Source organism: Epinephelus lanceolatus, chromosome 7 (genome assembly GCF_041903045.1).
Source record: "Epinephelus lanceolatus isolate andai-2023 chromosome 7, ASM4190304v1, whole genome shotgun sequence".
Lineage (NCBI taxonomy): Eukaryota > Metazoa > Chordata > Actinopteri > Perciformes > Serranidae > Epinephelus > Epinephelus lanceolatus.
The window spans coordinates 36,724,254-36,796,342 of NC_135740.1; the positions used below are offsets into that span (position 1 = coordinate 36,724,254).

A 72,089-nucleotide genomic window follows, 5' to 3' on the forward strand; every position below is an offset into this window, starting at 1 on the left:
CACTCATCTTTAGCCAAGTGGAATTTGATTGGTTATTTCAGTTCAAGCTTGATGGATAATGTGATGTGCTGTACATCGCTGGATAAGTCTGAGTTAATGCTGGACAAGTCCGAGGTAACATTAGAGCCAATTCATAGTGTCCCTGTCTGCGTTTCCCTAAGGGTCCACTTTTGTCTGTGTGGCGTAAATGTCATCATCCACCCATGTCCGTGAGGCTTTTGCAGACATCTGCATGCAGCCCATTTTTTGTGACCAGGTGGACTGCACGCAAAACAAGCTCCAATCTCTCGTCCCAAAAATCCAGCCCTCCTGTTTACTGCTGTTTGCGTTTCTATTGTCCTACGAATAGAACTACGTGTGTCACAGCTGCCCATGGATGTTCAATGCGGAAAGTATGTCTAAGCCCTTAGTGACGTTATTCTTCCTGGCCTTCATGTATTTAACATGCTGCAGTTGGTGGTGTTTTTTTCAGGTGACTGAACTCGTTAGCTTGAGGTGCAGACACAAGTCTCATCGATCTAAATTTGAAATGCATTCGATTTTTGTTTCGCCCATTTCTGTTTTCTGTTGTTTATCACTCCTCTACTCTGAACTGCAGCCGCAACATTCAGGAACGTTTTTTACAGGCTTCCGCTGCAGGATGTGTGCACAGCAAGCGTGGCAGCTGCAATGTCTGCTCATTTAGAAAATGCTTGATTTGATTTTCAGCAGAGTTTTCTATGAGCAGAGCACGCATTTTTAATATCAATCTCGCGGCTGATCATGTTCAGTTAATTGTGGGAAGCCAAAATTGTCGTCACGACTAATATATCATTAATTGTGCAGCCCTACTCCATAGCCTGTGATCTGAAGTGAAAAACAGGAATTCAAAAGTAACACTTCTTTGACAATGATGACAGATAATTTGACAGATCCAGTAGTCTGGAGATACATCAGCTTGTTGGTGAGCCAAAGCAGAGCACAAAGCCAGTGATTCAAGACACAAAAATGCCTTGAAGTCAGTCAGACACAGTGGTATCCATCAGCATAAACTTCACATTAAACCAAAAACCAGGGATGCCTTGATGCTCCAACACAAGAGACAGGAGATGCAGCAGAGAGCAGTTTGAATATCTCCGCATTTGCCAATATATTTTACAATGTGAATCTCTGAATATGATGCTTAAATCTCTATATAAGACACACCTAATACCAATGAGCCAATAAGCTTTTATTTTCCTGTAGTATAGACCAGTTATCACTTTGATTCATCTTGGATTAAGGGCTCTGAACACACTTCATTCACAGGTTAAGCGATTTCAGAGGCATGACCAGAAGCAGGATTTCTGATATACTTGAGTTTATTCTTTGTTAAACCCAACATTCATTTACAGAGCTGATTGGCTTTCAATTATTTAAACTCTGTCAACAAGGCTTTTCTTGCTGAAGGGTGCCTGGTGCTCGTCTTCCTCTTTGCTTGCACACCATGTAACGAAAATCCAAACGCGGATTGCCAAGTGTGGCCTGTGACCTTTATGGTCTTGTTGGATCTCCACTGGTATATTGCAGCGCTGGGGATTTCCCATATGTCGCCGTCCAGCGCTGTAAGGCTGAGTCCTGCTGCTTTAGATAGCAGTTTGATTTACAGTGAAGTGGGGGAAGGCTGGTATCGCGAGTGGGATTCTGCCATAAGCCATCAATGGTAGTGGTCAGAGGCGTGTAAGATAGAGTTTACAGTTCTGAGAAGGACTCTGGGGTGTAAAAGGTTGTGCATGCAGGTGACATTTCCAGCCCGGTCTCATTTAGTCTTGGTCTGCTGGCCTCTTGTGAATGGCGATGGCAATACAAGCATCCTAGTGGGCATTAGCAGGTTGTCAATCCTGGACCCTCCTGCCTCATAAATCAAAATCTCCAATGACCTAAGAGGTGCTGCATAGTTGTCTTGTAGGAGATCCTTATCAACGCAGACATGCACAAGATTAACTTGATGCTCTCGGAGACAGGGTTAAGGACGTTTAATTTTGGCTGTAGTCTGATATGACCCCTATCACACAGCGCAGTGCTGGCATCACATTTATTTTTCCATTCCATTTAAATCAAAACCTCCAACGTGTTTGGTTATATCAAGCAGGCGATGCAAAGTTTTAAATATATGGCATAATGGCAACTTTACAGACGTGAAGTGAAAAAATGAAAGTGACCACACGGCACAATTGTGTCGAGGGCTTTCGCATCCACTTTTAGACCCCTGGTGACTTCTCACTAACAGCTGCTGTAAAACACGAATTCATCAGATAATCCCTCCAAAGCCCGGCGGTCAAGCCGAGGCATTCTGGGTCTCAAGCGCTCTCATAAATGAAATACCACCTGCACCAGCAATTTCAAACGTGCAACGGAGTGAAGTTATATTTAGGTAAGAACATGAAGGACCTTGATCCCTTAACAAAATAAAAGCTTGACAGCTAATCTCTTCAACAGAAGTCAATATTGTTGAAGTCTGACGATGTACAACAGGAGGGGGACGTGACGACTATGGCTAAGACAAGCAACTGTCAGTTGAATTTTTCAAAGAGCAGACAGTAGACAATATCAGAAAGGATCAGTCCATCTCCCCGCCGTGATGTGACTTTGACAGAGCGCCAATACTCCTGCCATACCACTTGTCTGTTTGGTATAATGGAAATGACGTTATTTAGCTATTTTAGAAACCCCTTAAATCTGCAGTTAGGCTACAGCGCTCACATTCTCTGCTGTTATTTTAGGTGATAAGATTCACATGTGAATTATGACACAGGAACACCCTTTTATTGACTGGATGTTGCATCAATTCTTCAAGCGGTGGCGGTGTGTGTTCATTTAACACTGCTGCGGCCTTGAGAACAAACCAATTGACTCAAGTGAGATGTCCCTCTCTGGAATATTGTAATGCGCGAGTATTACCAGGGGCTCTACAGACATGTTACAAGTGAGCCTCCGGGACACACACTGCATCTTCTCAATTCTCATCCAGAGATTACGGTCAAGTACAGTCAACGCGCTTAGCACTTCATCTTCCGCCTGTCCGTGCACAGTCCCCTGCTTCCACGCTGCATGCATGCATGTGTTAAATGCGTGAGTGTGTCTGTGCGATTCACACTGTACCACCTCCTCCTACTCTGCAAAGAGGAGTAGGGAGGAGAACTGCTAGCACTCACTCCCTCGGGCTCTGCATTTCCTCAAAAAGTGACCTCCGCCAGACTTTGACCAGATTCCTCTGTACTTTAAACAAGACTCCCATTACAGCCCTTGTGAGTACAGTAACAGGTTTCCATAGTTTGCCTGGGGCAGTTGCATGGCAGATGTGTGTTTGAGCATGCCTTTATGTATATGTCTGTAGAAGAGAGGGGCGAGTGTATGTACGGACGTGCCCTTGTGTATAAATCACTTGACCTAGACTTACTGTTGACCATGGATTTATGCCAGCGTGAGAGGCTCCTGATGACAATGTATCTGCCTCAGCCATAATGGATGGTACACAGAGCGCGCTGTCATCTGGCAAATATGCTCCCCGAATGGATCTCAAGTGGGGCGGCGCTCGGCAGAGGGGCAGCGGGCGGCGGGAAGGGGGAGAGATGGATGGTGCTCAGCCCAGGGTGGAGCCATCAGCCGCAGACTCTCCCCCACAGCTTTTTGGAAACTCAAAATATTGCTTGAATTAGACCAGCCATCAGCGCCGCAGTCGGCGAGATGGACGGGCAGACTGATGCCTACTGTGCACTAAGCTCAGGAGTAGCTTTGTAAAAATAAGAAAGGGGAAATTCAATGCTCTCTGTTATTATATGCGAAAATGATGAATGTCTTCACATGTGGTGAGGACAAAAGGATGCCAGCAAGGAACCAGTCAGGGAGCCAGAATGTGATGCGGCATTAACCATCCACATCCAACCCGCAGCACAGCACTTGGTTGGAAGTCAACCACTTATATCATCTGTTGTTACTTTGATAATGCATAGAATAATAGCATTAGTACCGTTTGACATTGATCAAGAGAAATGACAGCAGTTTTGTGAGAGATCAAATTGAAACCACATGCTGCTAGAATCTGATACACTGTACGGGTTCCAACTGGTCCGAGGAGACAAATCCATGATTCTGCCAGACTATCACAAAGCATAACCTCTTCCAGACAAACTGGAGCTATCAGTGGGGAAGAGAGCTGAGAACGTTCCACAAACCACCGTGATGAAGTGTCCTATCGCTAGGTTGTCTCCAAAAATCTGGGGCCCCTACTCCACTTATAGACAGCCACGAAACAAAAGCAAGGCATCTTATCTGTACAGTGTGAGTGTGTGTGTGTTGGTGATGTGTGGAAGTGTTTCTCACATTATTGCATGTCAGTATCTTCAAATTTGGAGTGTTTTTTTAGTTGAGTAATGACCGTGTCTGAAAGTGTTTGATATGAAGAGATCCATCAAGTGTAATTGTGATGTGAGAGGATTTAATGTAACCAAAGAGGTTCAACTAATGTAGAACAATCAAAGTTTGGGTGACTCAAAGTTAAGATGAAGGTTGACATGTTCATCTGCAGGGAAGGCAACTTTCACAAAGAGCCTATTATACTGTTACACAGTAAATAGCTACTGTACCTGACCAGGTCACAATGGTTCTCAAGCTCACACATAATGGAGAGCAATGGGCTAATCAGACAGAACATGTTCGTATACTTAAAAATGTGATGTGCATTGCTCTTCTTGATTTGTTTTGAGAAGCAATTTTCTGGTAGCATCTCTTATGGCAACATACATCTATCTCCTTGGTAATGTTACTGATATTTTTGGTATTAGTTGACTTCTTCCAGAAACATAAACTCTTTTGAATGTTCAACAAGGAACCCTCAAGAATGTGTTTTCCCAAAAAAAGACCTGCATAATAATGTGTAACTGCTCTTTTAGGATCAAGTGCATGTATTAAACTGGAATCTCTTGAATCAGGGTGTGGGGGCATTTTATGTCTTAATTGGAGAGTCAGCAGTTGACAGACGACAGTAAACTGTTGGGATAAATAGGAAAAATCCAAGCAGCAACTTCCTGGGCTGAAAAATCAAGCCAACACGGAAGTGCAAAAAACTGCAGTTCCTCAAATGGCCACTTGAGGCTGGCTCCAGCAATAAGTTAGTACCCATAGATATTTATGTTAATGACCAACTTTACAGCAGAATTAAAAATGTTTCCAGCCTGGTACAAAAATGGTGCGGGTGGTGAATCTTTATATAACTCACCAATATAAAAGTTATTAAGGCTTAAAATTTTGCATAATTAAGAGCATGGACACTTTGAGTAACAGTTGAGTGCCATCTGTTGACAATTTGCTACCACGGCAACAATGTTGGTTAGGTTACATAACCACAGTGTAATCCTAGATTCCCAGAGTGCAAGCGTAGCTTAGCTGTAAGCTAACTGTCACTATTTCAGTGTGTCTTCAGCTCATGAAAGTTAACTCTAGCACTCTGGTTGCGGAAAAAAGTCATATTCAGTGTTTGGTTGTACAAAAAAACCTTCTATAGAGTCAGATGTTCGGTACATTTTGTTTTCATGGTTTTAAGCTCATTTTTTGCTAGTGGAAATTAGCATTAGCATTAATAACAGTTAGCCATAGCTGTAAATGCACCATGCTAACCAAGCTAGCAGATGGTGTTGGGGTTATCTCCCCCTTTTCAACACATTCTCACTCCGACCTCCTCGCATATCGAGGTTTGGTCATGGACTCCCAGGGTACCTTTCACATCCAGATACGATGTGAAAGGTACCCTGCGTGGATTACATATAGTCATTTTTCAAAATAAAAGCACTACATTGGTACACCGCAAATTGAAGTTTTTTCCTTCAGCAGCTAAAAGCACTTGGTTATGTTTTGCCAACACTCGCACATGGTTGTGTTTAGGAAAAAAAACAGGATTTATCTTTATAATGTTACAGGAAGCTAAAACTGGCCTCCTGGGTAAAAGTTGGTGGTTGTTGGACCCACCCTACTCGGACTTCTGCTGCCGTAAATTTCCCCCTGACACTGCCTGATGTTGTTAAACTTGAACAGCAACCGGCTGTGTATCATGCTGACGTGAAGGGACAGCCTTCTTCATTGGTGTCTGACGCCAGAAGTCACTGCCCTAGCGTTGTATTTCAACAACTTTGGAAATAGACCTGGTTTACCTTTTTGTCCAAATAAGGTCATTTTTGGTCCGGAAGTCCAACATGGCGTTTGCCAAAATGCCATTGAAAGTCCACAAACCAATGGGTGACATCATGATGGCTACGTCCATTATTTTATAAAGTCTATGGAAAAATCATCCAACAAAGGTCCCTGGTTGCACATCAATTTGGGTATTTTTTGATTCATGAACACCTCCTTTAATCTTTGGGCCACCCTGAAATTTTAACACTAACAAACCACTAATGAATAACTCTATGAAGAAATAGCTCAAGAGCACCAGACTTATTTTAAGTCAGGCTTATTAAAAAAAATCTAGTACGTATATCTTGTATGCAGATAGTACACAGTAATTGCACTCATCTTTCGTGTTTTTCAGGAATTTGAAAATGCTTTTTTTATGTGAAACATTTTTGAACGTTTGTCACAGGCTTTGACTGGAACTCCACTAAATATACTTGAACTGTCAGTTTAATAACATTAACACATAAGCTTGATTAACAAGTTTTTTCCATGGCTGCAGCAACTTGAGTTTTGCTTCTTTTCTGAAAAGGAAATGTTTACACCAGAATGTAGGAAGTTATTCATCAGTTCACAGTTGGAACCATCGCTGCCTGTACAATTTATAGGACAGTTTGCAGTCTCTGTTGCTGCTGTTAAGTATGAAGTAGCTCCTTAACACTGTGCAGTAGATTCTGTTGTTTTCAAGGTCAGGCTGTAACTGTAATTATCCCAGACATGACATGTTTACAATGAGGAAAACATTTAGTTTATGTACGCATGGATGTGCTGTAAAAGACAAAAATGAAATGATTGACAGATGATGGCGCCTGCAGACTAATAATGCACTCGCTGTCTCAGGTCCAGCTGCTTTTACTCGGTTTACAGAGCGCAACTGGCCCAACAGTGTGTGAAGTGAACACACACACAGTAAAGGACCCTCATCATTCTGTCACAATGTGTTGCTTGCAAAGTAGGCGAGGATCCCACCACCAAATCCACACAAACACACATCCGTCCGCACACATGGTCGCACACACTCTATAATCCTCTGATCCACCCTTGTCTTTTACACTCCCCACCTCCCCTCGCTGCTGGCGACATCGCTTGTGAAGCACGGACGCTCGTAAATTCCCTGCCTTGATTTTGTTAACCTTTACCGTGACCCGGCACTTCTCTGCTTGGCGTTCTAGCACCCACTCAGTCACAGATGAGGCCCTGCTTGCCTCTGCGCCTCTGTGAGGAGAAGAGCCTTGGCGCTCCTGCAGCTCATCGCTCAGGTTTCTGGCTCAGCAGGACGCGATGGTCCCACAGTGCCAACACACCTCCAAATTATGGGCCACTTTTGGACCAAATAATACACATTTAAATCCGGACTTCATGCACATCATCATTGCCCTGCATAACACATTTTCACTGAGGCTTTTTAGGGAGATCAGAAAATAACAGCTTTTTGAAAAACCAGCAGTTTAGGATTCAGTTTTTCTAAAGTACAAGAGAATCCAGTCTGTTAAAGTGCCAGCCAAGACCTTCAACTTTTGTGCTATCAATCATTTTGAAAGAGAGCACACTTTCTACACTTTCCCAGACCATTAACCTGCAGTTAAACATGTGGGAAAGTCATGTGAATATGCAAAAATCACTCATGAATATGGATTATAACCAATGGGATGCTTTCCATCTTTTTTTATAGCTTAAACACATCAGTATGGGGCAGAGAAAAGTATGGGAACACTTTCCCTGCTGACCATTGACACATAATACAATGTGTTACTGTGATGTTACAACACACCCTGTTAGCTTTCAGTTAGACAAAAGCACAATGAATGCAAATGTTGGTTGTTGTTTCGTCCTTCTGGGGACATTGTCATATTACAATCTGATAATGTTTTTCCAATGATTACAACACAAGAATAGGCATTAAAAAGTATTTGCGAGAGGTAAAATGTATTCATAAAATAAATCTCTCCTCACACTCTCCTAAGAAGCATAAGTGTGTTCATGAAATTCATGGTAAAGTTGTGAAATTAGAAAAAGGCCTGGAAGTGGTTTGGAATTAATTAGGGCTGCCCCCTAACAGTCGACCAAACGTCAGTCGACCAGAAGGGTCATTAGCTGGCAAGAATTCATTGGTTGCTTAGTGGCAGAAAAAAAATGTGAAACTCTATTAGGAGCTGTGCCTTGTCAAACTAAATCAAAACCTATATGACTGGACCATGTGGGAATTTAATTTGAAAGGACAGACACAGGAAGAGGCCACGCTCAGCAGTCAGACAGGAGTCAGGTTAATTTCCAGGGATGGTACCTGCAGTTATTCCACAGACTAGTTAATTACATGTCGAGCACTTGTAGATAAAATATAGGCCTATATTAATGAAGGTTTATTAGTACGGTTTTGTATGTAGCACAGTGTTAACAATGTTACTGATACTATTCTTTCTCACACCTTCAACTCAAACGGCGGCAGTAGCTCAGTCCATTGGGACCTGGGTTGGGAACCGGAGGGTCGCCTGTTCAAGTAATATGGATATATTACGCCTGTTCACCAAAATATGGAGCGTGGACTGGTAGCTGGAGAGGTGCCAGTTCACCTCCTGAGCACTGCCGAGGTGCCCTTGAGCAAGGCACCGAACCCCCCCACCGCTCAAAGCGGTGCATGTATAGGTCCTGTTTGTGCATGTGTGTGTGTTTGGACCTGTGTGTAATTGACAACAGCGTGAAAAAAAAGTGAATTTCCCCTCGGGGATTAATAAAGTATATAAAATTAAAAAAAAGTAAATAAAAATTGTGTTGCTCCGCCCAAAATATTCAATTTAAATAGTAAATTCATATCGTAAACATGCGGGCGACTAGTCGACTGATGACCCTAAATGACAACTATTGGTTGACTATGAAAATTCTCAGTCTGGAGGAGCCCTAGAATTCACAGAATGTTTTGGAAAAGTTTTGAATAGACAATTTTGGCTATTGTTTAAAAAACGTTCCCAAAAATCTCAAAACATGTCTAACATTGTGATGAATATATTTCTGGTATTACCTAGCCGAAATCTAGTGCTACACTGTGTGACCACTGAAATGTCACTAGTATCACGTGAAATAAACCATCTATGAGAGTATGTTCCGACAGTATCTGGCCAGTGTGTCAGGTCATTGATGAATCCTGAAGGGACATCATAGCGATTCACCTTAATTTATTCAGGGATTGTGTACACTCAGGTTTAGGCAATGCTGTGAAACAATTATTAGACATGTTGGAAAAAGGAATGTTTGTTTAACAAGAACCAAATGCACAAACTTATAGAATTATAATCCAAACAAATCTTTGGTTTTCTATCCCCTAAAAAGGGGCATGTAAACACTCATATGTGTTGGTCTGGTCTACTAGCATATGCAGCTTGTTAGCAGAGGGAATGTCTGAGCAACTAAAGTTAGCAGGTACTAACTTGAAAAAGTAATGGTAAAAATGTGTGGAAGCACTGATGCAGGTTTTGAAGGCTTAAACTGTCAATTTCTTTGCATGTTAACCGTTAATATATAAAGCACACATACGGTGCATGAATATAAGGACTCTAATTTATCTCTGTAATGGTCATTAGACTGAAGGAAAATGTGTGTCTGCATGTGTAATATATACATCTCTCCATGTGTTTACATGTTCTGTCTCCGGAGGTCAGCTAGGTGGCAATTTGTTTGGAGTGATGCTGATAGGTATGTTGTCTGGTGTAATTTGTTGTCTGCGTGCTGAGAATGACATGACACGTTATGTGCAGTGTATACATAATGCAGTCGCATAAAAATGATGTGTGTTTATATCGACAGTATAATTTAAACCTTATGATTATGACTTAGCATCTGCTGTAGACTTCACCTCACATAAAACGCTTAAACGACAAAGTAAAATATTAATCCGAGTGAGGATAAAAACACCAGTTTCTTTCTCCTCAGGAGGTATTGGCCTGTGTGTTTGTGGCGATGGCAGAAAACAGATGAAAGTCATGATCATTTATACGCACTGACAGTGGTATGAATGTGTGTTGTTTCCTGGCAGAGGAGCTGAGGAGAAACTTTTCATCAAGTCTACTCATCATCAGAACAGGTCTTCAGACTCTCTCAAACCAAATGTTGAGGTGATGGATCTGACTGTGGCTGTCTGACGCATATTCAATCATTTGTGTGAAAATCATTCCAAAATGATAGTTTTTTATGGAAAGAATTATTCTTACTCTGAAGATTTTAAATGATGGAGAATGATCTACACTTTAAGAAATACTTCACCCACAAAATAACCGTTTGTATATCAGTTACTCACCATGTTACCTTGAATTTGTTCCTGCATGTCTACACCGTAAACAAAGAAAGCAAAGACAGGGAAAATTCTTGATTAATTTGAGTAAAAAGGGGCCTGTTTTACAACAGCAGAACTATATCAAAACATCTGTTTACAAACTCTCACACAACTCAGGCAGTATAATCCGAGTCTCATTTATCCAGTCGTATGCTCAGTACTTCCCAAACACATGCAGTCTCACTAAATCCTCATTATTTAAATGCATAAGCAGGGCTCAAACACGTGCCCTTGCCCAGGCAGTGTTTTAAATAGTAGTGCGGTTTTAGCAAAATAGCTTTTGTTTGGGAAGTTTATTTTGAAAAGACACAATGCATGCCATGAGTATAAACTGACCCACTGTCCCTGAGTGTCTAAAGCTGACACTGGTGGGGTACCTAGAGCATCTGAGGGTGCTTTCAAACCTGCCCTGTTTGGTTCAGTTCAATCAAACTCAAGTCCGTTTGCCCCCTAAGTGCAGTTTGTTTGGGCAGGTGTGAACACAGCAATCATACTCAGGTGTGCACCAAAACAACCAGACCAAGACCTTCTTGAAGAGGTGGTCTCAGTCCGGTTACAAATGAACTCTGGTGCGGTTCGTTTGTGGTGAGAACGTGTTCCGATCTGGATCTGAACCAACTGCAGTCACATGACACATTGTTTGGGTTAAACATGAGCATGTTACAGTCCTGGAGGATTATTAATGTGCACCTCCTCCTGTACTGCCTTAATATGCACATTCAGCACATCCAATGCATCAAAACATTGTTTTCTAGTTGGAGCCGCGCCTCGTTTTCAAACTGTATGGTTTGACTAAAATGAACAATGACAGCAATATAGTCCATGATGAGCAGCGCTAAAATCAACCTGCGTAGCTGTCCCTCCATTGTGACATTAGAAAGTGTCACATTTATCTTGCGAGTGTACTTTTGTAGGAAGTGAGTGTAACATTTTGGAAATTCTGACCAGTCAAGAACAGCTTTCTCGCACAAGGCATTTGATCTGGTCCGCTTGTAAATGATGCCGTGAGAACACAAACCAACTCTAGGTGATTATGCAACTTTGTAATAAAATCTGTCCCTGATTCAGACCAAAGCAAGACAACTCTAGGTCTGACAGCACCCTAGTTTAACGTGTAGGGCCACTTGCATTTGACGAGTAGGGAGTGAGAATGTGCATTGGAAGTTTTATGGATCTAAAAAGCAGCTTCAAAACTGTCCTGGCAAATTTCTGGTCTTTCTCAGCCTGTTCTGTCTGTGCTATTAATTAGGTCCCGCCACCGCAAATCTCTCCCCAAATTTAGCAAACCCTAACCCTTGCACTTTGACCTAATGTGTCACATCAGATTGGAAGAATTAGTGAAATGTGCACACTTTACACCTCTTTTTATTTCAGATATTTTCTGACATGCAACTCAACAACTGCTGCTCAAAATTTAACACAACTCTTCGGATAGCCCATTAGCTATGGTAGAATTGGTAACTATTTATTTATTTATTTATTTATTTGTTGACCCATTGTCAATAGGGGCTGGTGAACCACCCTCAGCATCCACCTTCTTGTACCTAAGGCTCGGTCTGACAACAGTAACAGCAACAGTTACATAACACTTGGATTCCATTTGATACCTAACCCACACTGAGGCCCACTTCAAGCTCAAGTTCTTTAATTATTTCTCTTTTACATTTCATTAGTGCACCATTCTTACTTTCTCCGCTCTGTCACAGTGTGACTAATCCAATTATTCCAGTCCAATTAAAACATGCTAGTCGGCATGCGGAAGGGACGACCTCTTTTTGTTGCTACACAATCAAAGCCGCCCCGGCCCTGTTCCTGTGACAGCCCCACATCAGGGCGGTCTGGTGTGGGCGCAGCAGGTACTGGTGCCATAGAAAAACAAATTTGTTTGTAGTAGACTTCACTATATGACCACACATGCCCCGCTTTATTCCAGTGATGATGACTTTAAGGAAGAGACCAGATTGAGTCTATATATAAGTCTGCTCTCTGTGAGCTGCAGGATTTACTTTTGGTTTGTCAACTTCTCAGTGCCATGGAGACGAGGTCATGACCACCCTTCGGCATCACTGCGCCAGTCCTTACAACGCAAAGCTGCTGGTCAGCTCAGTATGAGTGGGCGGGGGGGCTCCTTCACCTCCCAATAGTCTCTTTTTTATGAGGTTCACATGGCGGCACTGCTCCCCCCTCTCGTGGGGTCACAGCCCCCGGCCGTGTTGGCCCTTGTGCCCGTTTGCTGCAGCGCTAATCCACCAGCGCTTGCTTCCCGCTGAGCAACAAGTCAGCGACTTAGTGACTCGGCTGTTTGTAGGAAGGGTTTCAGTCATCGCCACGGTAATTGGTTGATCCCACCTCCTATCACTCACCCCTTTAAGGTCTTTGATTGGCTAGGCTTGCCAAGGAGGAGACAGAGCAAGGGATTATGGGATGAGAAATGGCCCAGGAGAAAGAGGCAGTCTGAGTATGGCAGCTTCGCATCTGATAGAAAATCCTGCTTATTTTTTTCATAAAAATAGAAAAAAAACTCTTTGTAGCCCCGAGCTCAGAATCAACTGTGTCGACCTCTTTCCAAGCAATGCTTTGTGGATGACTCACTGTCCCAGCTGCTGTCTGGTGTCTGCACTGCATGATATAATCATAAAAACAACATTAATGTATTTTTGTGTTTATCAGATCGTTTTGACAATATATTTATATAGTTTTTCAAACTTTTACAACAAGTAAAAGGTGGATACATCAACAAAACCACAAGAGAGAGAGAAAAGGTGCAAAGACTAAACAATAGAAGCAAATAAACCCAGCTCAGATTAATATGAGCAATACCAGAGGTCACTGTGATAATGTGCAGCAAGTACAGTCAAGAACATCCCTGTAACATGATGGCAGAGACACCGGGCTCTATGTAGTTCAGGCAGAGTTCCCAAACTTTATAGAACTGGTCTATTTTCGAGTGTAATATGTATGTGAGGTATTTTAATGGTGCTACATCAAACAGCCCTCTCTGCCAGCCTTCAACAGTTGGTACTTTGACATTAATCCACTGCAATAAGATGTTTTTCCTTGCAGCACAAGCAAGAATACAATCTCTTGATTTCTGATGTTCTATATCTGCTTGGGAGGCCCAGGATGAGGGACACTGGGTCCTGCTTCAGTTCCAAACCCAATATTTTTTCTATATCAGATAGCACATTGGTAGTTGATAGTTCCTTTGCAGCTTACAGCATCACCAAAAACAATGAGTGTAAATGCAAATTTCTGTCTTGCATTTAGGGCACATTGGTGAAAGAAAAGGCCTAAAATTATGTTTATGGCATGAGGGATATATATGCATTCTGATAATTACCAGATATAACCAGTGAGTTAGTTAGTTTTTCTGTAATATGCAAAAACCACAGGCTGTAAAAAATAATGTATGTAGCTACTGTGACATCACCCATCAGCTTGTCAGACTCCCATTTTGAAGCCTCGAAATTCAGCATCATGGCCAGCGCCATTTTGTTCTCTGGAGCTAGACGTGACAATATTTGGGAAAGAGGCTGACGCTGCGGAGGAACGAGGGGTGGACAGTGTTGCCAACTTAGCGACTTTGTCGCTATATTTAGCGACTTTTCAGACCCCTCTAGCGACTCTTTATCAAAAAAGCAACTAGCGACAAATCTAGTGACTTTTTCTGATGTTACTGGAGACTTCTGGAGACTCTGTCATGAGAGCACGTATCGTTTCTATTCTTCTCAACGAGCAGCAGATGCTACCGTGGGCTCCTCCCTCGCCCCACAGCACTCAGAGGCGGCCCAGTCCTCCCTCCCAGCAGCAGTCAGAGCAGGAGATGTTAACCCCTCCACGTCCAGACTGCAAGTGAATCGCGCATGCGTGGAACCGCCGCTGGCTGACCCTGACGGGTCCATGTCATTGGTCCGACAGCCCATTGGTTCGACATCCCATTAGTCTGACTGTCCGCGGTGCTTAACGGCTCGCGGCGGGCGTATGGTGCGCCACGACCGGCTCTGGGTCAGCTGGGAAAGGCTTGAGGTGGAGCAGGCTCACGGCTTATGTGTTTATCACTTTCTTTTTCATTTTAACCCACACCATGATCTTTTCCTGACCCTAACCAAATGGTTTTTGTGCCTAAACCTAACCAGACCTTAACCACAGGGCATCATGATGATTTTGGAACGGACTTTGGAACAATGGGTTTAATATGGTCAGAACAATGGGATGTCGAACCAACGGGCTGTTGAACCAATGGGCAGTTACAAATACATGCATATGGACAATTATGCAAATTAGGCGATGACGTCATTTAGCGACTTCTAGCGACTTTTAGGACAGCCAATAGCTACTTTTCTTACCGAGGAGTTGGCAACAGTGGGGGTGTATATGACTGAGAAGCCAAAGACACTATTGGCAGACAGAAATAATGGATCTAGTCATTGTGATGTCACCATTGGTTTGTGGACTCCTGTTTGCATTTTGGCAGTTGCCATCTTGGATATTTGTTGCTAGAAATTACCATATTTAGACAAAAAGGTGGTGATAACCCTAACAATATCCGCTGCCTTGGTTAGCGTGGTGCATTTAAAGCTCTGGCAAACTGTTATGATGCTAATGCTAATTTTTGCAAGGAAATAAAACAAAACAAAACAAAAGAAACAGGCGTAAAACCATGACAACAAAATGTTCTTACCGGAAAAACTGGACATCCGACTCTGTTAGGGGTCTTTTAGTACAACCAAACACTGAATAAGACTTAGGCAACCAAAATGTTACAGTTACATTTCGTGAATTGAAAACACACTGAAATTGCAACAGCTATCTTACAGCTAAGCTACACATTTACTCTGTGAATCTAGGATTACGCCATTGTTATGTAACCTAACCAATGTTGTTGCCGTGGTAGCAGAATGTCAATGGACAGCACTCACATGTCACTTCAAGTGGCACGCCCTTAATTATGTGTAACTGTAAGCCTTAATAAAATGTAAACAGGCAAGTAACATAAAAATTCACCCCCGTACAGTTGTCATGAAGAGGGAAATTAGCTAAAGAGACCAAAACAAAATGTTTATTTCTGCTATAAAGTTGGGGATTTTAACATTGGGGTCTCTGGGGATTAACTGGCTCTATTTCAACCTTTTAAGTGGTATGAGTGTAAGTGTATTGTGGTATGTGTACTTTAGTATATGCACTGTAGTAGCCTATGTGTATAGTGGTACTGTAGTAGTCTTCTGTAGTAGATGTATTGTAGATATGTTGTGATGTTTGCATTGTGGTATATGAGCTGTGTATTGTAGTGAATGGTGGATTGTGGTTTATGATTTTTTTTGTGTCTTCCATGTTTACAGTGTATTGTGGTTGTATGATGTTTTAAACTGTATATTTTTAATAACATTTTAGGTCTACATGTAAAAGCCCAACAAGGGACAAGAGCTGAAAATTGGCAATAGCCTTAAACTCTATGTGTAATACATCAGTCCCATACTCTGTATTAGAACTATGTTAAATTGCATCGCCCCTATCAAATTAAAAATAAAATAAAATAAATAAATGAATAAATATTATTGATCTAATTTCTGTTTTTGAGGTTCAGTTATTGAGATTAGTTGTGAAGGTAAAGGTTTAAGTAAATAAAAAAATGGAAGACTAGGAATGCAACTGATTGTATTTTAATGCATCTTTTTATCAAAACTGCATAAACATAAAAGTACAATAAACTACATCCTTTAATCCCAACTGTGTTTATTTCTTACAAATTGCAAATTTAGAGTACACTTTTAAAGATTAAAATGTGCTTAAATCTTCTTATATTCACTTAATTCATCAGGTTTACAAAAATTATTTGATTGCGGCACACACTTAAAGTCGTGGGCTTGATTGACAATTCTGTTAATTCATGAAATAACATGAGAGAACAACTAAATCTAAGCTGCTAATGTTTTCCACAGCTGTTAGTAATGTTTTCTTATGAGCGTGTTTACACTATATGTAAACACAGCAATTAAATATGCTTTTATTTTCAATTATGATTAGTTAAGGAACAAACATATTAGATTTTTGTCTTTCAAACTCAATTACAAATGTGAATTAAGTTTTATGTCGTCAGAGGAACAGCAGAATGAGAGCTTAAGCTTCTGTGGCTACTGTCTTGGTAAATGAACAATCACCGTTATCTGTCTGTTATATAAATCTATCAAAATATTAGTAGAAAGGGAGGTAAAGGGATAAAAAAATAAAGGGGGAAACATGTCTTAAATCACAGCCTCCATGACAGCCAGAGTCACTGGGTATCTGCACCGCAGCTTTAAATCTGCCAACCGGAGCGAAGAAGAAAAATATCCTGCAGGACCCATCTGTGTCTTCCTACAGAGACATTTGCTTTTCTTTCAGAGCGTCTCGAGCTCCTTTACAACTGATAAGACAACTGCATTCCTGGTGAGCCCGCAGGTCGGCCCTGCGGGTGACCCCACTTGACAATGTCCAGTCACGAGAGGCTCCAGTGCCCATACATAACCTCTGCAGCTCCACTCATCTCCCTCCCCATCTCCCTCCAACAAACACTCACCCGCACCAAAGAGTGCAGAGATAAGGAACAGAAGGCAGGGTGTTCTCTGACTGTACTCCACGCTGGGCCTCTGATAACTGCATTTTTTGAAGGTACCTTTGAGTAATGTTGGACACTTTGTGTGGATTAGTATTTTGTGTGCATATGTAAAGAGCTGTGAAAATGACATCTGAGATGATTCTCTGTGTTTTGTCTGGAAACCTTGATAAGCAAGCAGAAGTGTTTTTGGAGTCTGTCAAAATACGGACGGATCTTCGGTATAAAACGGATTCAGGCAGAGCAAACATTGTATGTTTGAAGTCCTGAATTCAGTTTTTGGAAAACTGGCATGTAATAGTGTTGGAGTTCGTCATACCTTCAGATTAGCTGAACCAACTGATGAAAATATTGAGACGGATGGATTGATAGGTTGGTGTTTATGTGCAAGAATCATGTTTATTTATCACTGTGGCGTTGATTATTTATCAACAAAGTAAATTATCAAATAAAGCAACTCTCAGACACTTTGTTGGATGAACCGCTGATTTTCTTCTGGGAACATTAAAACATATCGATATGTGAGCACCAAAGGATTTTTCCTATGAATTAAGCCAAAAACTGGGTGAATCAGCAAATAAAGCTTTCATGAACTGTGTGTTAGGGCTGTCCTAAATACCAGTTTTGGGGCATCGAAGCTTTGTTTCAAAATTTCTGCAATTAATGGAAACTTTGAGTCGACTTTTTGCAAACTTCGACAGTATTCCAGGCTCTTGACTTTTGCGACATCCTGCAACTGCAGGGGTCGGCAGCCTTTACTATTAAAATATCCATTATTGGCCAGAAAAAGAAAATAAAACTGTCTGGAGCTGCAAACCATGTTTGAATAAAGGTAACAGCCTGTGAAGTCTAAATTAGCCATTAGGAACAGATCTAAATGAGCATTCATTAATGTGATTTACTACAGAATGGCTGCTCTACAGTGGGATATTTATAATAATTTAGGACTTCAACTTTGCAGTGTTGGTGGTGAAAGCAAATTAATCTGTCCACACATTATTAAATCATCTACTTTCCTCCAAGACTCTTCCCATTGCGGCATGGTGCTGCAGTGGGAACCATTGTTGCCTCACAGCAAGAGGGTTCCTGTTTCAAACTGTGCAGAGTTTGCATGTTCTCCCTGTGTCAGCGTGGGTTTTCTCCAGGTACTCCAGCTTCCTCCCACAATCCAAAGACATGCAGGTTAATTGGTGACTCTAAATTGTCCGTAGGTGTGAATGTGAGTGTGAATGGTTGTCTGTCTCTATGTGTCAGCCCTGTGATAGTCTGGTGACCTGTCCAGGGTGTACCCTGCCTCTCGCTCAGTGCTGGCTGGGATTGGCTCCAGCTAGCCCCTAACAGGATGAGCCGCTACGAAAAATGTATAAAGTCTTCCTTTTTTGGATTTGGAATCCATATCTAGCCTAGCTTAGGACTCCAGGCCACCGCTACTGAAGTTCAGCAAAACTTACAGGAAAATGAACCAGGTTGTAGACATACGACGCACATTTTAGTTGGTGAAGCGTTAAAACATTTTTTAATTCAATGCATGAGCTACACATTTGGAGAGGGTCTAAAGAGCTGCATGACGCTCTGGAGCTGCAGGTTGCCGACTGCTGCGCTAGTGAATCTGTCAGCCTGTTACAGGTGGTCAAACTGTCGCAGTCACAAAACCAGTCCTGTCACTAAGTTTAAATGTCCTTGTCTGATAATAAATACAAATACATGTTGACAGATCATGACTTACGTTGGATTACTATTTCTTAATTTATCGGCTTTCTGGAATTTTTTGGGTAATTGTAATCTATGGAGAAATGAAGCATTCAAATACTGATTTGGACATTGATTACCATGGCAACGGTTGAAGCTTTGAAGCATTCGGTTCAGCCCTACTGCTTGTATTACAAGATACTTTATGACAAGCAAGCCAAATTTTATTACACTAATTAACACTAATTATTCACATAGCATCCACTGACGTTTTTCGTGTATTTAGCTCTCAGAGAGGAGTCCTGTCGTGCATCACAGTGTGAAGACAGTTGTTGATAAGTCCAGTCTCCAACAGCCACAAACACTGCGAGGCCTGAATCTGATTCCTGATGACAGCTTTTCATCAACCTCAATCTGCCTGTCAGGGGCTGCCAGAGTGTAACACACACCAGGTTTGTTTGCCACAAAAAGGTCTCATGATGAAGCTGGAGAGATCATTAAACTGACATTACAGGCGAAACAGTGGCTTAAAGTTGATTTTCAAACTGAACTTCATAGTTTTGGAGGACTGAAGCTGTCCTGACTGTCTCCAAGGCTGTGAATCTCTTAATCATTCATTTTTATTATTATCTGTGGTCATGAAGTTTGGGACACTTCGAAGAGAGACTAATAAATACAGATTATTACTGCAGATTTGAGTCAAATATTGACAGAGTTTGGCAGTCGTGATCCATAAACTCTGGTCAAACTATAAGACATTTACAAAAAACTAGTTCCATGTTTGTTTCCCGACATAGCTCAGCAACTATTACTGCCTCTCAGTTTTATTGTGACATGTCTGTGGCTCTGCATTGTGAGACAATTATGTTTTTTTGTTGTTCTAGTTCTTGTTATATAACTATAACTTTTCAAAGACTGTAAATAGCCTGCGACAGATTAAATTCTGTTTTTCTTTAGGGGAAGAAAATAAGTCACTGGCGTGTTGTGTGTTGTAGATTTCAGCCTCGCCTCATGGTACATTTGCATGTTAAGATCACAGCATTAATGAGCGAGGAATATAGTTTAATCTCACTCGGTGCTCATGATGTTAAAGTCGTAAAAACCCTGTGAGATTTTAGTGAGAGCAGGGAAATGAATCGGAGCCGTGGAAACTGCTGGGATGTGTGTGTGTGTGTGTGTGTGTGTGTGTGTGCGTCCTTTTGGGCAACACAATGCGACAGGAGAACTTGAGATGAAAACATGAACACATTGTCTTGGGAACAGTAACAACAAAAACCCCTTCCAGCAACGAGTCCAGTTGGCCATCGATGCATTTTCAGGTTAACAGCGGAGAGAAATCAAGTTACTTAGTCCCGTTGTAAACCCCAGATTAACATGGTCTTATTCAGCATGAATTGGCTTACACAAGCTGAGGCGGTGGAGCTAAGAATGACTTAGTGAGGCTTACACTAGCTCGTTCGGTGTCTGGGATGGGATGGAAAGTCTCCTGTGGGAAGGGAGAGAACAGCAGAACAATGTTTAAGCCGGCCATTTCAGGAAGCCATGGGATCAGAGAAATTAAGAGTCTCAATTCCTTCATTTATACAATCGGAGGAACATGTCGTACCTCCCCTGCAAAGACGGTGACATCTCATGGAAAGAAATCTTTAGTTAAAGTTAAATTCAAAATCATTAACTAACTCATATTTTTCATTACCAATGCAAAAAGCTGCAGCATGGTGTTTTCATATCTGTATTTCTCCTCCTTTTTTAACAACAGTTATAAATTGTCTGTCACATATCTTATTTTTTTGGGGGGGGATGGGCCCCTAAAATCGTGAGCGCTGCAAATCTTGTCAGCTGTGTCTCAGAAAAACATGCTCTCTCTTTGTGGTTCCTCTGAGAGTTGCACTGCTGAGGCTGGGAAACATTTCTGTTTATCATTCCTGCTGAATCTGTTATTTCTGTTAATGTATCCCTGCAGCCAAATCCAGTCGAAGCCAAGGCTGGCCCGCACTGTCATTAATTCATTTCCATGATAAGCAAGGAGTGGTGTTTTTAGCGTGTACCTGACAGCAGATGGACAGCGCCAGTGGTGGTATCACACTCTTCTGTCCCGCCCAGGCAGTGATGTCATATTTTTCATTGTGTGGCAGTGGTTTGATTCGGGTCCTGAACCTTTTATGGACAGTCATACATTGTGGAAACGTCGGCCGTGGCTCGATAAGAGCTGGAGGCTGGGTTGTGGAGTAGTGTGTCAAACAGAGTGTGAGTGACCCAACGTGACCCCTGGCTGAACAATGAAGGGGAGATAAGATGCAGAGGGGCCGACGCTGTAGTTCATCACTACTGAAATAACAGATTCTGTATGTATTATTAGAACAAAGGACTGAAACCACAGTGTGTGTGTGTGTGTGTGTGTGTGTGTGTGTGTCTATTTGTAGGCTCAAGTATATACTTTACTGACACGATATTTCTCAATATTTCAAGCTGGTACTGGTCATATTGTCCTATATTGTGATTGAGGTTCCTTCCTGTAGCTGGGAATTAATAGCGACTGCAATGAAAGAAGCACTTCTGCACGTTTGTATTTAGATTCAGTGTCATGAAACTGTTGTTCCAGAACATTTTGGGGGAAACATTAAATTCCTCTAATTACTTTACATCAGATCAGATCAGAAATACTTTTTTGATCCCCACCAAGGGGAATATTGTGATAGGTTACAGTCGCTTTGCTGTATAGCATACAGAAATGTAATAAATGTCAAATATTTAAAAATATCTGTATTATTCTAAGAATGTAAAAATAAAAAAATAAATAAAAAAGTAAAAAATAAACCTATGTGCACTATGCTATATTAGATTATATAAAACTAGTATGTAAAGTTTTAAAAATATAAAAATATGTGTACTATGCTATAGCACCAGATTTCAACATATTGATTAGAAGCATAAAATAAGCTAACATTATAAATAAGCTCCTAAAACACATAGCAGTTGAGTGAGGACACCATTTCCTCCCTCAGTTTTAACAAGGTGATTGGCAGCCTTGTGCTGGCAGCACAAATTTAGGGTTGGGTGACATGGAAAAAATCAAATATCACAATCTTTTATTCAAATATCTGGATATTGATATTACAATTGACTATTGGTGCTTCCACAAAATACTCTTGCTTGGACAGTCTGGTGAGTTCAGATAATTATATCACTCCACTGCAGTGCAGCCTTTAAAACCAGGAAAAGATAACACTTACAATATTATGGTATCCAAAATCGAAGATAATATCTACCTCTCTTGTATCGCAAAGTAAATGATTTAATATTGATATGTCATTCAGCCGTAATTAAACTATTGCACTGCAGTGCTGCCATCCCCTCCAGTCTAACATTGTATACGACACATTCCTGCTTCCTTTCAGTATGAGCTACAGATAAACATGCACTGTTTATTACCTGATTTGATCCCTAAAACATTAAGGTCATCAGCAGCCATGGACCTCCAGCAAGTTACCAGACTCCTGTGGGTCATTCAGTAGATATCAACTAAAGTCAGTGTATTAGTGAAAGACAGGATGCAGTGAGTAATCAAAGAGCAAAACCACATGTTGCAGTGCAAAGAAAAGACTCAATTCGTGTCGCATTTAGTTTCACAGTGCATCACTCGTCCTCATCATTAGAGCTTTGGTTTGGGGTTCAACAGTTTCTTTTTGGTGAAAAGAAAAAAAGTTTCTTTTGTGGACGCAGTTCAGTCTCTAGTGGTCTCGCAGACACATCACAGCTGACCGCCGGTCTTAGTGCAGTTCAAACAGTCACAGGTGATGTTATAGTCACCTTAAAACTCATCACCTAAAAATCTCTAATGTCTTAGTCTTCAGTTCATTGCAGGATGCCTGTGAACCAATCTATACAACTGTACAGATCCAGTAACAAAAGGCTTTACACCTAGAGATAATTCTTGTGTACATAAATAAATAATTAGCATTTCTTCCTTGGTTTCTATCAGTATGACTCAATCTTACAAGACATATCTCTCAGCTCTGCATTCTGTGTTTAGTGCAAAACTAGAAAGGTGTTTGTTTGCTTGTTGTTTTGTTTGTTTTTCGGCTCATATGCTTTAGTAAGAATTAGGCAACACAGCAGCGTTTCAGAATTGAATTTATGTCTTATGGAACAGAAACAATAATTCTCACCCACATTAGGCGCATCTTTAAAAGTTATAACTGCTAAATAAGTGCAGAAATAATGAATTCTTACAAACTTTGTGGACATTTTAAAACCAGGCATTGATCCTGTGAGGCTTCTTAGGGCTGTGATCTCCCTCTGCTGGTCACTTGTGGTAACTACAAAGAATGAGGTACACAGGCTTCACTGTGCAGTCAGAGATACAACACATGGAAACCTGATGAAACCCCCTCATTTACCTCTGAGGAGAGATCATGACCTTTGTGTTGGTCTAGGACAGAGACCTGGCCGGTGCAGCCTGCAGGTGCTCCAGTCAGTTTCCTAAATCCTACATCTGGTCCAGGCGGTGGTTTCAGTCCAAGCTACACTCCCCCCCACAGCCAAGCGCTGCTTTTTCCGCCGCTCCTACACCCTCTGTGGCAAGCAGCCATTTTGTGCATGGAGATTTGCTTTTTAGCAGCCTGAGTCTGCTTCCACTAACTTCAAAGTTCCACAGAGGCGGGTGAGGCCACCAGTGAAGCCTGTGAACGTTGCTTCACAACAACTTGTTGAAGGATGGGATTTCTCCCTCTGACTCAGCGAGACACAGTCCGGCGCCACTTTCGAAGCTTGTCAGAGCACGGGGCCCAGAGGCAAAGCTTATTGTCCACAAATTGATCCAACCCCCTTGGTTTTGTTTATTTAAATGAGACTCTTAGACCCTGGGGTGTTTGTTGAGGAAAAGTCAGAAATGCCAAATATCTTTTTTTTTCTGTCTTCTTCCTCTTTCGTCTTTCCTTTCTTCTTTTCTCTCTCGTAGTCCTTCAGCCTCGTGAGCCAAAAATCCTTGGTAAACATCCCGGCTCGGCAGCTTTACTGAGCTGGTCTCCCTCTCAGCGTCCCCCGCTTTGCACTGGGATCTCTGGTTTCCAGCACAGTTTCAGTGACCTGCCACTTTTCTCTCATGAATTTATAATCCCAACCTCTTTTTACTTCTAGATATTCAAACAAGTAAATCAGCAAACATTTAAAAATTACCACCACATTGTTGCTCATTTTACTCTTAAGATTGTTTATAATCTTAAAAATACTGCAAATGCTAATTTTCGTTAGCAATAATCTACCACTGACAACAACAACATTTTCTATGTAACAGTGCTGTCCGTGAGGCTGCAGCCACAAGAACACAGGTGTTTTAGGTCTGCGTTTCTAAAATCCCCTGCTTTCATATTCATGCAGCCATATGGATATCACGTGGGCCAGTAGAAAAATAGATTTGGAACCTGCCAGGTCATCAGTGTAATCCCAGATTGGCAAAGACAAGCTTAATGGCCTAATATTTATATTTTAAGGTCTCTTTGTCATCGTGTCCTGCTTATAACAGCGCCATGATTTATGGTTATCTGCAGGACGACGGTTTACACAAGAAGCCTGGGTCGTTTTGGAAATACGTTAAGATGAGTGTGAGTGTAGAAAAGGCCAAAAAAAGCAGCATTTATCCATAGCTTCTATTATTAGCCAGATGGGGTATTATGATACTTGAAGTTTTGGGGAAAAAAGGGATCAAAACACAGCTTTAAAAAAACTCTCCTCCTTTGGTCACTCTGGCTATTTGTTATTAAAGGGGAAAAGGTTTAAACCCTGCTTATCCCTGTAGAGGCTGTGAAGTCAAGACACATAAGCAGTGGAGGTTTTAATTTTTCATAATAAAAATCAAAAGAGAAAAGCAGCATTGGCCGCGGATTCTCCAAAGTATTTCCTTATTCATTTGTTGCAGGAATTAGGACACATCTTGGGACAATCCATCAAAGCGAGCTGCAGTCCTGCTAACGTTAGACAGAGGACCGAACAGACTCGGTATGCAGACTCCAGCCTTCGACTCATAGTAGCTACAAGTGGAGTAAATCACCGGCCAGAAAGGCTGCGAGTCTGTGTGGGCGGGGCACCTCACAACAGGGGAACACAGAGTTCAGCCATAAATTACTCTGGTCAACTTCTTGATGCTTTAATGTATTTTATGCTATGGGAACCGGCCTTATGCTGTGCACTGCAAACTTCTCAGTCACAACTCGTCCGGAGTCCACAGGGCTCCCAACTGTCACACTCTGTCACAGGTGCTTTAGTGCCGTTACCACAGAGTGAATTTACACATGGAGGAAGAGCCGGTTCCTCCTTCATGCCAAAATCCAATCCAGCCAAAAGGTCGTGTCCCCTCGCTTGCTCTTTATACAATGAAATACATGAGGAGTAAGAATAATAATGAAACCCTCACATCCCTCTGTTATATCAATTCCCTTCCCCTCTCTCTATTTATACAAGAGGTGTCAACTAATATCATTAGTGTACAATGTCATTAATGTGAAACTGCAGCAGGAAATGTGTCACCGGCTCATTTTCCTCCTTCAATAACACACTCATCAACACGAGCCCTTACACTTCATCCCCTCCCACTCCAGAACAGACTGCGTATTAATTGGAAGGTATAAATTACAAGTAATCACTACCAGGTTTTTCACTGCCTAGACAATCGGCATTTACTCATCCGGCTTCCTGTTTAAACTATCTGTTGGAGGATCGCAAAGCCCCGCTGCTTATTTTCCAACGATTAGCTGTACATCAGCATTACCACCTCAAATCCAGCAGTTTCACATCCAGCATTAAATAGGATGAATATTGATCTGCTAAAGAGGATTTATTTATTTCATGCTCTATCCAAAGATCAACTGCTACCAGCTTTGGACGGATCTGCGAAGGTCTTACCGAATAAAGCTACTGCATACATGACTTTGGACTTGACATTTTAGGCCTGGAAGAAGACCAAACAGTAAATTCACTGCAATAATCCCAGATAAATGGGATGATCACTACGAAAGCTTAGATAGTTAAGTGGCCTACACTTAAGTCCAGAAACGATAAAAACGCATCTCGGAGGAGAGCCTCCATGTCGGGGGGCGTGGTCTGTGCAGTCCTGAGGAAGGAGGACACCCACCTGAGGGCTGCCATCTTTCCTCCTGGCGAGAGTCGTCTTACTGAGCGGGGTCATGTAAAATGGCATCTGTAAAAATAACCTGCAGATGCTTCTATGTACCTGTGCACGGCTTCGTTCTTTTTTAATATCAGCAGAGGACTAACTTACCCTTAAACATTTCATTTTTATTTAACACAAATTAAAAAAGCATTTTATTCAAACAAGATCAAATATTAGGCATGATGAAGCTCAGTTATCAGTCTGTCAGTGTGTGCCCTTTACAAGTTTTGTTAGATACAGCTGTAATCTCTTTATTTAAAGGCAGTGTTATATTAAACAGTGAGTCATTTTGCTTCAAAGTGCTGCAAAGCTGCTTTTCATCAGCCTGGGTTTCATTATTTTAATGTCCCATGATGCTTCTCCTTTAAAAAAGAATATCACATAGAAGAAAAAAAAACTCAATCCTTGATATTCTTATGGCATAAAAATTGTAAATATTAAAGTATTTTGGCCAAACACAACAGCCGACAGCAGTTAAAGAGCAAAATTATATTAGAATTGGTATCAGCTGTCTATAATCCCCTATGAAAACACATACACATACACAAACATGCATACACATGATTTAACCCCTCACACACTGAGCTGTGTGCAACCCAGGGGCCGCTCTTGATATTTTTGGTGCTGGTTAGCAGCGAGCTGTCAGCTCCCAGTGCCGCTCGATGACCGGCTCAGCTGGGTGGAGCTGTGGAGGAGCGAGACGGACGGACAGACAGAGAGAGACAGACAGGCAGGCAGAAAAGTGGCCATCTGGATAGACAGGCCGCGGGGTCACATGGTGGAGTCACAGACAGGATGGTGCTCAGCTGCTCCGTGTCTGCGCTTTGCAGCCTCGAAATCTTATAAGACTGCACTGGAACGGCTGGGGACGGGAATTCATTGAGTTCTGAGCAGAATTAAAGTGGAAACTGTGTAGTTTTTGTTTGACTTTGGCTTGTTTGAACAAATTTACTTTTTTTGTTGTTTAGGCATAAATATTTTCTAATGGTTTAGGGTGAAGTGTTGACTGTTGGGATCAATGTATTTGTCCAAATAATATCATGAAATTTCACTTGTAGGTAAATTATTTGTTCCCCACAACAACACGTTAAAACCTTGTCATCATGTAGTTGTTTTTTTAAGCATATACATGTCTCCCTTCCTCTCCATATGCCTCGATAATACAGGAAACACAAACTACCTCCATGTGTTGGCAATTTTATTCTCATATAGAACTATTTTATGCTGCACTAAATGAATTTAAGTAGCAATAATAAAACATTTAGGCCGTTAATATGTATTAAAGCACTGAAATTCACTGTGTCTTTTAAATTTAGTGCTCTCTGCAAGAATGTGGATAGTATGCTGGTTTGCAGGAGCTTGTTGAAGGTCTGGTGAAGGAGCTCGAGCTTCCAGTAGATGGCATCTGATACCTGCTTTAGACGTGTGAACTGTCCCACCATCATCCTGCGATTTCCCTGCAAATCTACTGCTGGATTCTTAATAACAAACAAATTCCTATAAAAGACAAATATACAAAACACCATTGTCTAGGTAAGAAGACATAAGCCTCTCATATCCACACTAAAATAAAATGTAATAATGATAATAAAAGCAGAAACATGTGAAGACACAAAATCCTTTATATGTAAGTGCAGTTTGGGTTCACTTATTCATCCTGATTGTTAGTGCTGTTTGATGCATAAATCCATTGATTAAAGGATTTTAATTGCTTCAATAGACCTTTTATTTTCTTGAAACGCTGCCGTAACTCCTCCTGTCACATTAGCTTGCAATTTAAAAACCTTTTTCTCATCGACAAGCAAATAATTTTCCACGTTCTGTGTATTTTAGAACATCTTTTAAAGGACGAGGCCGAGAATTCTTCACAGGAGGAATAACTCCACTCACAGCTCACATAAAAACCATGTCAAAGGCTTTAAATGCCTCTCGTGCTGCAGTCTTGCATGTCTGTCTTGAGCCCATCAAATTAAAGCAGGTATTACTATGAGAGGGAAAAAAAAGAGCTCTAATTGAGATGTATTTGATTGCAGCTTTGAGAATGGCCCCATCTCCACTCCTAAACATATGGGTCTGCGTTAGCTGTCCGGCCATAAATTTTCAACACTGCAGGACATTGTCTTTTTTTATGCCCCGCGATCCATCCTTCATACATGCCAGAAAAGTGTCAAGGCCTTCTGGGAGTGAGAAGAAAACGTGCCGTGGCAGTGAGCGTTCAGCTGGCAGTGAGTGAGGATCCGCAGCCAGCTCTCTGGGTAAGGAATGCCTTCTGGTTGTATTGGTCGGCAGATCAGTCACACATCAAAAGACTCTGAAAGCTTATTCTACTATTAAAGTACTACGCAATCGTCTATAGCCATTGGGGAGACTTTGGTACATACGGCTCTTGATTAAGTTGGAGTCCGCACTGTTTGAAGGGATTGTGTTACTTAAATATATTTTTAAAAATACATCTCTGATCAAATTTATTACCTGTCAGAATGACATGTGTTAATGCTTCAGATGTATGTTCAGCCTTCCTGCATTTGTCACACTTTCACTGGGCTTTAATATGGTTTGGTTTAGGTGCTCAGCTTGTCTTTAAAATGGTTATTCATCACAAAACATCAACAAATACCAAAATGTGTGAGATGACAGGTGTCAAACCCACACGATTTTGTCATTTTTTTTGTACAAATTACAAATGTAGCTGCTCTCAAATCCTCTGTCTTCACTTTTCAGGTCTTGTGCACAAACCCCGACTCTTAAGATTTAAGTATGTGACTATCAGTGTTACACATGGACACATTTCGGAGACCCAAATTGAAGACCACACAAGCAGACAGATGGTCGCGCCTATGCAATCAGCTTAACAACAGGACAACAAAAGAGCAGCCACGCCTTAGATAAAGGTGCTTAACCTCCAAGCATGCTAAGTGCCCCTCGCTCCATTACCACTTAATAGGCCTAATCAGTTTTGGCCCAGATTAGATTTTGAATCTATTGCCACCAAAGCACAGTGGCATATTAAATTAGTGACTTCATTAGACTGAGCAGGGTCACGTTGTTTAGCTGGTGTTCCCCGGAATAATAGGTGTTATCAGCACTTAAGCTACATCCTGACCATGCTACTGTATGGAGGGATTATGGGTGTGGATGGCAGTAAAGCTCTGTTAAGTTGTCTGTTTTTGGTGTGTACAGCTTTTCTCTATTATCGGGCAGAAAAGGAATAGTAATAAAAAAACTAGAGATGATTTCCTAATTTATGATGATACATTTCTGTAATTACAGAGCATGTTACAGAAATTAAAAGTAGGCAAAATGTGTTTCACGCATCTTAACATTTTTCTCAGCATATAAATAACCAAACACCAGAATGCGTGCTGAATAATTTCCGTGACTGAATTGTGTGTGTGCTACTTGCTCTGGAGAAATTTGCACTTTGATGTTCTTCATATTTCCATCAGTGTTTTTATGTTTATTCAAGCACCAGATCAAATGTGGTTGTAGCCGTTTTCAGCACCAGACTCACAGCCAAACCTGCGTCACATCTGACAGATCAAGGCCTAAAACTTCCTGCATAATCTTTGTTCAAAATAAATTGAAGTCAGCGAAGAAGAGCTGCACAGGCAACTTAACGGACCGCTGCAGCTAGTTCGGCTTTTAGATGGATAGATTTCTACAATGGAGTCATATTTTCCAGTGAAATGAAATGTAGTGTAGATGCATGCCATGCCACATGCTGGCAGAGCGGATTGCCCCAAAGCATTTACCCCATCAGATATGAGACAGCTGTGCTGGAGAAATAAAGAGATATCATGTATGTGCTGCTGTTTAGGAACAAATGCAGACATTGTATTCGGTGTTTGAATGATTCATTCATTCGCTGACCATTTGTTTTAAGTTTGTGGAGAAGTTGCTCAGCTCAGATACGTGTCCAGGATTCAGGTTTTTTATATAGAGGTTTGAATTATAACTTTTTTTGCCAGTAACGATGTCTTGCGTACGGAAGCCCTGAGAGGCAAGGTGGGAAAAAATACATTTGCAGGCAATGATGGCAAAAATCGAAGTCTATCTCCTACGTACGAGATATTATCTCCTGTGCAACCTTGTGCTTATTAGGTCATACAAATATATATATATATATATATATATATATATATATATATATATATATATATATATTTTTTAAGTGTAAAGAGAGTTGGATTAAGGTTTAACTTCCAATTTTGACCAAATGTAATGCCATGAGGACAAGTACGGAAGCCCTGAGAGGTGAGGTGAAATGTTTTTTTGCGGGCAATGTTGGCCAGTACATAGGAGATAAAACCTTTGGCTAACGTTGCCTGCAAAAGAAAAAATGTGAATGGTGAAGATTCTCAGTCATCCATGTCATGGTAATCTGAAGTGCTATATCGTAGGCAACTGGACTTGCTTGGGTTTCTTGAAGGCGTTTCACCTCTCATCCAAGAGGCTTCTTCAGTTCAAGCAAGTCCAGCCTACGAAATAGCACTTGAGATCCTTACTAGTTTTCACTGCCTTGAATTTGGTCAAAAATTAAAAGTTAAACCTGAATCTATGACTCTTTACATTTCAAAAAATGGTGCATCTGAAAAGATGTTGCACAAGGTTGCAGCTTTATAGGCATCACATCTCTACTTAGCAAATAAAAAGCATTACACATAAACAGATATTTTGCAGAAACCTATAACAACCATCCCAGATGCTTCAGGGAGACGAGCGTAACACAGGAGAGCAGACAAATAATCAGACAGACAGGCACTACTGACACGGCTGAGCGGTGCATGAATGTTTTCTTGACAAATAAAAACACTGCGCCGGTGAAATTCACTGCAAGGACCAATTTCAGGCCTCCTGCACCAGTTTGAGGAATCAATACCAGGCAATGGAGCAGGTTGGGGCTGCGATCGATATCTGATGATACAATCATATCTTACTTCTTGACACTGTCTTAGAGGCGCACCGCAGTGGAGGAGGATGAGCTGTGGGCGGTTAAATGAAAACAAGCGAGAGAATAAAGGTTTGATAGTTGAAAATGATGTTTATGGTCAGAAAATGTAACAAAAGTAACTGAGAATCATCTTTCTGGAGGGTTTATTCTGCAGATTTGTTGGGGTTTTTTGCACATGGATTTAGACTTTCTGCACTTCTTAGACCAGCGTGAATAGTAACAGTTCTGATATGGTAGGAGGCACTTCGAATCAAATAGAGAATATTTCATTTCAACAAAACAAAGAGACAAAGGAGCGAGAGGAAATTGGTTTCATCTGCATCAGTTAACTTTGTCTGGATGTCAAATCTCATCCTAAAAAACAGTAAGATCTACATTCCATCATAGAATACATCTCCATGCGAGCTTGTTACTCACTGCAGTCCCTTTTTTTAATGCATTTGGCTTAAAATGAACTCTTTTTCGAAAAGCCTGTCAGAATGTCTTTGCAACCACGCGTGCTATTTCTTATTTATTTCTTGTCATCTTGTTCCCAGCATGACCGAAACACAGCGTTGCCTCGCAGACAGCCTCAGTCTCGGCTGATGATAGATTAATGAAAAGGGTTCAATCTCGGCCCCGCTGCATGGTTTTGCACATGCAGCAAAAAGCACTCAGTGATGTCAGGGTGGTTTCAGCGAGCTGGTGGTCACACGAACGCACGCTCAATCATATATGGACACGCTCAGATGGGAAGGAGGGGGGACCCGGGAGGGGCCGGAGTCACTTATTCAACACAACGAAATATGATATTGGATAATAACTGTAAACATAGCAGGGCTGACATGAACTGTATGTTCGAACACAGACGCATTTCACTCACACCTGCCCCGCTGATGATTGCTCATACGCTATAATGAGCATACAACAGGCTGGTTTCAATGGCATTTCGAGGGTTAACGGCGCTTATATGTGAAGCCTTGAAAACAATAAGCCTCCCATGTGATTTAACAGTATATCCCAGGATTTAAAACTTGGGCTCTTTAAAGTTGTATGTGAAAGCCCTTAAACCTCACCACACCCTAGAGAGGGAAGCTGCTTTCTTTATAGTCTTACATTGACTTCCATGGACTCCCGATCATGAGTCACCCTGTGTGCTGTTGCCATCACCCCCCCCGACCACCACCCCACCCCCTCTATCCCCCCTTCCCATCTACCCCCGCACCCACCAAAACAGAGTGCCTTAGCTTTTAATGGGCCAACAGGGCTTGGCTTACTACAGTGGCACAGCGTAGCCAATGCAAACCAAATTATTGCTGGAAGAAAACAGCAGAAGGCAATTAAACCCCAGTTAGGCTGATCATTCCAGTCTTGATTAACAGGGTCAGCGGGGGGAGTCTTCTTCTTTTCATGTCCACACTGTTAATTTATCCTTTTTTAATTACAATGATGAAAAGTACGCAGGTTACACTCTCTCATCATTAGTCAGTGGCTGCTTAACAGTACAAAACTAATGAGCGCCGCATGTGTGTGTATGTGTGTGTGCAGGTAAGCAGCAGAGTGTATGTATGATGACATCACTGGCACATCCTCACACTGGCACGATAGCATCAACAATTAAAATGGCTGCCTGAAAGTTTACATTGAAAGACAGTCAGCGAGTGTTGGCAGGGGCGATGTTGCACTGTAGGTGCCAACATGATGGCAATTTTGAATCAAAATAATCCCATTTGTTCTAGTGGTGTCAGATGTTCTGGTCCGCAGACTGTGTACCTAATGAAGTAAGCATGCACGACTTGCACCGCGGTTCCATTGCGCTAATGCTGCCGTTCCTCCTGGCCAAGGCCCTGCATGGTTTTGATTATCACGTATCGTTTAAACTCAGTCTCTTTCTCTCCCGACGTTTGCCAACATGCTTTCAATTCAGTCTGTCTGCCTGTCCGCGGAGGAATATCCTCTGCCACAGCGATTTTACGATCAGTGATAATGCTGAAAAATGATGTCTCTATGCCGTCCTGTCGTATGACGAAGACGCCTGAGGCAAAACCTTAACAGTGCTGATGTTGTTGATTTTACATCATTATAATGTAATTCGGGATAAAACCGTGAATCATCACATGGTGAATGTGCAGCTCGAACATTAAGCACAGAATTTGCCTCTCGCCTCACCCCTCTTGAACTGTTGACAGTCACACTGGAACACACACCAGCACAAACACACACGTCAACAGAGGAGGGCTGAGCTGTGATCCACTGTTTGCTGACCAAATGACTGTCACCCTTTGCGTGGGGAGAGGAGGAGGAGGAGGCGGGAACGGCGGTGGCGCATCCTCCATGGCTATTTGTTGCTATACAGTTGTCACTCAAGTCACAAGTTAGTCTTTGAGGCTAATCACAGCTAACTCCTCAGAACCTCACCGCAAGCCTCATACCACCCCGTCTCATTCCCACATTCCTACAACCCTCTTTCCTCACCACTCCCACATCCACCCTCCGCAGCCCCATCCGAGCCCACCCTCACCTTCTCAATCCACTCTTGGATCATTTCAATTTGCATCCCAACTGGCCCCAGGATTCCCTAGCCCTGTTAAAAGGCAGGCTATTTGTTGTGCTCCGCGGTTAATGCCGCGCAGAGCTTTAAATACCCATATCAAATCTTGGAGGCTCAACAGATTCAGTTTTGCAAACCTGTATCGAACAGAGGTTCAATCCGTCAGCTTAGAAGTGTACACTCCTTAAGTTGTGTGATAAGGTAAAACCAATCACTGGATTAGGCTCTCTCTGTCAGTGATGGTGTATTTTCAGCGCACAGCGTTGCTTTGCTGAAACAGGATAAGCTGATGGAGTAACATTATGTTGCTTGAGATTTCTCTTTCAATAGGAATATACTATTAATGGATTCTGAAGCCAGTGTATGGTGCTGCTCTTGCAGTTGTGGATAATGCATTAGCATTAGCTGTGAAAAGCAGTTGGTGCCGGATACCACGAGCAATCATCTGTCAAAACCACAAATTTGATTGTTTTTATCATGCAAATCCAGACTACTACCCGATAAGATTGATTGAGGTCTTAAAGCAGGATTGCTGTGTTTATTCTCATAGAGCTTCTCACAAACAAACCTCAGCCTTTAGTATAATTTTGCACAGCATATGGTGAATTCATAACTCGAGAAAGGGAGAATCTCAAGAGTCTGCTGCTTTTTGCGGTTACTCTGCCTTGTTCCATCTGGTTTCGGGGGAGATGTGGGAGGTTTTGGTACACGGCGAGCTCGAGTGAAAATTCATGGCAGGTACATAAATAATCACCCGGCTGTATATAAATATAGGCTACAACTTCTGTTTCTGGTCGGAGTGTTGCAAGACTGTCTTGGATGACATTTGAGAGGAACGCGGAGCCATCCGCAAAACTGCAAAGTACAAACCAAACGTCCTCTCCCTTTCCCCTCACATGAAGCTGGGTTTCCACTTTGTCCTGCCAACAAGCGTTCCCTGGAAGCTCCCCGTCTGACATTTTACGCTCGGTCGAACTCACACTTCAAGTCTTGAGGCATCGTTTGTGGACAGCTATGATCCAACTGTCATATTCTTTTTTCTGTTGGTTTTGCGTGAATGCAAAGAGATCAGTGTGGTGATTGGTGATGAAAACTCTTCGAGCGCTTTTGACGACTCAAGTGAGAAAACCCGAGAGGCCGCTTGTGTGAGTTCTCTGGGCCGCAGAGTGCCAGAGCGCCGGAGAGTTTGACCACGAATTTGCATGCAGTTGTCTTAACACTTCAGTATGTGATGCGCAATTAGTGTACTTGGAGGAATAATCATTTTTACACATGTTCTCTTTTTCCAATCGAGAAAGACAGACAGATAATTGAATGTTTGAGGGAGCATAAGTTTAGAGACTTTCCTATCTCTGTGACAGGCAGCTCAAGGTAATTATGCCAAAGTATCATGTTTATAAGAGAGACAGTGTGTGTGAGAGAGAGACCGTGACGCTACTATTCATCGAGATCATGTGTTTCTTATAAAACCAGTGTACTTTGCCATGATAAAATAGTAGAAATGCCATGATAAAATGTAAAATACAGTTGGGCAAAGTGTGCTGTAAATATAGCAACATAGCAATGAGTGATTAGGGAAAGCAGTCATTTAGTCTAGCCATGAGACGCCATGACAAATTACAATATATTTTAATAATGAACGTTTTGGGAAGCTGCAGAATCCCAATCTTAATGGGCTATAAACTGTTGACATATAAAATTTCATGAGGATGTGTTTCCAAATAACTTAATTGTAGGCGGCAGCTTGTAAAACTTTGCACACACAAACCTTTTATCTAATTAGGTTTTGCACAACGTTGACGGAGGAAAAGCCACATAATGCAATAAAAAAACTATTTTTACATCTAAATGATCCCAAAGTTGTGATTAGAAATAAACACTCATGATTTAGGTCATATTTGTTGCATTTGTTTTGTTACGTAACACTCCTTTTCACTATCTTTCGGTGCTAATCTGCATAAAAGCATCAGTTGCAGTAAATTCCTACGCTGTAAAAAACAAATGTATAAATGTTTGTTCAGTTTTAAGTCCCAACATTGCGTAGGGATGAGTCCCAGCTGGAAATTGTCACCCACCTCCTCCTATAAAGCCTCCATGCAGCAGCTGGTGGTCTAGTCCCCCCCTCTCTCCAACTGGTCCACCCACCATGTTGCCTCAGGTTAAATGGACACAAAAACTGAAAGAAGGACGTCCATTCTTGGCCATTAGCTGGTTGCTATGCTAATCCAGGGATTACATGAAATACATTTCCCCCACTTAGGGTTTCCCAGAATTCACAGACTAGTAACGACAAACCAGCTCCCAGATCGTCTATACCCCACAGGTATGCATTAATCTTTAATGTGCCTGGAGTCAGAACAGGCCTGCTGTCCAGTCATCATATGTGATCATCATAGTAACTAATGCGTGCTGAGAAAGGAATGCTGTTGTGTGAATATGTTAATTAAGATTTACATTGCATGCATTTAATGCCTTTGTCCAAAGCAACTAGACGTGTCATATGTACTGCCCTTTAATATGTCTGTTTTCCCCCACTGAAATTAATTTCACTGGAGTGCTACTCTAGAGATAGTGGGAGACTTTGATTAAATACAGCAATACCAATTCCCTTTCTCCATCAAAATTAGTGCATATATGTGGAAAACCTGTTTAAAATAGGTGATAAACTAAATTTAACTCATTGAAAAACAGGGTTAGTAATCAGTAGAAGTCAGCATGAAGGCCAGTGAAAATGTTTCGGTGGTTACTTCTTTTTTATATCTGTTCGTTACTCAGCCTCTCTTTCAAACTTGCTGTCTACTTATTTTTGAAAGATATTCGAGTACTGCTTGGACGGAGATGGACAGTAATTTGTGGCAGTACATCATTGCATCGCACCAGACAATGGGCGAAAACTAGCACATCCACACAAGTGTCATATTTCCAACATTGCCGATGAGAACTTGAGCTGATAAATCAATCCGGTCTCACTCGGCAGTGATTTCCCTGTCAGACACTGACACAAAGAAAGCCACCCTTTTACATCGGCATGATGCACGGCTGGGTGCCATCAGTGTGTAACAGCTAGACAACAACATAAGGGCGTAAGGGCATAATGGGCGAAAAGTCCGAATAGGGTGTGAGAAAAGGGTGGTGGATTTCTGTAGGAATGTAAAGCCAAACCCTGCTCTCTTTCTAAACCTAACCATGTGCGTGTGTTGGTTAAACATAACCAACTTATGTCTGCTGTTGAAGGACAAAAAAAAACCATGTCAATTTGCGGTATTGTACCAACATAGTATGTTTATTTTGAAAAAGACTTTATGCAAACTGTATTTCCTGTGAAAACAGAGGTGTATTTTGAAAAGAGACAATGCATGTACCAGGCTGGAGTTGACGCAGTGTCCCAGAACGTCAACAACAGATGCACCCAGGGTACCTTGCACGTCATATGTAGACGTGGAAAGTCCATGACCAAGGGGCGTGAGTCATTTGTCCCATACGATTGTAACCTTTCCCACTAAGAACAAAAGCCAGATGTCAGTGGGTGATAGTGGGTTTTTTAGTCCAGAGGGAGAGAAGCTACGAGCTCTTTGACAACAGCTTTCATTTGTCATCAATCTGTGTCTGATCATGCCTATAATGCCAGATAAGAATGGGGATATTGGAGGATTCTGCAAAACCCTGAATGACGTTCACTAACAACATTTTTAACATTCAGTACCGAGATTCCAAAATATTTTCTGCCTACAACATCTGTGCATGGAACTATGGTGCGGTTGGGAAAGACTGTGGTGGGGTCAAATAAACTTTGGTGAAGGTATATTTAAGGTTAGCCACCATGACAATTTCTGCGGGGAGCTGAGAGTGATGCATTAAATATGTCCTGGATTACTGGATCCCTCTGTATTACATGTAGTTATTTATATCAGACACCACTGGTGTGTAGCATAGCCATACTTTCAAATGTTTTGGTGGCATTAGGGCGAATGCCGAACTGCCAACCCTGTTAAATACACTGTGCTGGACACCACACCTCAGACTTTGTGGGTTGTAGCTGTTGCGGTTGAGGGCAAATCAAATGTCGCATTAAATTGAAGAACACTTGCAGTGATTGGCTGTGAGTAAAACCATACAAATATAATTTTTTTTAGATCTATGCACAAAAAGGATCAAATGCGGGTATATTTTGAGTAGAAAAGTTTCAGTACTACTTAATACTCAGTTAGTTCGGTCACACATACAGAAACGAAGGCAGAGAGAGAGAGACAGCAACTTAAAGATCATGAGGTCCAAGAGACATCACTGTATTGGACACAGTGTCAGATTCATTTCAGGTTTGACTGACTGAAGTGCGTTGCCAAAACAAGGAAACAAGATGTAGAAAATCAGGCTGATAAGCACTTTAATAAATTATCAGGCGGGGCAAATTACCAAATTTGTCGCTGGCGCAAAGATGAGATACTAATTTCTCACACTTTTGTACAGCAGGTATTTTATAAAACCGAAGGCGGTAACACACACTGCAACTGATTAACGATATAGAGTTAGTATTTATAGCGATTTTTATCAGTTTAACAAACTCATGCTTCTAACTTGGTGCATGAGAAATCATCAGTACACACAACAAAGGGGAAATCACCACAGTCTTGCTTGTCACAGCCCAGGGCCTATTATCATGTGCTTACAAAGCAATGTTTTCAACTCGAGTACAACAATGGAACAGCCCGTACTAAAGAGACCGCCGCACCCTTGAGCCACTCAAACACCTGGCGATGTCCGTCAAACAGTAGAGGAAGACAGGTTGATACTGAACCCAGCAAGTGTGGCTCCAGGCTAAGGATGAGCTGCTGTGCAGAGATAAGATGTTTGGTTTAGCTTGGGTAGACAACGCTTCAGGGTACATTTTCTAAATTTGTCAGCAAAGTAGTGTCAGTTTAGGGCACATTTATGAGAAGTCATATCACAAAATCCAGTTTACAGACTGAGGAAGTTTGTTTGACAAGAACTAGTGATATATTCCAGAGAGACTCATGTTTTACAAAGAAAGCATGATGGCCATGTACATATGGTCTTACTATTGATCCACTGACCCCACCACTGCTCAGTCCAGCTAAAAGCTAATGTTGACCCAGGACTGGAGATCTATATGGACAGTGCTTCTGTCAGTGTAACATCAGGGATGGACAAGTAAAATCTAAACATTTGCTTTTAGGGTTGACCAGCAAAGACTAACTCTGAAACAGCCAATAGAGGGCAAGCACAGTGAGTGGTGTCATGTTACCTGTCTACAGTGGGTCTGTGTTTCAGACTCAAAATATACAAAAAAACACAGAGACACAAAGTTACAGTAGCAAACAGGCCAGGACAGTGTTAAATAGAGGCTTCACAGTAGTGTTAAAACTCCTGTGTTCGACCGTTAAAGTTAATTTAAGTGTGCACACAATGTTTTTGTCTTTGACTCTCTTCTACAAGTTGCAGCTTGAAAATTCATCTCAGAAACCTGCTATTTTTGGCACTGCTACTGCAGCCAGATAATTAGCCAGCAGGCAAAATTATCAGCCAATGTGAATGTTAACATGTGACTAATCATGCGTAGTCTCCAGTGTGCAAATAATTAATGTGCACATGACAGTGATGTCTGCTTTGCTTTGCTAATGTGATTTGCTACTGGAGCAAAGAAGTTGATGTTTTTTAAAACACATAAATCAACCTGATGTACATTCATCACCTGGGAGACCTTTGAGATACACAAAGTGTTCTCATAATAATATATATGTAATGATGGACAGTGTACATTTGGGTCTTCTTTTCTGAACGATGAAAACTTGTCTTGTATAAAAAAATGCCCACAGCTTGTCTATTAAGCTTCTTGAACTTGCCTGTGACAGGTGACTTGAGGCCTTATGAGTTTGATTTATTTCTGAATGTCCTCAGCATGTTATAATGTCCCTGATAAGTTTTCTTCAAAAGCTTATCAGGGGAAGAAGGAAAAGGTACGCAAAGAGATTATAGACTGTGAAACCTGGGTGACACCTAGTCCAACCAAATTCTCATTGGTCAGACAATTAATGGTGTTACTGCCATAAGGCAGTGTGTCCACCAAAGCATTTTTTTTTCAAGCTGAAAATGTCAGTTGGTGCTCAGCACCTACATACGGTTGGTCTTTGTGGTTCACTGCAATTGGACAGTTGGGTAAAAAGTGACAGGGACGAGCACAGCGTTTTGCCTAAAGTTGAACATTTTACAACTCTGATTTTTCAATTGGAAAAACAGATACACAGAAGACATTCAGTGTCAGATTTATTATTGTACAGTCTCCAAATAAACACCGCAGTTCAAGGCAGGATTACAAAACATCTGAAATGAAGCCGTTGTTGTAACTGTATGACTGTTGTGAATGCAGGGGTGCCTCAGTAAAGAAAACAACAGTATTTTGTGGTATTTCACCGGGGGAAAAACAGTGACGGGTCACTAAAAAAACACTTTATTCTCCCTCCGACTTTGTCACATATCACCGCTTGGTCTTGGATTTCCACGTCGACACATGACGTGGGAAGTAGCCTGGGTGCGTCTGCTGATGATGTTCTTGGACACCGTGTCAACTTCTGCCTGTTACATGCATTGTGTCTTTCCAAAATTCACTTCCGTTTTCACAGAAGGTATGCAGTTTGCACACAGTCTCTTTCAAAATAAATGTACTATGTTGGCACAACACTGCAAATTGACTGTTTTTTTTTCTTCAACAAAAGCACTTAGGTTAGGTTGAGAAAAAGATATCAGGGTTTGGCTTTACATTCACACAGGGAGCAAACACCGGCCTTCCAGGTGAAAGTCAGTGGTTTTTGGACCCATCCACCAACCCTCCCTCCCGCCCTTCTTGAACTTTTCGCACCCCTAATTTATGTTGTTGTCCGGCCATGTTTCCCTGACACTGTTAGATGCTATTACACACTGACAGTGCCCAGCTGTGTATCATGCCACCATGAAAGGACAGCTTCTTCTGCACACATCTGACATGGAAGTCACTGCCCAAGTGCTGGTATTCGATGACGTCGGAATGAGACGGGGTTGAAAAAACACCCACTTTTGGGGGCTAAAAAGCTGTAGGAAACACAGAGACTGGTCGCTAAAAAACTTTGTTTGTTAGTCTCGACAGTCTGCAGCTTGGCAGGCATTTCACCTAGATATCACACCATCCATCGTCTCCTCCATACCTGATGACAAAGTCAGCTCATATACTACACCACTTTATAAACGCTGATAAGATATGTGTAAAACACACAAAAGTAACGTGTCCATGGTTTGCAGAACGTACAATCCAAACATATTTTCTGGCGACTGGGCTAGGATACGATACGTAGTTCATTTTTTTCAGATGACAATAAGTAATAAATATCATATTAATTTTTCACTTGCCCAATCAGAGATTTGCAGAGTTTACTGGTGCCAAGCCCTATAACAGTATAAGAGTGCTTTGGTGGCCACGTAACACTACTAGGTAGAGAGCGCTGTAGCCAATTTAGTTGATCTAGAGATCACATGCAGTTTTTTTTTCAAAGAGGAAGTAAAATTTCAGTTGACCAAGATTTCCTTTGGTTGAACAGAGCCCTAGAAACTGATTTTATGAAAAACCATACAACGAAGTTGAATAATCCAATTAATTCTGGGCCTATTTCCCAGCAAACAAAGCTGTACTTCAGTTCGATGTTGATCCCATAAAGATTAAAAATGAGGAGGTGGTTCCAGTGAGGGAAAAAGGGAACAGAGCTGTGCCTAATAACACAGAGAGGACGATAAAATGATCACCACAGAGTATCTTAAAACTTCTGGATACATTTCTGTGATTGACAGCGAATCTGGATCAGGAACATAAAACCTCAACCAACTGGCACTCCGACCAGGTTGACATGAATTCAAAAGCAGAGATATGTCGGTGCTAATGTGGATCAAATACCACTGTCAGTACAGGGCCAGGTGAGCCAACTGTCAGCATGATGAGGTCACTGTTCTCTGTGTTATGCTCATGTGTCGACACAGTTCAATCAAAATAGCTCCATTTGACTGTCATTGGCATCCTCGATGGCTAAAAGCATGCAGGGAATATATTTTTAGCCATGTGTGTGTGTGTGTGTGTGTGTGTGTGTGCAGTTGTGTGCACATATGCGCTCATGCACGCGGCTGCCACCGATTATGCACATACATGATCCCCTGGAGGAAGACAATAATATTGGCATTAAACACCTCAAGATTCTGCCGGTTTTTAATATATCTTAAATTATGTCAGGAAAAACACCGGAACATCACACAAAAGCCACAGTCAGTGTATAATGCTATCTCATAAAGCTACAGATCTCTCCAACAACATTGACATAGGGAGCAGGCAAACAAATGTCAGCCCCTATAACATATGAAATACATAACGTAACCAATTTTCTCCTGTCAATCAACCTGGGAATAATGACAGACGGCCAGGAATCAATACGCCACAATTGAATTTTTCAACTCCCAAACATGTCTCACTCTGCACCATAAAAGACTGTCAAATGTCATGAGCTGCGGGTGGAGTCTAAAGATTTATTTTATTTCCACCGCTGCAGTCTATTAGCAACAACGTTCCTCTTACCACCAGGGAAAAGGCAGGTCCAGACTCTTCTGCTTGTTTTGCTTGTGAGTGTCCTAGGACAATGCTAAATGTGTGTGCACACTAACTGCTGCTATGTAATGAATATGCACACTGAAACTACGACGCACATGACTGACAGAGGATTTGAAACATCTTCCATGAAATTGAGGCAGTTTTACTAATTACAAATATTTTCTTGTCAGAAAAATTAGAACATTCATCATTCTGTTTTTTGGACAAAAACTTTATTTTCCATCCTGGTGCATCCAGCAAATAAGGTCAGTTTTCCAATATTTTTATAAAACATAACAAGTATCTATTTCTTGTTATTTCCTTTCAGTACTGAATGTTCCCATGACCTCTTCCTTGAATGACACCAACAAGATTTTCTTTACTGTTAACCGCCACTGTGGCGGAAAATAACAGAGGGTAGAGCTACTGAGCATTGCGGTCTTTGTCTATCACCTCATTTACAATACGGTGCCCTCTGCCTCACATAATCAATTAAAAGACGGCGGGGCTGAAGAGGCACCCTACCAGTCACAGAAGTTTACATCAAAAGGAGGAGATGCTTTTGAAGACTTGCCTCATCCTTGAGAGTCTTCCCCGAGAATGCAAGGACAGATTTAGTCACTGATAGATGTGGTTCTGGCCTACTTCAAGGTCTCGCCTAAAACGTATCAGATTGCACTGCTGCATTGTAGTACAGTATTTCACTGCTGGGCTTTCTGTGAAGAAGAAAACACTGGCCAGGGAAAGTCTTCACTTCATGGGTACATCATTATTTATAATTATTCTAATTAGTTTTTACAGTACCGTAAAATGCACCCAAACAACAAATTATGACATGTTTTCTGCAGAATTAGAGGACCATGGCTGCTTGATAGGATCCTGCAACAAAGCACAATGACATATTGGAGTTTTATAAAAACAGGCCTGCAGTGAAGGCAAGTAGGGAAATTGTTCCCCTGGCTTTGTTAGCGCCATTTTCACCTCACTGGCCCTGTCACTGTCATCTTTATCCACATCTAGGTGAGCCAGCTAACGTCTTACAACAGACTGAAGCCAAGAGGAAGGGGCTGTCTCCAAATTAGGGGCCATTTTATGGTCTAACAGCTGTGCCGGTAGTATTGATTACCAGGCACCGTGAATGGGCCTGAACAATTTTTTATGAAGTGAGGAATTCTGGCTCTGTGTGGCTGGCGCCAAATGGGAGCAACCACAGGACGGCCTATGTGGCCCACGGGCTGTTGCGGAGATATTGATGTGTCCTGTTCACATCCATGTGCCAACAGACGCCATTATTTGATATGCAGTGAGCAATAAAACCAGCCATTCTTACTGCAACCAGATATATTGTTAATGGCCGGCACTGTAAATGTCATCTCTATTATGTGCTGGGAGTTGTCACAGGAGTTTGTTAGAGTTCTTTATGCAGAGAAATTGATAACTCAATAAAATAAAAGTGACTTGAGACATTAATGTTGTAAATCAGACATCTGGGCAGCTGCTGGTGTGAAACTGAAAAATGATGATTTATGAGTGAACACACTGCAAAAAAAGTCCAGATTCAACAGTCATTCATCTTTAGCACTGGGATCTGACTTCTGTATGTCTGAGCATTTTAAAACTCCAATATATCACACCTTGATTAAAGTACCACAAAAAATGGGACCGTGATTGAAACATACCTGCCATGACTGTGGCATGTGCTTGTATAACCTTTACAAATTGTTTTTCTGTGTTAGAAGTGATCCACTGGTTCCATACTCTTATAGTGAGTAAAAAAAAAAGTTTCCTTCTGTTTTTAAAGAAAATTCTGGCATCAAGACCTTCATTTTACAAGATATCTCCATCCACACAGCAACACAAAAACGACTCCAAACGCTCATTGGCGTTAGATGTCTTGAGCAGTGCCCCCCCTCCCCTCGCAAAGGTAGTAAAGTGTACCGGCTATATTTACCTTTTTTCAAAACACTGACTGGAGATCTTGTCACTGTTGATTCCCCTTTGATATACGAAGGAGCTCACTCAAAGATATGAGTGATACTCGGAACATGCATAAGTTTCCAACCCCGTCTCACTCCGTCATTGAAAAGTGGCACTTGGGCAGTGACGTGCGGCGCCACACACAGACGAATAAAGCAAGCCTTTAACATTGGCATGATATGCAGCTGGTTGCCGTTATACTGTAGCTAAAAGGTAACTGGCGGCGTCAGGGGGAAACCCAGCGGGAGAAGAACAAAGTTAGGATGACAAAAATCCGAGTGGGGTGGGTGGGACAGGTGGTGGATGGGTCCAAGAAACTTTCACCAAGGAGAGCATATAGTAAGATTATAAAGCCAAACCGTGTTCGTTTTCCTAAACCCAACCACGTGCGTTAGTTGTTGAAGGGAAAAAAAAACCCATCAGGCGTGCCAGAACGTCAACAACCAACGCACCTGGGGTACCTTGCACGAAGTGTATGGACATCGAAAGTCTGCGACCAAACATCGATATGTGACGAGTTCAGAGTGAGAATGTGTTGGAATATCCCACCATCTGCTGATCTAAAACCGTTGATTCTGGCAGACTTTAAACTGCAGACACAGAGGTGGAGCAAAAAACACCGGGCGCAGCAGATGCCTTTGTTCGTCTGTGAAGTGGTGCAGCAATACTACGTTTAAATGTAAAGAAGTCATTCGTGCTGCTTTTGTTTCTGGTGCATGCTCCTTACAAAAAGCAAAAATGGGCATGTACGAATTGAGTAGATGATGTCATCGTTTCCCAAACGCTCCATTTTACATGTCCACACAAATACAATATAAGCAGAGTTTTGAAAAATCTGCAGCTTGAAAGTTATTTTAAAAAAATGTCTGTTTTAGTGACCTAAAACTCATATTGGTGTAAGCGTAGACAGGGCCTAAAAGTTCGGATCTGTGCTGTAAAGCAGTGATAATTGTTCGTAATCCCTCATTATACATTGTGTGCACACATGTGCGTTACATACAATAGATATAATATAAACTATGTTGAATGTTTTCAACTGACATTTTGACCAATCACTTAACTGTTTGCCTTAATTTTCTCTATTTAAATCAGTTTGGCTAACCTGGGGGCTTGTTTGAAGCTGGTCTTATTTTCTGAACGCTTGTGCTTCCGTGACTTATCTGCATTCCCAGGTCCTGGTAAGTACAATGGTATTATTCCTGACAGGAATTATGACAAAAACTATAAAAATAGGACTGGATTTCTGTGATTGTCCTTAAAAAAGACATTTAAAAGGTAGTTTTTAGAATGCATGCCTCAATGGCTGGCCACACAGTAGATGGATATTTTTTGCAGTGCAGGCTCCTGGTTCCAAGAAACCCTTGTGGGTATCAGAACAGGTGGCTAAAGGCTGATTTTGGCGAGAAGACAGCCAAAATTGAGAGCTTGGGAGCACAGGTGTAGGAGTAATCCAATCCACTCAGAACAGAGGATAATCATCCTTTTATAGAAGCGTATTAGGGTGCAAACATGTCCAGCATTTATAATGTATGAGAAACTATGTCTCAGCGATAATAAATCAACCCCATCCCTTTGAGTGACTCAATATGTGTGTGTGAGTTGGTGGGCGGATGTGTTTACTGGTGTCTCAGTGTGTGTGCGCCAGTGTTGATGACACAATAGCGTGGCTGGCGTCTGGCTCACGCAGAGTTATGCAGAAGTTGTTGGTTGTTTTGCTGATCCCTCTCTGTCAGTGTCACAAGAAGCGTCATCAATCATCAGAGACTGGGGGACCAGACCACCCTCCCCTACTGGTCTCTGTGTTGGCTCAAACAAGCCCCGATCAGTATGGGAGGATTACTATATACAGTACATATGATGTCAGACCTAAAGGAAATGCGAACCACAGAGCATAGGCTATGGCTCATAATAGCTCAGGGTCACTTAAAGCTGTCAATACAGACATGGGAAATTTATAGTGTGATATTACTTATGCCTTATTCTTATGTGACAGTGGCATGGACACATGTCTGTAATCCAAGTTTAACTTTAGCTGCACTCTAGTGATCTTTTCTTTTTGTCTTTCTGTGAAATACATTAAAAGAGAACTGATTAAGCATTGCACTTGTTGAACTTATTATGGACAGTAAAAAGAAAAATTAATAAAGCAGAACCAGAGATATTATTCTTGTTACTGAGTGCTGCATGGATTTTTTTGTATGTCGACATGGAAGTTAGCTTCACCCTAGTACCCTCGATGAAAATCCAATGGGATTTTCCACTGGATTTTTTTGGATTAAAGCTATGACTGGCAAAAGTTTATGATACCCACGTGTTTTGTAAATCAAGATGATCTTCACAAATGAACACCACTTTTGCGAAAAGTAAAAAAGCTAACGTTAGGCTATACAAACTACACTATGGTTGCATGTCTTCAGCATCAACACCACAACAAGGCTGTAAACCGCCTTTTTTAAGACATGTAAAAGCATTGAAATTTACAAACAGGGTATACTGACTTATTTATGTTGTAGAAAAAAACGCAAAAATGTCTTAAACATGTGTTAACCACCTATTTTCACCCTATTTTGAGGCAACTAACCACAAACCCATTCAAAAAACACACTGACTTTCAGATGAGCAAACCAGAGGTGCTAAAATGCTAACTCATTTCCACATTATAAGACTCATCCCTGCACCACTTTATTCCACACATTCTTCCACTGCGTCAAAAAATGGCGCCTACATTACCCACAATACAACTCAATCCTCAATCATTTTCAGTTAAGCCGAAGATTAAGATGTGATGTTCTAGTAGCAGCTAATGTAGTCTCAAGCTGCTGACTTCAAACAGGCAGGAGGTACGGTCTATACAGGTCTGGTAAGCTCGCATATTTCTGCCTTAACAACCTTGTTAGGCTGGACGCAGAAGTGCTTTAAGCTAAATGCTAACGTCAGCATGCTAACACACTCACAACGGTAATGCTAATACTGGTGTTTAGAAGGAATAATGTTTGCCATGTTCACCATCTTAGTTTAGCATGTTAGCATGCTACTCATTAACAGTGGTAACAGTCTATTTTCATGCACTGTTTGCACATATACCGATGAAAAGTAATGCACTTCAATTCGTATATATAACCCATACCCAACCCCCATACTCAACCCAACCCATCGTAAGCTAGTCATTTATGTTTCGCCCTGACTGTGATCACATGACCAATGCGCCAACAGGAATAAGAAAGGAAGTAGTATAAAGAGCGAAAGACCATGTAAGGAGGCAGGTTGGGGTGGTGGATCAGTCAAACAAATACAGGACTTTCCATCAGAAGACCAGTGTTCAGGACTGTGAGAAACCAAGTGAAGTTATTATACAACCCGGTCTCACTCTGAAGTCATTGAAAACTGGCACTTGGTCAATGACTTCTGGCATCAGACACTGATGAAAAAAGCCATCCTTTCACGACGGCATGATACACAGCCAATCGCCATTATTGTTTAACAGCTTCTGGTGGCGTCAAAAGGAAATAAAGCAAGACAACATACAACAACTGTATGCACATTGTAATTTTCCTGTGAAAACGGAAGTGTATTTTGATAACAGACAATACACATGACAGGCAGAAGTTGACGCGGCGTCCCAGAACATCAGCCTACCTACCTAACCCTACCTACATAACTTAACTTGCCTAAACCTAACCCACGTAACTTAAGGTTAGGTAAGTAACTTTACGTTAAACATGACAATGCCATTTGTGGGGCACTCCTTCCTTAGATATCATACAAATCCCTGTAAGTGGATACGTTGGTGGTAAACAAGTACATCTATGGCTGATGGTGATGTCATCAGTTACGGTATGCAAGCAAAGTATTCCACAAACTGAAATCTTGACTTGATGGTGGCATTAGGGGATTACCAAAAGATATTGCGAGTCATACTGTGAGGAGCATGAATGCCTAAACCAGGTTCATCTTAATCCATCCAACAATCGTCAAGACATTTCACCAATGGATCGACCGTCAAACAGACATTGCCAACCCTTGCTAGCATGGCTAAAATATTTGAGAGCAAAGTTTGAGGTCTCACAACCAAAAAAGCTCCAAGAACTTACAAAAAACACACTCACATAAATCAGTGCTGTGTTTTAACCATTCAAACATCTGTCTTGTGTTATGACACATTAATGAAACCACACAGTATGATTGCTCTTCAATCGATTAATGGTTCTGCAAAAACATGAACAGAAAAGAGGTGGGAAAGTCAAAGTGTTCGCATGACCTGGGCCAGTCACCCTGTCTGTACTGTACCAGGTGTGCTGTCAGCTATTGCCTCTGACATTTGTTATCTGTTAAAAACATCTGGTTTCAGTATCCACTCTCTGAAGAAGAGAAGGAGTGAGACTCATAGTTGGGGGTAGCGAGAGGTCGAGGGGTAGAGTTTGGTTTGCCCAGCAGAAACTTTTACCAATTTAGATAGTGCTTTTTTACTCTCTCCCTCTCTCTCTCTTTTTTTTTGGAAGGGCTTATGTCATGTATTCGTCTTCACCGCAAACCTCTGCCTCCCAAAAAGCATTTTTCATACCCCGTGTTTACGGAGAAACCACACCAGTGCATTGCTGTGAAATGAGTCGTCATATCAGCCGTGCCTGACAGGGAAGCGCTCCTCCCCTCGGCACACGAGGAGCAGAGCTCTCTCTGGTCTCTGCCACTGTAGTGGAGGCTGTTGACAGAAGTAGAGACAGGCAAACATATGTTCCCTCCAAAATACAGGAGGGGAGGGCCTTCTTGTTTTCAAAGAGGCCATTATCGCTGCAGTGTATCGCCACCCCTCACTGTTGTTTGAGGAGGGGTTGTCTCACGGTCTCCTCCTGTTCCCAGCTGAAACTGTCACAGTTAACTGATTGGAAACATCTTGCACTCCCACACACACATGTAGGCACATACTGTACACAATTAAAATGCAACAGATTTATAGAATTATAGTAGAGGTGATTTGTTAAAGGAAAACAGCTATTTTAAATGTGAGATAAAATGAAATTTAGTAGTAGTTTGATTACAAGTAATAACCTGTACATTAGAGTGAAGACTGAAGAATGCAAACTATTTCAAAATAAATCCAAAGTAAAGAGATTACAGAAAGTTTTACTATCCCAATGAGGTACCCTACAGTAATGATTACCTTATGAAACAGGTAATCTTCTAAAATGATATGTAATGAGTAAAAGTAATCCCCAGATGCTCAGCCACCCCTTCAAAGCTGCTCCCTGCACTGATGTTACACACATGCACACACAGAGGGGCCTGTTACCACAAAATGACAAACTAAATATTTGGGGATGGTGATATCATTCTGCTAGGCCTCATTACCATAGTCTGAAGCACAAATGTAGTTTCAAAGACTCCAAATCCCATGTCAGTTACTCTGCCAATATGCAGAGTCTGTCCTCCAACTGCCACAGCCATGCCAAAGCAATTTGTTTCTTATATTGCTTTTGGAAGCCAATATGTTTTAATTAAGGGAATACATAAGCGAAAACAACACCATAAATAATCGTCTTTCCACACCCATGACAAAGGAATTTTGTTAGATCTTTCTTTCTCAGTCATAGCATACATACTTGATTGACTAAACCGATGTGAAGGAGGACAACATGGTTTCTCATATACAGAGCAAGTTATGTTACCTTGGATTCAGTCTTAAAGTCCTTTAACCATGAAATAAGAAATGCTGAAAAAAAGCTTACACTGGGGCCAATGCAGCATTTGTAAGAAAAACTTGCTTTGAGGCTACACTTAAAATTTTTTATATTAACAATGACTAAAATCATTACATGTAATGTGAAAGGGGTCACTCATAGTCATCAACATGATCAGAACTAGAAGGGCTCTCGGAGAGCGCAGACCTCCACCAAGTCCAAATGTCCTATTTCCTAATGTTAATGAAAGTGAAAAATAATCCATGTATCTGTCCTGTGATTTGGATCTGCTCCGACATTTAATGGGTTCTTCCTTAGCCCATGCTACACCCTTCCAACAAGTTTCATGAAAATTGGGCCAGTGGTTTTTCCAAATTCCTGCTGACAAACCAAACCAAAAACATAACCTCTTCAGTTCTAGCAAGTGATTTAGCATTTTTAACTCATTATTTTGCTTGTCTAGCCCACGCATTTGACTGTTCTGGTTCACTGTCATTGCTCTCATCAATTATTGATTCCACCAAAGAAGTTTAGAAAACCAGATTTGTACGCTACCTGCCAGGCACCTAACTACAGACAGATAAAATATGACTTTTGTCTGTAGTAATTTCCCTGACAAATTTCCCACTCAGAAAGCCAGAAGATCTTATGAGCAAGGCAATTTCCTGAGAAAGCAGTGACTTCAGTTGTTGTGGCCTAGAGAAAAGTTGCGTTTCCACTGAACACTTTCAGTATAGTTCCCTTCGAACTGCAGGCATGTACCCCTTAATGGGCAATGCAGAGAGTTGTCTGTACCTCGCTGATTGTCAACGAAAAAGTGATTGTACGCCAGCATTCGTGGAACAAAATAGGATCAGAGTGGAGTGTTTAGAGTCTCTGTTGCAATTGATGGATATTTCCTTGTCAAACAAGAGTATCAATTATCTCTCGACCAATCACTGCCTTGATAGACTGCAGTGTTTCTAGCTCCACCTTTAAGTATCTGATCAGTGTGCTGGGTACCTCAACAGAGGGGTGATGAAAAAACAGGAAGGAATATAATGGTTCTGTTTGTAATATCCACATATTTTGACATGGAAATACAAAAATAACTGTTCTAATGTGTGATGAGCTGAACTGAACCCGACTGCTAGGTGGAAACGAGGATCAAGCTTATGGATGCTCTAAAAGTCTCCAGTTTTTCTAGAAGCAAGCACGCACTGCAAGCAATTGCCAAGATATATTATTATGTATTAACTTATGTACAGTATTAATTGTAATCTGTTCATGTTGTATATTTTAAACACAACATGTTCTAAATCCCAACTTGTCACATATCACCATTTGGTCAGTGGACTTTCACATCGACACACATGGGTCATCTGTTGTTGATGTTCTGGGATGGCATGTCTGTTTACAACTGTTATATGCATTGTGTCTTTTTAAAATACAACTCCGTTTTCACAGGAAATGTACAGTTTCTGCTCGTTAACTTATAACATGGGTAAAACACCTTGTATTAACATTTTATTTGTGCAAAAAAAGCACGTACTTCGGTTTAGCAAAAAAAACATCATGGATTGCTTCAACATTCATACAGGAAGTGAACACCGGGCTCCTGGGAGAAAGTCTGGTGTGATTGGACCCATCCATCCATCCCGCCCACACATTCGGGACTTTCCAGGTCCTTAAATTACGCTGTTGTTTTAAACTGATGCTGCCCAGCGGCATATCATACTGCCACTGGGGTAAGTTGAGCCAAAGGGTAAGTTGAGTCACCCCTTGTTGCTAGGAAACCATAAATAAAATTGAGCATGTGACCAAATATTCAGGAGGAAGGCATCATTTTATGAAGTCTGTGAAGGTAAGAACCACATGGATTAAGTGGTTAGAGATTTATGTCCAAAAAATCATTTTTCACTCATGAAAGTGAATTGAGTCTGCCATAAGGCTCATGGGGATTGTGTTTAGACCAAAATAGATAATTTTTAATTTGTTTTATACATCAATTGTGGTATCTATTAACTACAAAATGAGGTAGTACAGCTAGCATGAAAGTGCACCATTTTAGCTGTGGGGGCTAATAAAGTCAATATGGTAGCTATGGGGTAAGTTGAGCAATTTGAACAGGGGTAAGTTGAGCCGTAAGTTTCTGAGAAGAGGCAAAGCTGGATATGGTAAACCAAGCTTTACTTTCAAGGAGAAAGATAAGGGATTCTTCCCAAGAAGCGATGTAATCACAAAACTCCCCAAACCTCAGAGTCCCAGCAGTGTGTATTCCCCTGCAACCTGGACAGGTGGGATATTGAGTAAAGGGACAGGTGGGATATGGATGGAAGGAGGGAGGGGGGTGGATGGAACGAGAGTAAGATGGAGGGAGGAGTTTAGAGAGGATGAAGGAGGCCCTCCTGTCAGCAAGGACACCAAACTAGCATTCACGTTTACGGATTTAGTTCAGTGTTTTCTTTCCAAAAACACAGCTGTTAAGGTTCTCTTGCTAAGCGTAATTTAAGGCATTCTCAGGCCTATGTTAAAATGTTTTAAAGTTGTTATATGCAATAATAATTTATAAAAAGATTTGTACCTGTTGAATTGTAAATAAATTATATTATAAATTATAAATAAAAATACACATGGATTTGAAGAAGCGTCTTATTTAATTCAGTACAGACATGTACGTATAACTGGAATATCTTAACCCAGGGAGGGAGGGAGAGAGGGGGAGGAGAGAAGGTGAGGTGGGGGGAAGGGGGGGTAGGAGGGAGGGCGGGGGGAGGGAAGGAGGAGATGGCTCAACTTACCCCAGACACGGGGTAAGTTGTGCCACGAGACCACTTTTTTTGGACATGCTATATTATCAAAACAGTTATGTTTACACTCATTCTGTTTGTTTGTAGGGATGCACAACATCCTGAAATATATGCACATATATTAGTTAGCAACAAAACTATAATAGCCTTGATGTAGTGATCCTGAATATGAAAAGTGGCTCATCTTACCCCGGTCTCCCCTATTTGGCGACTTTGGAATGAGAACGGGTTGTTAGATAAATATCCTGTGGAGAAGGTGGAAGTGAACCTCAGTGCAGTTTAGTACAGCACGGTCAAGATGACGTTATATCATGGTGACTGTTGTGTATTGTGTGCTCTGTTCTTACATCTGTTTTTCTGGTATAATCTACTCAGTATATTATCGTCTTTTTGCGTCAGTGTTGCACTTTTTGACAAGATGGAAACCTGTACTTATGTTCTTGTTTTCTTTATAATACTAATAATATAAGTATTGCATGCTTGTATTGTTTTACCAGAGCTGCACTTTGACAGTTTCTAGGAACTTTGTTGACCTGGCAATGAAACATTATATTTGAACTCTTAAACTTTTGTTTTATTTGAATTAGATATATACTACATGTGGTTGTTAAAAAAAAGGTTACACTATAAAACATATCCAATTTGACTCTACTGTATTACAGACATCTGTGAAAAACAACTTTTTCCTTTAAGTATAAATGGTTCTTTGTTAATTGTTGCAGCTGATGTCCTTTTGCTCAGCTCACCACCTCACTGAAACAAGTTGGGAGCCCCGCAGAGCTGTGACAGACTTCGTTTCCCCTCAAGATGTCTAGGCCTCCACATTTCCATACATGCAGCGCAGTTTCATCATGGACTCATTTTGAAAGCTAAAACAAGCTTTTTTTCTGGTTATGAGTCAGCTTGGGTAAATGGATTTTCCATCTTACTCTTCATAAAGAGGGAGTATCTTTCCTCCACTCCCTGTGATGTCAAAGCATAGCCAGTCACACAGAGTGAGAGCTCTGTTGGCACCCATCGAATAGACAGTGTCGCCCCAAACCCAAAGGGATTACATGTGTGTGTCCTCTTTGTTCAGAGACATCCAGCGGCATCTGGCAACAGTCAGTCCCCTTGTGCTACTTTATGGAGACAAGTGTGTTGTGTGATCGGGTTTCTCAAGCTTCATTTATTAAATTAAGTAATGCATCACTGTGATTTGTCTTGCATTTTTTTTACCGGGGGGTGGGAGGGAAACGTACGGCTGGGAAGATACAAGGCCTTTCATATTTTGAGACAGTGGAAAGGGAGGGAGAAAGACAAATAGGGGGTGAGAGGAGCAGAGAAAGAGAGAGCTGGGAGAGAGGGAGATGTAGGGAGAGAATGATAGAGAGGGAGAGGAAAAAGAGGGAAAGACGCAAAGACAGGAAAAGGGAGGGGAATGGAGGCCCTCCTGCTCCTCTTCTCCTCCCTTGGTATCACCTCAGAGGGAGAAAACAACCTTCTGCCAGGTCGTTTCTCATCATTTGTTCGATTTGTGCTGATCCTACTTTATTTTCATTAAAAATAACTCAGAGGAAGTGCTTTAAGTTTTACACAACCTGCCCTCCCTCCCCTATGAATTTCCATATGTAGGCAAGTTAAACCCACCCGCATATGATATATTGATGTTTTTTATTCTGTAGGACAAAACCTTGCAAACAAATACATACAACTGAATTACTGGTCACACACTCATATACCAAGTTCAAAACAAAGATACACATTAACATCATAAGATATTAAAAAGTTTCCAGCATGTTAAAGGAAGATAAGGGAATATGAACAATGGGAATCACCAAAAGGTATTTAACCAGTGCAATAGCATGGGCCCCTGGGCACAGATATGGAAAAGGCCCCCCATCTTCCTTCCATAGGAGCAAGACACACAGACTTTATTGTTTAGCCTGTTTTTGTGGTGTTGTTTTGCATCTATTTATGGTTGTGATGCATCTTCTTGTATGTCTTTTGTGTCTCTTTGGGGTAATTTTGTGTGTTTCTCTGTCGTTTTATGTCTTGTTGTGCTTTCTTTGCATCTCTTTGTGGTCATTTTGAATCTCCACCTGGTTAGCACATGCTAATTTGAGTGACATTTAGCAGCTAAGAGTCAGGGGCCCCCCCTTACACTTTGGGACCCTGTGCCTGTGTCTTGAAGGCCTGTACAGTAATCCATCCATGTACAATAAAGTGCCACAGGTGAACATGTTAACCTACTCTGCAGTATCTGACTGGTCACTGTCAGTACAGCCTTTTGACACATCCAGATATTTGAACATTATTGACATTAATCCAAAAGGGAAGTAAAGACAAAGTAATGTTAACTCATAATTTCAAATTAAATATGACTTGTTAACCATATGTCAGACATTTTACTCATGTGCATGTTGAAGTTAGTTACTTTACAAATTTGACAACCAGGCAGAATCAATTTTAGACATTTTTAATGATGTTTGCAGATATGGAAATGTAAAGTAGCTCACACAGTGGAGCTAGTGCAGAGAATATTTAAACTACATGAATCAAAAGGTGTTAAAGGGGACCAATTTTGCTTTTTTATTCTATTCTGCCATATATAATTCTATAATGTCAGATGTTCGTACTAAAGGTGGTCACAGTTTTAAGTAATGAGGTTAAGTATGTAAAAGTAATCCCTGTGATCAAGAACATCAGCCTTCAGGCCTGTTCTGAATGCTCTGGTGATAAACAGCTATAGACACTAACCGTGATATTTACAAATTAAATACTAATATGTTAATAATACACATATGATAATATTGTGCAAAAAATCAAGCACCTCTTAAATCAGTTCTTTCTGTCAGTCCATGCTTTGACTCCCTCAGTGCCATCTAGGTGCCTTGTGACTATCTATTAAGTGTAATTGCCATTTTTGTATAATTTATACAGTTATGGTTACAGACTCTGTCTCCACCTCCCTGCACTTATATATTTAGTTTAATTCATTTGCAAAAAAGGGAGACAAGATGCAGAATAAACAAAGTTAAAGATGAATCTGATTGTCTTCAAATTTTCTTTAGATGTCACAACAATAATGTTGTTAGTTTAAATTCTTTTGGCCACAATAATCGCATAGTTAAATTCTGATATCGTGACAGCCCCAGTCTGTTTCCAGTGGTTTTTCTACTTTGGTGACACAATGACAAAAGATTGTGATAGATTTCTTCTTATGTTCATCTGCTCCAGGCACATCACTGCAAGTGTTTACATTACATAGCCTACACTGCTACATGAAGTTACATGCTATCGCCAAGGAAACATGTAAACTTGGTTGAAATGTTTTAAATTCTTCCCCAATAGTGGATCATATACCTTCTGGAACATGCCTGGTTGTGTTTAGAAGCTTATACTGGTGATTTTTAAAGGGAGAAAGTGCCGCTCTAGACAGTCATTCCCCAGCTGCTAGTACACTGCTACATGTAGCTACATGCTAACATCAGGGAAGCATGCAAACCTGGTTGCTGATGTTACAAATTTTTCCCCAATTTCGAATCATATTGCTCCTGAAACATGTCCGGTTGTGTTAAAAAGCTTTTATTGGTGATTTTTAACGTAAGAAAGTGCAGCTCTAGTCAGTCATTCCTTGGCTACTACTACACTGCTGCATGTAGCTACATGCTAACATCAGGGAAGCACGCAAACCTGGTTGCTGATGTTACAAATTTTTCCCCAATTTCGAATCATATTGCTCCTGAAACATGTCTGGTTGTGTTAAAAAGCTTTAATTGGTGATTTTTAACGTAAGAAAGTGCAGCTCTAGTCAGTCATTCCTTGGCTACTACTACACTGCTGTAGTAGTAGTAGCTACATGCTAATGTCAGTGAAACATGTAAACTTGGTTGCAGAGGTTACAAATTTTCCCCCGATTTAGGATCTCATTGCTCCGGGAAAAAGTCTGGTTGTGTTTAGAAGCTTTTATTGGTGATTTTTAATGGGAGAAAGTGTTGCTCTAGACAGACATTCCCTGGCTGCTAGTACACTGCTACATGTAGCTACATGCTAACATTGGGAAAACATGTAAACCTGGTTGCAGAGGTTACAAATTTTCCCTGATTTCAAATCACATTCCTGCTGTGTTTGGTTGTGTTTAATAGCTTTTCTTGGTGATTTTTAACGGGAGAAAGTGCTGCACTACATTGTCATTCCCCGGCTGCCAGTACACTGGTACATGTAGCTACATGCTAACGTCAGGGAAATGTGATCTTGTTTGCTGATGTCGTTATTTTCTTGGTAGAAAATGCCATTATTCTCCGTTACGGTCATTCCCAAGTTCCAATGAGAGCAGAGACCCAGAAACACTGACCAATCAGAGCAGACTGGGATTCTTTGGAAAGGGGCTTAAACAGACAAACACGAAATGGAGCATCTCAGACAGAGGGTGAATACAGGTGCTCCAGCACAGACATTATGACGAAAATAAACTGTTTTTTGAGCATTATTGGTCCTCCTTAAGGTGCCACATGTATGAGTGCTATCTTTTCTTAATTACATGTATTTGTTTGTTGTTGTAGTTCCAAAATATTTTCATCAATCAATATGGTGACCCATTTTATTAGTAGTAGTGTCATCTTTTGTGACAGGCTGCTGCTGCGGGGGCTGCATCACTGCCAGAGCACCGTCCCATTACTTTGACTTTATTCTTATTCCCATCAGGTCTTTTGACTGCGAATGAGTATGAGAGGGAGGCCAAGAGGTCACTGGTGACTAATTTTCTGAGCACTCACAGATTGTGTAAGTAATGGAGCACTTATTGCATTCGCTCCCCCATCACTGCAAACAAGCCCCAAAAAATCCATACAAATTCCCACACGTAAGATAGCGCCTGGGGAAGGGAGAAGTGGCCCATCTTTAAGATATAGCGAGCAGCATGGAACAGGTCTAATGTGCAATTTAAAATCAATATCTTTAAAAAGAAAAAATGCCGATCCTACCTACGACAGCATCATCTAAATATCAATAGGGTCTCTCTGTGCTTCACAGAGAGCTGGGTGCGAGGGGAGACAGATCCGAGGTGCTTTGACCAAGGATTTTACACTGTCTATCCAGAGGAATCGGGTTCTCACTGCCTCTCTTTCAATTTTAATACAGTGCCGTACTTGGCGCATGAGGTTTAATAAAGTAGCACAGTGTCTGTCAAGCCAGGTGTAGCTTCAATCCTTTCATATTCTAAGTAAATCCCAAAGAAAGGTGTTGAGGATACCAGTAGAAGAAGACAGGCAGGGAAAGAGGGAACCGGAGGGGGGGGGCATGTTTTCCCCTCTCATCTGTCCAAGGTACTATATTCTTTTCTCCCACTTTGCAATACTGTGGATTTCAAAGTAGTGTTATTTTGAACAATGTAGCTTCTGTGCATTTCATGCTGGAATTTACTGGATATCCAAGAAGATGACCTGTGACTCTGTTTCTCTTACAAACCCATGTTTTAACAAGGAAATGTACCATATCATCACTCAGAAAAAAAATCAATTGGCAATATCTTCGACTCACGTCAGATCATAATAAAATCATCAAACTCAAAGCAAACAACAACTCAGAAGTTTTTCATGTCACCACAAATCCTTTACATCCTTTCTCCCCTATTACACGGAGCTCTCAAATGTCTGGGAACAGGAAATGACAGAGACCATCTATCACAGAAAGATAACTTTAAATAAGGCAATGTTTTCTCCCATTTAAATTATTATAGCTGGCCCAAAAAGTGCATGAGATGTGATGGGTGGATATTTTTATTTTCGTTTTAAATTCACCCAGTCAGGCCTCGGAAAATATGCTTTTTCAAAAAGATAATTAATGTCTATCTTTGCCGTGTCTCGTGTTTGCTCATCTGGATTCCATGGACAGGATTCCTCTGATAAGACCGTCAGGAGTGGAGAGGGAGAGAAAGGGAGGTGGTGGAGACTCTACCTCAGAGCACACTGAAGCATGATGAGAAGAAAGGAAGGAAACATGTCTTCATATTATTAGAATCATTCCTACAGAAGAGCAGCAGAGAAGCCATTTCTACACAGAAGTGATGTTTTGTGGTTTCTGATGTACCAGTAATATTGTCACTGCTGGTATGGGGTCTTCATTCTTTGGTTTTAGCTTTTCTAACATGAAGATTTGCTGCTTTTCTTTGTCTCGTGGGATAGCAAACTGGATATCTTTGAACTGTCTGTTGCACAAAAGAAGACACTGAGAAAAGAGCACCATATTTATATAGATAGACAGATAGATAGAGACTTTACTATCATTTAAATCCACACCGTCAACAGTGCACATAAGAACGGAATTTCGTCCCATTTGACTCTCAGAATAAAATATGGATAAAAACTATACATCAGCAGCGAAAGTGCCAGTGCAAATAATACATATAAATATACATATATATACATGCCGCCATATTGCATTCAATATTTTTCATATTTTATACATTAAAGTCAGTAAATTGAGAAAATGTTCACCAAATTAATGACAAAAATGATCACTGTTTGTAGCTAAAATTATTGTGCTATATCAGTTGGTGATGGAGGCTAACAAATTCAAAGTAAGGCTGCGTTCACATGGAACAAGGGAGATGGTAGACGGCAAACTGGATATGGTTTCAGTGCATGAGAGCAGGAAGTAACAGATGAGGCTTGAAGAGAATACTACCAATGGTAATAGCAATTTGAGGTAAATTTTTTTAATCTATGACGCAAGATACAATGGGATGTTTTGTACCTCCTTCACATAAGGTGGAAACACAGGCAATCTGAACAATCATTGGACACGAATAGAAAAATTCAACCAACTAATTCAAACAATTTCATTCCATTCTTTGTAATAATATGGCATTGTCATCGCAACATATCGTCACGCATGTTTCATTTTACAGTCCTGCCATTCCTTCAGACTGTTTTTTCTCTGCCATCCAGAAGGTGTTGTCCATCTGCCTGAATCCATGTGAACACAACATCTGTCTTTGAGTTTCTGACAATGATTTCATGAAGCACAACAGGCTGTATAACCAACACCTAAATCCCTTCCGAAGATTTGTACAATATGCTAATCTGCTAAACGCTGCATGATATCACTCTGCTGTATCGGGCTCACAGCTGTCTTATTAATAGACTGCTTCGGCCAAGGTCAGGCGGAGCTGTAATGGTGACCCCCGGATGACCCTGGCTGCACTGGCCTGGAGGGGCTACGGAGACCGACTGCTTCCACGACTGCAAAAATTGATTGGTGGTCTGGTTTGAACAGGGCATTTAAGTGTAGTATTGACACCAGATATCATGTCTGTAGTGGAAAGAATGTATTTCATGTCCTGCTTTAATCTCTGAATCCATGTACAGGAGAAAAAATAAGTCCACAAGGGTGTCTGAAAATTGCCTAAAATTTTAATTCTGACATTTGCATCTAATGAAACATATTTTTTCTTTTTATAAATTATTCGTCATTCAAATGATGTTAAATTATAACAGAGCAGAGTATCACTGGGTGCTCTGCTCCTGTTAGCGTGACAATGTTTGGCCTGTGGCCAGCGACATGTTTTATTTAATAATGTGGGAATTTTCTACTGTTTTGCTTTCATTACAGTCGAGGAGGCTAAAGCTGAAAACAGAAACAGAAAGCCAGTTGCTTTAAAGCCTGAACTTTACGGCCCAACAACTGTCAGATGCAATATGAGCATCTGGATTCAAAAAGGGAGGCTTTTTTAACAGGATGTCTGTTTAATGCGGTGAGATTTTTTTTTTCTTCTCCTTTCTCGAAATGTGTGCTCTCTTTCTTGTATTTCTGAGTACGCTGGAAGTCTACAACTTTACCGGTGACCACCCAATGCAACCCGGGACCATGCTCGCTCTGGGGTCCAGAGATTTAGGCTGCAAAGGAACTGAAGCCAAAAGCCGCAGGGGAGTATTTCCACGGCTGGGATGAAAAGTACGGCTCAGGCTTGGGGAGTCGCAGGGACACAGGGATAGGGAGAAGAGGGAGGGAAGGGTAAGGAGGGGAAATTTATTTCTGTTCTCTTGCTCCTGGGCCAGTCCGCAGGCCCATGTATCAAAAAGACCACCGCATTCGAGATGAGCTTGTAGGCCGAATGGTGGCAGGATGCCCAATGCTGGAGACCTGAGTAATCTTCGGCAGATTTGGTGAAATGGCAAATGTAAAGACCGCTTTAAAAAGAGATGAATATTTGTCCTTTCAAGCGCCTCTGAGTGCGATGATTACACTTTGATTTGTTGCCTGAACAGTTGAACACCAAAACAGGAGTGGATATTATCAGGGCATCGATGGATTTTCCAGGAATTTTAGGATACAACCGCCTACAGCATTTTCTCTGTAGACTAAATACTGTGAAGCAACAGTACAGAAGGTAAAGAGGTCAAATGTTTAGTTTTAGCTGAGCTATAATATAAAGCCACACTGAATGCTGTGCATCAGATTTTCCCAAAATCCTATACCCCACTATCCTGGTGGTATCTTTTATATTTGATTAATTCCAGAAATCTACAATGAAAAGTGTCCTTATGAATAAAATTTGAATAAAACACATGATCCATGAAATCCCTATTTTTGTCTTATTGACAAAAACACCAATTGATGCTGACGTTGTAGCAAAGCCCAATTTCATGCCTGACAAATTTTCCATGAACGCATGAACCAGCGGGCAGCGAAGCAACGCACCACGGAGACAGCCACTGGCACGTGATGCGTTATGGGAGGAGCCAGCACTGTTTTTGCTTCAGTGACGAAAGATCAACATTTGTCTCACGGTAGCGGATCACTGAGAAATTGAGTGGATTTCATCTGGGAGTCAGATTTCGCCGTCTTTCTTCTCCTCGCTCAAAGGCTGAATCCCAAAGCAGATGTGCCTCCGAGGCACGGGCCATCAGGTTGAAGGGTGCAGGCCGTGCTGAGGGTTGGTGTTAGGGTTAAATTTAGAGGTTGGAGGTTAGATGGGGGTCAGGGTTATGGTCGGGTTGGGGTCGTGATGAGGTCAAAGAATCCAAACCCCTTAGGGCAGCGTTTAAGTGGTCACTGTTTACCTCTGTGTCCAGTTAGAGAGATGTCATCTCACATACTGCAACTATCAGGAATTTATTGTACTGTGTGAAACATGAAGAATATGCAGCGGTGTAATTAGAGCTGAGACAATTAGAAGCTGTTCAGCAAATTCACTGGCAATGACTCTAATAATGGATTAGTCATGTCAGTAATTTTTCCAGGAAAAAATGCAAAACATTCTGGTTTCAGCTTCTCAAATATGAGATATATTTTCTTTATTATATACAGCCGCATACCGATTACACAGGAAGGCAACACAGGCACTCCAAAAATATGTAAAGGAGGAAGGGAATATTAAAAAGCCTTTATTATAGAGGCTCAATCCAAGGCTGTGGGCACATAGTCAGCACTGGGGGGACCAAATCCGCTGAGAAAAAATAACTACTTTCCTATTATATTATTTATCATAAGCAAGTACAGCTATACAATATATTATATCAACATGCAATGCACTTGTACACTGTAAAACTAGAACTGGTAGTAATAATTATGCCAGTTTGTTATGTTTATTTATGATAATGATCACATTTGCTAATGATGATTTCAGACAGTGCTGTTTGGTTACCTGTCATAGCAAAGCAGTTTTCATTCATATTTTTTATCATTATGTTGATGGGGATGTGTCCCCCCTCAATATATACTGTAATTACTGCCTTGGCTAAATTATTAAAAGAGTAAACATGTTTCGACCACTGTAGGTCTTTAAAAATCGAACAAGGGTGTGGCCTCATCTCGTAGAAGGAACAACCGGGAGGCGGATCACATGACCCCGATTATAACATGACATGAGATAAGAACATGCAGAAAACTCTCATCTCATGTAAATGTTGTGTTTTTATTCTTTTAAATTTTCAATTTGTTTCACCTGTCATATATATCTGGGTCATGTGATTGTCTCCCATTGGGTGAAGTCAGGTAATAGGGGACACTTTTTGGTGGATTACCAGGAAAACCACTAAATCTCCAAAAGACTACCAGTGTTACTCTAAGAACTGGTTATGGATCTATGCTCTATTTATATAAAGAAAATATGTTGCCAAGTTAGAAACTTTTGACTTTCAAACACAGCAAGAATCTCTACTTTACTCCGACGACATGTTCAGGTAAAACAGGACAACTGGTGAGGGACGGTCACGTTTGTTTGGTTTTTAATTGGTAAAATCAATTAATCAGTTCAGTCACTTAATTCAGTCATTAATGTAACCTAACTATTCATTAAAACTGTCTACAGTGAACATTCGTGTGTGTAAAAAAGTTGTTTAATTCTGGATTTTTGTAGCTGACACGTAGCCACTCATTGCATCATCTTATTTGTTTAGGTGACAAAAATATAATGTGACAGGGTGGTACACAATAGCATAATAACTTGTGATTTTATGGCCCCTGGTAGATTAAAAACATGTTGGCTGTCCCATTTAACCTCACTCAAAACCTTTGTACCTGATGTCCTGAATTACCTGACTTCACCCTGTACACATCAGGTGAGGCCACACTCTTATTGTGACGAAGACCTACAGTGGTCAAGATATGTTGGCTCTTTTAATGATTAAACCACTATGAAAAAAGCTTTTTAATATTTACCTCCTTGTTTATATATTTTTGGAGTACCTCATTTGCTTTCCTGTGTATCCTTTAGTTGCCCGTTTTCCATGAGCACTCAACCTTAAGTTTTGATTTACGGGTGAGTATACAGAGGAGTCCGTCGTCTCTGTTTCCTAACAAATCAAATATCTTTTGGTTTTAAAATTTTGCTGGTATAATACAAGCAATTTAAAGATGTCGTCTTTGGCTGTATGACAGGAATATTTCACTATTTTCTGACATCTTGTTGACAAAATGATGACTCACTTAATACAGACAAAAACTGCCAAATTAATCAATATTAGTTTTATTCTTATTTAAAACATGTAGATTATTTTTTTTTCCCTTTAAACTCTGCTTTATAATAGTTATTTAAAGCTTAACATGGTATTATTATTATTATTATTATTATTATTACAGGACTGTGGGTGTTGTGATTGTGGGTTCTCTCACACTAATATTACCAAAATTCTCCCTGGTTTATAGCTTAAGTATGACTTCTTTACCCCCCGATATGATTTACTCGAAATGCCAAGAGAAATATTATTGATGTTTCTATGGTATCTTGCGCCAGTTGTTGCTGATGTCACCCTTGGCTTTCGCCACCATGTCTGCTTCTCCCCTGTTCTCAGAGGCTGCGGCATGCTGGGAAACCTTACACCATCCACAGAGGGAGACGTGGGACGAGTCAGTGCACATGTTTCGTGCTGGGGGGCACAGACAGTGCGCCATATCAGACAGCTTCCCTGCCATGTCCCCCTACCACAGGACAGCAGCGGCTCCCAAAACCAAAATTATACTTCCCAGAGAGATGAGGCAGAGACGGATAAAGCAGTGCAGTCAGACTGAGAAATAGTCCAAAACACTGTTGGGCATGTGAGAACGGTTCAACATTGTGACAGTAAGTAGTGTTTATAGTGTTTCACATGTGTCTGTGCCAGACAAATCCATTTAGCGCTTCCCTGAGTGGATAGAGCAACGACATTATGTGACAGATTAAGCCAAAAAAAAAGTTTGATTCTGTGGATTTTAAGTAAAATGTAAGATATTCCGAGTTTACTGATGTAATGAGAGTAACAATAAAAGGAAGCTAAAATGTAAACTGGCTTATAAAAGGTTATGGAACCGCCTCAGGCAGCAGCATTCAAGGTTGCAAAGAAACAGGACGAAAATATTCCACCGATTCATTATCTCCTTTTCATACCATCTCTCTATTGTATTAGGAAATCCAACCAGGGGCATTCTCAGGCTTTGGGAGGCTTAAGATCTCATAAAATCAACTGTCACCTGCTTAGTTATTGGGTGCTTACAAATAACCAAGATGCATAACTTGAGAAAGTACCAGTCCCTTAAACCCTTTCCAGCAGGAAGAAAATAAGCTCCTTTCAATGCATTATTAATATTTTGCCTAAACTCAGTCTGGACCGAACAGCGAACTGGATTAGCCAAAGGAATTTAATATAAAATTCATGTCTTCTCTCTTTTTCTCTCTCTCACAGATATATTCAGTCTGTTGTTAGTTAGAAAGCCACGGCATTCCTCCGCGCACTGACAGACTCAACATATGACAGCGAGGGTGGGAGCAGAAAGTGTGTGGCCCCGCTGACTGCCATGTGTTGTCATTTAAAATGATATTTTCTGAAGTTAATGACTTTATACGGGCTTATAGGTATAAATGGACAGTCTCTGGTGTTAATTTCACTGGCTGAGTGGGTCCCATAAAAAGGTCATTATGCCTGGTTTGTGTTTAACTCGTGTTTAATTCCAGGCAGCCAGAGGAGGGAAGCTGTATTGATTAAATGACAGCTTAAGAACCAGTTGTTTAATAAATAGGCCCTGTGTATTGGACTAGAGAGGAGCAGGGAGCCGAAACAAAAAAAAGATGGCTTGAAATAAGCATCTGAGCTGACAGTGTGTGGAGATGAAGGAGTGGAGAGGGACAAAATGGAGGCTGGGACACTTCAGGCTGATGTTAACAAGCAAATTAGCCACAGCGGGGCGGCCGGGACCAATCAATAGCCACAATAAAAAAGTTGGTGCTGACCACGTAGTGTCTGCAATGTAAACTGCCCGGCCCCCGGTCCCCAAGGCCAGGCCAACAATAACCTACAACTGAGCGAGACACAAAAGGTATCGACACAGAGAGCGCTTCAATTTCCCCAGACGGCGGGGCCCTGTCACATCAAACTGGCTATTAGTCACAAATTCTGCCTGCCACCGATCCATCCCCCATTCTCTGGGGGGACCTTGTCAACTTGAAAGTTGTGCCGCTGGCAAAAGGACATCTGGTTCCACTGTAGTGTGTGTTGAATACAAGAGCCCAGGAGCTGCCTGCCTGATAAAGGAGAACAAACAGGGCCACTTTAGACTTGTCAAGCCTTGTTAGAGGGAGCAAATGACAAAAGGAGGGAAGACATTAAGAACAAGAGGCTATTTTTACGGCTCTCTGGTAAAACAGAGTGTGTGGGTCAGTGTAGTTATGCTGATACCGAGCTACTGTATATTCCCAGGGGGTCTTTAGAGTAACTAATGGGGGGGACAAAATTATAATTTGGTAATTTATTTTATGAAGTTTGAATTTCAGTTAGTTTTTTTCTTTTGTTATTTTTTAAATAAAAATATGCCTGAAAATATAGATTAACATGAATGCAACTTATTGTTAACAAAGATAAATGGGCCTTTATTAAAGAAAAATAACACACAACATTAATAACAGGCTAAGACACTGAGGAAATAGTAACCCGCAATTTTCACAATTTTCAACCACTTTCCTGTGGTGCTCCCCCTGCAGTAACTCAGAGTTACTGCAGGGGGAGCACAACATTTGTTTTGTAAAAAACTAAACAAATGTAAAAACAAAAATAAATAGATACATTCATTTTAAGTACACAATATTAATAACAGGTTACCCATGGATCCTTGTGCAATCATGTTAGCTAGCTAACGCTAAATCGTTTGTTGGACAAAAGAAAACACCGAAGACATAGTGACCAGCATTTTTTGCAAAATTACCATTTTAAGTTTTTTTTCTTTTCTTAAAACTGAAATACATCTGAAAATATACATTAAGATGGATTAAAAAAAAACAACATACAACTTTAAGTACACAACATTAATGTATCCTTGTGCAATCACTGTAGCTAGCTAACACTAGATCACTGTGCAGCACCTAAATAACAGCAACGCTAACTCATTAGCTAACAGTTAGGTAACATTGAAAAATATTAGCCAATTAGCTGTATTATTTATTCAAGTGTATGGTCATCCTTATTAGTCACAGTGAATCACTTTCTAAATTTTCGAGGAAATTCAGACATATGATGTAAATATGGAGTATAAATATATTAATCTGCCGAAAATTAGGATTGTGATAGCTTAGTATTGTATGCACCATAAAATGCTATGTTTACAAATGGCACAAGGCCACCCTACATGTGATTGTAGACCTGGTTTAATAAATGTGCAACTCAGTTTTATACAAAAATGCAGCAGAGGGTCCCTGCTCTGTCTCTCTTTCAGCTTAGGGGTCTTTAGCCTGAAAAACACTGAAGATCCCGATATATGGAATAAAATTGTCCCACATGAGACAAGACAGACATTGATTTATTCTAGTAGCAATAAACAAATTTATTTCAAATATATTTCAAATAGGCATAGTGTAAATTTGATCTAATATACAATCTGATGTCCTTATTATGTAAATATATTTTATATTATATAAAGCCTACTCATGTTTAATACCAAGTTAAATCAAAGTCTGTGACCAGACGCTACCCTGCTAATAAGTTATTTCTACCCATCTCTGATATCCAACAGCCCATCCCATGCCTACAGTCCTTAACACCATACATGCTTTCCTCGTTACACGTCTGGCCCTCCTCAAAGTGTCCAATCCGACATGGCTGTCAGTGGCGTGCGTGTAGCCTTGTAAATTTCAATCAGCGTCTCACAGCGGGGTGCCAAGGTCCGACTTCATTTCCCTCCACACTGAACAGGTGGTAACAGGCCGCTCATCACTCAGCGCTGTCTGAGTGATCTGTCGCCCTGGCCATTACTGCTCTATTAATTGCCTCACGGTGTTCATGACGAGATGCTCAGGCGCCCCGGTTAATGTTTAATGTGGCAAATCAATGCGTGTTTAAAAAGACACGACGTGCTGGCCAGGACTGTTGGGTTGGGCTATTGGATGGTTGGAGGAAGGAAGGAAGTGTCACATGTCTCTTGCTGTGGAGAAGGCGGGATATATTATGTGGTTAATTGACTCAGACAGAGGAGTAAATTTGGAGCCTTTCTGCTGAGCTATTTAAACCATCAGTAATGTTAATTGTCGGAGGGCAGATGGTTAGTCTTTGTTTGACCCTTGAAATCCCTCGAAGACTGTAAAGAGATGAACTAAAAACAAACAACATGACTTCATGAAGCACTTTCTCAGCACCCTTAAAACCCACATTTTTAACTTTGCAGAATAAGCATTGAAAATAAGCCTTTACACAAACTGTTACAAAAGCTTATTTAATTAGATCCATCACCCCGCAGAACATGCACATGTTCTAAAGCGGGATATTTTAAAGGAGATTTATGATTCTATTGCATTTGCCTCTTGATCGAGGGGGTATCATCTGGGAATGGATCTGGAATACAGATGAGATCGGGCGATGGCTCAAAAAAAAAAAAAAAAGGAGAGATCAATTTTAGAGGCAAGGGTTTGGCACATTTAATGAATTCATGCTCCTTCTCCCTCTCTGTCTATCTTTCCCTCACCCTTTTCTCTGTAAGGATGGAAAAGATGAAAAGAAAAACCCCTCACACAGTGACCGTTAGGGAGGTGCTCTGCGGGCAATCAATCACCAATCAGTCATTGAAAGTGCTTGTCCTGCTGTTGGAGGATGTTCTTCATTACTTACAGACTTTCAATGTGGTAACGGATGTGAGGGAGAAGGTGTGTGTGAGAGTGTGTGTGTGTGTTGGGAGTAATTACTCATGGCCTTTTACTTTAACCGCTCCTGAAGGCACAAGTTTAAACCAGCGATATGGTTGTTGGCATTTGCAGGTGATCACAATATCATCAAACCTCTATTTCTGCCCCCCCTTTCATACACATGTACACACACACACACACACACAGACACACAGACACACACATATCATACTCATGAATTTGGAGTCCTCTGCGGACCCAGTGGGCTTTGGATGATCCCCGAGGTTGATATTAGCTCCCATGATAGGCATCAGAGAATAACCCAGCTTAAAATGTGTTTAGATTCGCCAACCTTAACTTCTTTAAAAGCCACAATAAGCACACTGGACCTGGAGTTTTTAAGAACGAAGCTAAAATATGTTTGCAGTGTGATATTGCTCCAGAAACACACCTGGAGTCATGTGTAAGGTGTTTATCTGGGAGTGCACAAATTAAAACAGGGGTCAAAGTGAAAAGCGAACATTTTTTCTTCGTAAAAATGACCAAAATTCTAACAAGGATTATATAAAAAGATATATGCGATTGCCACGAGCAGTTGAGAATACATTAATTAAAAATAAAAACAAACTAAAGATTGGTGTTTCGTACAAAGTAACAACAAATTCCCACTGCAGCAGATAGAGAGAGGAGAAATATTCAGCCCTATCCCACAGCAGATATCCCACAACTTATTAGATGCGTTGCTGGAATACCCTATTAGGAATGAAGAAGGGAGGTAGAAGGGAAAGGGGGCTTTACTTTAAATTGAGGAAGTGCCAACGCACATTTATTGGCTCTAATGTGGTACAGGCGACCCCCGTCACAATATCGGAGCTCTGTGGGCCGGTGCTGCCACAGTGAGGGAACATAATAACCTTTTTAAGGGTGCGGCGTGCTGCCGACTCACAGAATAAAGACTTCACAGTCAGCGCCTGGCGAGAAAACGGAGGGCCTCGCCCCAGATGAACATAATCTTTTGTTATTATGCTGTTAATACGTTTTCTTTCCACACGCTGATCTCAAACAAACCCACCCCCAGCGCCCCACAACCATTGCCTGGAAAAAAGGATTTATTTCTATGTTCATCTAACCTTGTGAGTAGAGCTGCAAAGTCTCAGTATATTAGAGGAACAATATTTGTTCTATATACAGTAATTAGAAATTATTTACAGATATTAAAGGCAACAGGAGTGAGGTGGAGAAAAAGAAACCCTGTCAGACACACCTTCCAATCTACTAGATCAGCTGCAACCTGAAATCACTGTCATCTCCCACAATCCCTTTCACCCAGGGTGCTGACACCAAGTGGTTTTGTGGTTTTGTGTCGCCGCTCTGTGTGGCAGCCGATCGACCAGGGCATTGATTAACAGATTGGAATTATTAACTGGGGGATCATCCATCCCACATCGCCCATGTCATTTCCATTACGCCTCATTTCAGAGACAAGGCACGGCAGAGGAGACGGGGCCGGCCAGAAAACCTCCTCCTCATTAGCATTCTAATTAAGAGGCCATCAGATAATGATCAATCAAAGCAATCAGCAGGCGGACGAGCAGCAGCATGCAGATGGAGGAGAGGTGCATCCAGGAGCACAAACATCAACACACAACTGCACAAATAAATTGTAATAATTATTTCTATTGATATACAGTGTTCCTTTGTTACTCTATATTTCAATGTGATATAGTCAAGGTTGTAGGTTTCATTTTAACATATTCTTAAGATTAAGGGGGATATGGCCCTCCCTCTCCAAATTTTACACCTATGGATAAATGTGTAGTATTGTACATTACATCACAGTATTGGAAGAAGTCATTCATACTTCTGTCTATAAAGCTTTTAAACAATAGCAGATAAAGCCAGATCTGGCATTGGATTATGACAGCTCGCTGATTTGCATTTTCATAGAGGTATTTTTTAGCGTATAGTGTTTGCGTTTGCTATTGCTATGTTGGGCATAATGTTGATTTGTCCTTGTACTATGTTGTATGTTGTATTTCTGTGGCTGCAGTATGGGTGTAGGGCCCAAGACAAATTTCCAGCTCTGTGGAACAATAAAGTTTATCTTGATCTTGATCTTTAAGTCCACTGGAACAAAGGGAAACCAGATATCTACAAAGTGATGTAAATGAATCACAAATATAATACACTAAATACATGTTTTCGCAAGTGTGCAGTCAACTGGCTTTATAAGTCACGTCATTTATTAAATGGAGATTACCTGTGTGCAGGATTCCTACAAGTTAAGGCAAGTTATATTTAAGAAATTTTTAATGCCAGCTGGGATCATATAGAAGACAAATTTTGGGATAACAAAAACTGAAGAAGACTAAAAAACATGAACTGATAGGGACAGTTTTGTGTAAAAATGTTTATTGTAACATAATTATACGTGTAGGAGATGAGGGTATTACGGATTTGGGAAATGCTTAGCATTTGTTAGCAAGTTTTTTGGCATTTTCTGCTTCACACTGTGTATGTGGGGTCCCACAGTCGTGATTCAAATTTGCCGAATTCGAAAAGAGCCTCGGTTTCAGCCGTGGAGTCTAAAGTTGAATATCCAGTTATCATTGAATGTGCACTTCCCCATGTTGTCCAAGGTACAGTGACAGCTAGCTAGCAGAGAATGGATCTTCTGCTCTGAGCATCCTGGCCAGACACAAAATATGAATGTTGTTGGTTCCACTATCCTGATCTGCATGATGCTAATATGAGAGACATTCAGTGAACTATACAGATAAAACAGATGTTAGCAATTATTTTGAGATTTTACAATTCAACGTCAGAAAAAAGAAAATCCTGTATCCCTTGAATTTTTAAGCCTTCTGACTTTTAAAGGTTAAGATTTTAAAGATTTCAGTTGATTGTGATGCATTTGTATCTGGGAGGTCCAGCTTTTGGTGAGTCGGACAAAACCTATGCAACAAAGACAAAACCCCGTTAAACCTACTTTGATGTAGCATTTAAAGATGCTAAGATATGAAGACCTTAAAGGACGTTGAATACATGTTATAAGCGCTGTATCTGCAGCACCAGATGAATAAAATAACAAACATTTACATGTTTAAAGTAAAAGTCTACACGCTTGTTTATGCCTTTCAAGGGTTTCGTGACTCTTTGGTCCCACAAAACTGTCGTACAACTTTCAGATTCCTTTTTCATTTCAGGAATGTTTTTAGAGAAGTGTCTTTGGGCCCAACAGCAGCAGCAGTGTGATGGACCATCACTTCCACGCATGCAGCAGTTATAAATAAACATGGACCCTGTTTGGCGATATGTCAGTGCTGCAGTGTTTTATACCACCATTCACATTAACTCCATAAAGCTGCGCAGCCACCGCTCGCGACCCAACAAGGGGGCCACTGCTGCTGCGCAATTATGCAGAATCCCATTGGCTTTGATTTAGGAACTATCAGCGGGGCCGAGCTGCCGAGGGCTGAGAGTCGAGGTGTGGAGAGGAGGCGTCATTGATTGGATTTTATGTCGTTGTTGTTGGAGATCTTAACATGCCAGAATTTATAACCCGGAGAATAATAATGTCATATAAAAACTGACAGAGCCAAATAGGGCGCCGCACTTCATCTCTGCCTCGACCCACCGCCACTGTCACAGCCACTCTCCATTTCAAATGTATTCCCTCTCCTCTCTGTCTTTTTTTCTGAAAATGAAACATTTGTGTTTGACATTGGGGGAAAAAAATCAATATGAATTTATAAACCATACATAGTGCACACTTCATTATTTTGTGACAAATTTATACGTCTGCTTTCCTGATATAAGAAAAAAGACTAATAAATTATATATTATATATTTTTTGGGAAGTGATTGAATACAAAGGACTCAACATAAAACAGTTCTCCACTAAAACTGATGCTAATTACATACAGATTTATTTATTTAGCATTAAAATATATGTATTTAAACCCAAATGACCACAATGACTTTTTTTAGCCTTGTACTATTACTAATGACAATATAGTAAAATTATTTCTT

General features: G+C 41.0%; 1 long non-coding RNA gene across 1 annotated transcript; it reads left to right on the plus strand.

Annotated features, from left to right (window-relative positions):
- The first annotated feature begins 3,153 nt into the window (after positions 1-3,153).
- LOC144463897 (uncharacterized) lies at positions 3,154-53,676 on the plus strand. The gene is made up of 3 exons (XR_013491888.1): positions 3,154-3,266; positions 27,990-28,211; positions 53,218-53,676. It is a non-coding gene; the product is annotated as an uncharacterized LOC144463897 (long non-coding RNA).
- Positions 53,677-72,089: the final 18,413 nt, after the last annotated feature.